The sequence below is a fragment of the Antrostomus carolinensis genome, unplaced genomic scaffold (genome assembly GCF_000700745.2).
Source record: "Antrostomus carolinensis isolate BGI_N321 unplaced genomic scaffold, ASM70074v2 scaffold4341, whole genome shotgun sequence".
Taxonomy (NCBI): domain Eukaryota; kingdom Metazoa; phylum Chordata; class Aves; order Caprimulgiformes; family Caprimulgidae; genus Antrostomus; species Antrostomus carolinensis.
The window spans coordinates 5,042-67,097 of record NW_010296173.1 but is presented as its reverse complement, the minus strand read 5'-3'; the positions used below and the strand labels follow the sequence as shown (position 1 = coordinate 67,097).

Sequence of the window (62,056 nt, the reverse complement as noted above, 5' to 3'; positions counted from 1 at the left end):
AATAGTAATAATAATAATAATAATAATAAATAGCTAGGCAGGTAGGTATTCGTCCACTCTTGACCTAACAAAATTGGGTTTTTGTGAGATAGTGAAGTCTCATTTTCACCAAGGGACCAAGTGAGCAGATTAAGATTAATACTTTAAATCAGTTTCTTGAAATGGAACGTTCTTATTCCATAAAACCAGCTTCAACTCCTGAAATTCAATCTGTTCTTTGCTCTGCATCTACTACCTGCTCTAACTCCTTCCCGCATAGAAAGTGGGACTCCAGTGATACTGATGGGATGCTCACAAAAAGGGATACATAGTGTCATTATGTTTGTAGACTTCTTAACAGTAGGTAAAAGCCCAGACAGCATAAAACCTCTGTATGCTGGGGTACAACACGCAGCTAAAGATTATGCCTAACTCGGAGAGTTAAGTACAGAGTGTTGGAATGTAATAAAGGGGATGTAACAACATTGATAACTTTTGTAGGCCTTTCACTATAGCTTAGGAGGTTTTGCAGCAATACAAGTTATGCTGACAAAGCAAAATTTACAAACTTCTCATCTTTTGACAGCTATGGGGAACCACACAGCTGCATGAGAGCAGCCTCATTCAGGTAACCACAGCCCGTACAAAATCAGGCTGCCCAGCAATAACAGACCAAGTCCTTCCATTCGCTGTACGTGCACTGGTGAAGTGCCGGTTATTAGGATATAAAAGCAAACTGTGACTGGATGCAGTGTTCTGCTGTCACTGTATTTGCATTTTTCCTAAACTGCCTGCAAGCTTGGAAAGCATTTTCCATAGCAGGATGGGCACACTTGTGCTTCTTTACTCCTTAAAGTTTACATATATCAAGTTTTAGGTTCTTTTCCTTCTGTTTAATTGACTGAAAATATGCTACCTACATAATGCCCATATGTCACATTTTTGCTGCATTATTTTAACTGTCGTGTCAGAGAGCTAGTACTTCATTAACTTTGTCGTCCAACAAAAACTGGGATTTGTTACCCAGTGTGCAACAAACTGGCCCACACACTGGGTCAAGATACTGATTTATTCCACAGTTGCGCAAGGCTGGGTGCTAAGGGGTTTTCCACAAAGCTCGAGCACCTGGATGAAATTGGGGTACCTAGTTACACAGTTCCAAGTGGTTATTAACGCCTGCTGTTGACGCTTGCCATATAATTATTGGTTAGTTCCGTTTTTACATTGGTTTAAAGGTACAGTACTTTTTAAATTCACTATGCATGCTCAGTGAGGGGTGGGCTTTGTGAGTAGGGGGCTTTTTCTCCTCTAGAGGTGTGGTTTTACTATGCTAATGAGGCTAGTTCATCCAAAGTTCACTTTATCAGTCTTTGCTGATGTGCTAAATACTTTTCTGAGAACTTAATTGATTAGTCAAGGATGTACAAGAGGGGTTGTTTTCAGATGCATCAGCTTCCTGCTTCCTAATTCAAGGTCTCCAGGTGGCTCCCCATATCATCGCATCCTTATCCCAAAACAAAGCCCACAAATTCTGTCACCAATTTAGGATTTAACCCATTATATAACGACTTTGCTCTAAAACAGGCCCTTTTGAATATTCTTCTTTCTCTTCTTTCCTTAAACCTTCATGATTCCCAGCTCATGCCTAAGGATCACCTGCCCACAGGGTGGGTAAAATGTGAAAATTTGGCCTCAAAAGTACATGTCACCTTAAATGAATTCATAAGCTGCTAGTGACAAAAACATGATGAAAGTAGAAACTGGCAAAAGGTATCTGTCTTCAACATTTATCTGAAATTCTGTTGCTGAGCAAATTTTCTTCTCAGCCAGTATACTTAATTTTAAAATGCTATTTCTTTTCATTAACTGACAAGCAACATGAAAACAGCAAGGTATCTCACTAGGTACTTGGGACTCTGTTTAACCTACTATTCCAATTATATTTTGTGTCATTTTGCTTTCCAAGGAAAAAGATATTTTCCTGTTTACTTTCGGGTTTAAAAACAAAAGCCAGAGAACCTAGAAATGCCAATGAGATAGATTTGGTGGTGTGTAGGGGGGAACCACAACCTTAATTTCTGAGACAATTTCCAATTATGCTGTGAGATAGGCCTTATTTTACCAATGGAAGATTCTTCATGGCAAACAAGTGGCATTTAATCCCATCCCTTTCTGCTGGGATTCTGCTTAGAGGTGGAGCAGCTAGGGAAGCAGGCAGAGCTTTCCTCCACTTGCCCATTCTCCTCCTGTGCCCAACACCACACAGAAGGGCTATAATTAACTGCTTTCTATGCTTCTTCCCTTAGAGATAGCATTAAATCCCAGCTTTGCAAGCAGGCCTCTGGAAGAGCAGGCTGTGCAAGACTGTTGAGAGCCATCAGTGCAGGAGCTGAGCCAAGGCTTCCTCCACTCCTTGCCTGCAGATCCTAATTCCTACCACACAAATAAGAATAAAAACATGGTATTAACCATGTCAGGCCAACACCCACTGGACTGCCATCAGTGCAGACCACTGAGCATCAGCCACAGATATTTATAGAAAGAGCACAGGGAATAGAGGATCATCTGGTACATTCTCACCATCTCCAGAAATCAGCAATTTCCAGACTCATTGTCACCAGTAGAGCTATGCTTCAAGAACAGTTCTAATCACTTTCAAAACTATGTTTATTTTTGGCCTCAGCAAAATTTCCACAATTTACTCAAGCACTTTATGAAAAGGCATCCTATTTTGGTGTTTTTAACCCTTCCACTTGCAATCTACAAAAGAAGGAAAGGAAAAATGAGGGGATTTCTACAGAAGCAACATAAAGGCAAGCCACAATCTTTTTCCTAGATGTACTCATACTTCTAGATGCCTATAAAAGCAGGTCCTGACCAAAAGGGCAAGAGGCAACATACAGTGGGAGAAAACAGCCAATACTTTAAATGATTTATGATCTGCAATTCTCAAAGCTGCTTTAAAGTCACCTGCTTGCAGTGCCTGGTATCCTCTGTGTTGAACTAAGAAAATACAGTCAACTGCACTACAAGAAAAGAAAAATACCTTTCGTTTCTTGAAGGCTCCTTTGGCACCAGGCATGGCTTCACAAACACGACTGATTGCTTCCCTGAAGAGACAGAAAAAAGCTTTATGGCAAATGAATGTGTGCCATAAAGCACACATTCATTATACTTGAAATGTACTGGGAGAGAACAGCTTCAGACCATATTTCTGTTCACAAGTGAGTTTAGTTAGCAGGTCAGTTAGCTCTCTTCTCAAGGCTAAAACAGGTGCCATTCAAATTTAGATTACTTCAGTGTGAAGCAGAAGTCAATGTTAGCGTAAGGAAGGGTATCTTGAGAACTACAAAGGATAAAAATGTTTTCTTTCACTTTTAAAAAGACCTTTTCTCACCATAAATTAGAATATTCATCTTAATACCTTCTTCCAGGTCTCATTTTTGTACCTTATTAAGCCATGAGGAATCTGATCACATGTCTTTAATCAACATTGCTTTACAACTTTTTTTAAACCTTTCTTGTAAAGGGGTAGTAACTATCATTTTTCTCACTACTATACTATACACTTTTCCAGTCAGAGCAAAACCACCTGGCTTTAGATAATATCAGAAATCTAAAATATTCCTGGTAATATGCATGTTGTATACAATGCAAAAAATTGTAATTTATATTTGCTCAATACAATCTGAAGAATTTATTTTTGGCCCTATTTTTATATTGTAAGCAAAATTAACGCCATTAACATTTTGCTTCAGTTTTCTAATATTGCTTAATTCTTCCCATCACATTCAGGTTGAATGAAAGAAATGCATGTTGACAATGAATTTGAATTCATAGTTTCTCATGGGAGAGTAACTGTATACTACAAAAACTCTTGAAATCATACTGTTACAAACAAATCTTATAGATCCTTTCAGTATTTAACAACTTATTATCTGAGCAGTCAGTCTGGTGAGTATTTAAAATTTTCTCCCATGCATGCAGAGATCTTCCTGTGACCATTAGCTACAAAGCTGTAATAGACCTGTCCTGTTGATACTGTAAACCAGAATGTTGCACAGGAACAAGTAAAGATAACTCCAAACCTTGTTTGACTGTTTTAAATATGAATTGAGACTAACAGCACATTATATTTAGACCTAAAAAAAAAATGCAAATAACACATATTTTATGCAAAAAAACACCCCCAAAACCAACAGAATGGGAGACTTTACCACAAGCTAAAGAAGAGTCAAAATAATCAAAACCTTGAAACATCACCTTGATAAAAACATGAATTGTTTTAATTTTATGCCATGTGCAGGATGGTATTTCAACTACACATTAGGTGAATGCACAGGATCAACAAGTGAGTCAGGAAGGAAATGTCATATACATATCAGCATTTGATATATAATAGCTCAGCAAATGTCACGGATTTATCCAGTTGCAATCAGTAATCACTATATAGTTATGAAATGGCTGCTTTTACCTAGGGCCCAATCCAAAGTTCAAATCACCTGAAAGAATCACATGAATTAATCATTTTTGGGGGTGGGTGGTTGTGGGGGTGGAACAGGCCTTGCAGCAGGTTTAAAGTCCTGTCATGCTGAAGAAGAGTGAGATTTATAGAGAGAGATAGTTGGAAAAGCTTTCAGGCACACAATCCTTTCTTCTAGAACTTGTTTGTTCCACAGCTTGTCCTTTTCTTTTTTTTTTCTCCTCAACTACATCTGCTTATCTAATAAAATTGCCTCTCACTACAAACCCCCGCCTTGCATATGCCCGTAGGCCATCACAGCTACAAGAGCACTCCATTTCAGAGTTCAGGGCTTGTATTTAGTTCCTGCATTTAACACAATGCCTCTTTAACTCCAAACAACGTTTTACTTGAAGTAGCTACTAACTTTTCTTACAGACAAAGTAAAAATCAGTTGGTTTAAAAGAGGAGGCCTGGTGAATCTTAGCAATACAGCACAGCAAGCATCACACACAGTGACCATCATGATATTGAGACATAGGTTCCTCCTGAAAATGTAAGCAGGAAAAAGAAATATTCTTCTCCATCAAAAATGCTTTTCTTTGACTCAGGGAAAGCAAACAGACATTGAGTTACACAGAGCCATCCCTTCAGCCTTGCTACTGAGCTAAAATTTGTGGTTTTCCATCTCTTTCTTGCACTGAACCAAGTCCTTTGGAGGCAGCGGGGTGGGAAGTCCAGGCCTGTGGCAGTCCCCAGCCCACTGCTGCCTTACAGACCCACGCCTCTTGCTTCACTAGGGTTGTCTGAGCTTCCTGGGCATTTTGGCTGCAGGCTGCTGACACAGAGGTGTCACCAGCATTTCATCCTCTTTGTCTCCTCCAGTGGTCCAATTCGTACATTGAGATCCCTCATAGTTTTGCCTCTCACAAAAAGGATTTCAGAGATGTGAACTGTGCTTGAGGGATAAATTTGTCCGTAACTTCCTTTCTCTTCCTATTTGTCTCCACCATCTTCTTTCTCTAGCAGCAACATGGAGCACATAGGAAGAAAAGGGAATTTTCAGGCCACCACACCTGACAGATAACATTTACAGACTTGTTGTTTTTCTGGTGCAGGGCTGGGATTTGTAGTGGTTTTGCTACTACCTCTTCTGCCTGCCAGCTCCTGATAATCAGACATAAAATGTGTTACTCAATAGACCTATCTGACTCAAGGACCTTGTTGATCAAAACTGCCACTTGAGTGTAGGAGTGGAAATGCACCAGCTGAAAAGGCTGAAGCCCAGGTCTGAGGGTTGGCAAGGCAGCCTCTGTTACTGTTTGTACGCCATGCCTCGGCAGGGCGGGGAGAGCACAAAGCCACTGAAAAGCTGAGATATACATCCACTCACCCAGTAACAAAGCACTATAAATTTTCCAACTACCTGTCTTCGTTTTAGTGAAATATCTCGTTTAACCAAACTCAGTGTTTCCAGTGTCTACAGGAAGACTGGAAGTGGGGGGAAGGACCTGAGAAAGGTGACAGCTTGTTGAGTTGCACAGCAGATGAGGCAGGACATCTGAACTTGGATTTGACAATTCTTTTAACTTTGGTGTTTGAAACTCTGTGAATACTAAAGGTACTCAAGGCGCTGCAGGGTTTAATTTAACAATGCTTTTGGTGAAAATGCTGGGAACTTCAGAAAAGATATTCATTAAGCAGTTCTGCCTAGGCAAGGCCGGAGCAGCCTAGCAGCAACTCTTTGTGCACCTGCAACAAAAGGCACAGTACTTTTCCCACCTGTGAGTTAAGGAGTCTTAAAGAAGTATCTGATGAGAACAAGAAGAAAAAGGACAGCTGAATATCTGCCACCACACCGATATGCCCTTTTTCCAGGGGAATGTTCCAGGATGTTTCTGTTTAGAATATTCTAGATCTTTTTGGGGGTGGCGGGTGTCTTGACACATATAGCCTGGTGATGTGGAAAAGACAGGCTGCAGACTTCATTGCCAGGCAGCATAGGGCAGATTACGTCTGCCTTTTTTTCAGCAAATAAAATTTGCAAATTCCTCTGCAGCATGGACACCTGAGCCACACATTGAGCCCAGAAATAGATATTGCTACTAGGCTAAGAGTGCCATTACTGGACTTGTGCATGCAAATACTTGTCTAAGGAAAGCAAAAGCAGAAGTTCTGGGCATATCTGCGTGGCTGAACTGTTGCCAAGAGTTTGGAAAAGTTGGACGTGACTACATTTGCTTCCTTTCCAATAAGAAAGTTATTTGACATAGACACACATTACACCTTTCTAAGCCACATGCTGTTTCATTAGCTAGGCTCAGATAAATACCAGTGTAGAGTTATCTTGATCTCTTGTAAAATTAGCTACTGTGCTGTCTGCAGTAGCGACCACATGCTGAGTTCCAAATCTGTCCAAGAGTATTTTCTGCTTTGCAGATGGTCATACTGTGGAGTCATTTTCTTGGCACAAAACATGTTGTGTATTTTGAATATAATTTCAGCATGCAAATGTATCCAGTGAAAAATTACCAATATGCATTTTCTGACGCTGACCTATTCTGCTTTAAAGTGACTTGACATCTCTCTGAGACAGAAAAAAAGACATTTTACATTGCCATTTTGTTCCATTAAAAAGGCTAATGCCCTGATATTTTTCATAGTTTTAGTCATATTTTACTCTGACTGTTATATAAAGTAGCCCACTCAGGAAGCTCAAATCTGTTCCTCTATGAAACACCACCAAATGAAAATACCCTCCCTTCTTGTGGTTTCAAAGATTTTTTTGTCTGTGATGCTGGGGTTTTTTTGTTGCTGTTTTTAATCAATACGATTTAATTGATTAAAAACCAGAATTCTAGAACTCATATTTCAGGGAAATGACAGGCACATACAAATTGCACACATTTTCTCAACATATTCGAAGAAAGTATAGCCCTCTCAAATACTGAGATGAGAAACTGTGACTAGTTTTAAGTCTGAAATGTTTTGTATGACAAGACTTAAAATCTACCAATATTCTCTTGTTAATATCTCGTAGTATCCTATAGTTCCCAAGTTTATCCTTGCCACCTCCGTAGTGTAGGGCTTCATGGGTTAAAAAAACAGACATCAAAAGATAGACTTTTTAAATGAAAGTGTGACATGTCTAGAAGAATTGTACAGAAGGCTCCCAGTTTTTTTTGTAACAGTATTCTATTCCTGCCAATTCTTTTTAATAATTTATAAATCATTACCAAGTGTTGTACCAGTATTTGCCAAGGAGAAACAAAGTCTATACTAAATATAAAAATAATTTGCTTCTGAAAAATAAAAAAACAGAGACCAAAAGTACATTTTTAGAAATCCATTTAATAATTGAAATATTATTTGTTCATTAGCAAAACAGGCAAAATGAGTGTGTGCTGTCTGAAGCAGCACGAGGGACATTCACAAGTTTTGAAGACTAAACCAATATATTACTGTTTATGGAACTTTAAACGCTAACTGGCAAATTGACCATGTCTGGAAGGTGTAAGGATGGAGAAGTAGCTAAGGAAAACAGAACAGAGAGTATGGATAGGAAGGAGAGGCTAAACTGTGTGGTCTGGATGTGCCTACTGCCACAAATGCAGAGTACTGTGCAGGGAGTACCCCTGCAGGCAAGCCTCCCCAGAAAGTGTCACAGAGACCAAGCGATGCCATTTGTCACACTGGCCTGACCGGAGTGAAGCCTGTCCTGACTGCGTTAAGTGACAGTGAAAGTCTGGAAGAAAAGGTTTGTGGAATAAGGCAACATCGCCAGATGTGGTATGCAAGCTGTTGTCACTTGTAGAGCAAGGAGACGAGGACTCCTCCTTTTCTTCCCCTCAGCTCCTCACTTTGTTTCTTGAAACGGAGTTTTTTCACATGTAGAAAATCTACAAGCAGAAAATGAAAGGAAGCTGGCCAACTTCATTTTTGGTTTATTGAATAAATTTTATACAGTAAAAGGGTTGTCTTTGGCAACTGTTAAGACATAAAGTATCACATTAGGTATGTAGTATGCAGCCTATCCAATGGTTGTGTATTTTTATGCTCCTGCATCTTCAGTGAGAGACTGAAAGCAATCTGCTAGCAGAGGTCAATGCACTTCAGAGGACTCTTTTGCTTTTCCTGCCAAAGAAACTTTTTATCCATTGGTATGTTCAATGACAGCTCTGTTCTCAGTATTTATAGATGATCTAACTTTAAGGAATATTTGAGGCAATTTCAGTATAATCTGTACCTTCTTTTATAACATGCAAGTAAGTTTCAGAAATACTGTTTCATTCATCAGTAACAGAGAAGTCAACTTGATCTTGATGACTTCTTCTAATACAGTAGTTGTGAACAATGATCTTATTTTTAGCAGTGTGGGGTTAAACTATTTATCCAGTAGCACAGCTTATTTAGATATATCTCTTCACTCTGGATGCACCCACAGTTAGATTTGTGCTTAGCAAAACTGGAGCAAACATACCAATTTTTTCTTTACAGCTGTGGCAAATGTATGCCACCAACAGGCGATGCCAAAGAGGCATACAGCTGGTCCACTGCTGAGAACACAATCATATATATCTGCAATGAACCATTATTTAGAATCTGCAGTTAACCATTATTTAGCCTCTGACAATCTTGGTCCAAAATCTGGGGTACCTTTCAAACAGGAAACCTCTTAAAATATTGGTTGCAGCTTTTATGAACATGAAGTGAGGGTATACAAAACCTTGGTGTTGAATACACACTACAAAAGCCTTCCTTCCGCACAACCCTCCATATGCCAAGAACAAGGTCAATGACACCAGAAAAATAAAGAAAAATGTACATGGAGGTTTAGATCTCTTAGGTCTCTTCAACTTCTTTTGTGACCTTCAGGCTTTTTTACACTCAGCCTGGTCTCTAGCTCTTTACCCTAGCAGTGGTCAGGGAGATGGAGAGAGAGAAATTAAAACTGTCTTCTATTTCTAAATCAGGGTCATAGTAACCTCCAAAGTCAGTCCAGTTTCAGGTCATTAACTATAGCATCTTCTCTCTCAAAGAGTAGCCTATAGGAGGTATTTCAAAGGAAGGCATAGGAAACCTTACAGAAGTAAAATGAAAAAAATTTAGTCTAACGAATATTTATCTATAACCTCTAATTGGCTTCATGTCCAAAGCAGGACTTTGGAGATAGGTATCTTACAAAACCTCTTTTTTATTAGAGGATTAAAGTTCTAGCACTTCCCTTTTCAATAACACTAAAAGATATGCAACATTTTATAAATACACAAGCTGTATTTGCCAAAAACAACCATCCAGTGGTGATGACCTGCCTGGTGTGACTGGACATGTCGTATGAAAGACACGCAAATTCTTTATGCCTCCATTTCTCTGTATAATCAAGCTGCTAGGTGCTATTAGCAGAAGAACTTGAGAGTGTCACTGTTTCTAAGGTGCTAGGCAGTTGTTAACTTTGCCTTGCAATATGCGTTTAAAACATGTTAAGAACACTCTGCCTCAGTCCTTCTGCTTCTGCAGAACCATGTGGAGTCACCAATTTTTGAAAACCTAGGGTACAGCTATACCCATAACTGCTTTCCTGCTTTCAACTCTCCACCTTACCCATCCCCTCAGAGGCTCTTTACTTTCTCACAAAGACAGGTGGAATGGGGGACCTCAATTAATTACTCTCACTCAGGGTTTATATTACCATGTGTTAGTCAAATTAATCCAAATAATAGAGGAGAATTAATCCAACTAAAAATAACATTTTCCCCACTAATACTACATTGAAAATGAAAGATTTCAATGTTAAGCATACAAACCCCTATTTATTTTAACCTACGTCTGTGCTAATGACAGCTGAACTAGCAAATGCAAATTATTCTCTGACAGTACCAGGCACTATAGCTGTCATTGCCCCGCTTAGAGGTGTGCTGTATGAATTATAAGGATGTCCCCATCCACTTTTGAGAATCCTGCTTCCTGGTGAGCTGAGCAGCTGTCAGCACCCCATGCTTCCTAAACCTTTGGCCCAGAAGTAACTGCACAAAGAAGAAGGATTCTCCTTCATATCCCTTGCTGCATACAGCTGTGTATCCAGTTAGCAGTGCCGGTATGTGTGTTCTGCCATCCACTAAGCACCAAACCCAAAGTGCTACCCCACACCCAGAGTCCACGTAGCAGAAAGCAGGGGTGAACCATACTCACCTTCCAAGCAAGAGAGCATGTTAAGGAGGAGACTGAATACAGAATTCACTGCAGATCACACGTTACCTATCTGCCTCCAAAAATCACAGGGGAAACATTCTTACTTTTCAAAGTCTTCCATCCTTTTTTCAGTGATGCTTGCTGACAGTCAATTTCTGCAAAGAATAGAGATATGGTTGAAAGAAACACTACATCAACTGAACTTCATTCATATTGTTTAGCACTGGACTCAAACCAAGCTCTAAAATCTGGATTTCCATCACCTCCCCTCCAGAAGCTTGGTATACTGTTGGTTTTCAAAATTAATAACGTTCAAGCTCCAAATCTGGAGAGGAATCTCTTCCAAATTGTTCAGTCTAACAGCGTTCATGGAAAGGATTAGGATCAGAGTTTGGATTTGGGTCCATTGCTGATACGAAGTATTTCAGTCTTCTGATGTACTTGCTATTAACACAGCATGCAATATAATGTTTAACTCAGCATGGGGAGGTATGACTTTCTGAAGCTGCATGCAGTAAACTCATTGCATTTGTTTAAATACCAATGAACATGCAGCCTTGTAGTCCAGACACTGCTGTATGACAAACAGTGCATGCAATTATTATTCTAATTCAAACCAGTGCATAACTACAGTCATGCATACAACACAATAGTGAAGACACATTACACTATAACAGATTTAACAATAAGCATACAAACATATTATACGAACTGCAAACATTGCACGTGCTGCAAAAGAATTTTACCTGATTTTTAATTTTTTTTTAATAAACAGCCTGAGGGCACAAAGGGCCTGGCCACACAAGCTTAAGAGTGGCCTCTTTCTGTGACGATGATGGTAGGTTTCAGATGAACTTAGGACCACTTGCTACCTGCGCGCCTGCTAGTCCTCCTGTTCCTCCACTATGTTGAAAATGAAATGCTTCTGTTCATCTTGCTGCCCAAGAAAGTCATCTTGACTACACATGTGTTATAAGAATTATCACTGGATATTTAATGATGCAACATGTGGATTCAGCTGGGTTTTATTTATTGCTATGCATAACTGCTGACCCTTGGCTTGCACATCCATTTATTTGCTCAAATATTCACATGACATTACATTCATTACAGAAAATAATAAAATACAACTGATTAATACTACTCTGGTTCTCCTGTTTCTCCTGTAGTGAAAGAATCTTGAGACTTCAAATGTGTAACAATAAAGCACAAAATCTGTTATAATTCGTACATAGCTGTTCATTTTTCCTCAAGTCAGATCCAAAATTAGGACAACAATACCTTTTGTCAGGCACCACCAAGGTTGTTAAGATCCAGTGAAAAGTATGACAAGTGAAAGTGCTTGCTCACTGCTTTCACACAAAGATAAATATATTGCTGCAAGTTTTAACATTAAAATTTACAAAAAGTGAAAAAGCACACCAAAAAAAAGTTACAGGCCAGGTACAACAGCATTAGATGGCACAGGCTGATTTTTCACATGACTCTGATAAGGAAGCAAAGACCACTGACCGAACTGTTTACACTGGGGCTTCAATCCAGTTCCTGGAGTTGAAGTCACAGTTCTTCATTTGTCAGACTGGTCCAAGCATATGTATTGATGTCAATGCTTTCCTAATGTATTAATTGTAACAGCTGTGATTTTCAAAGCTATTCAAAATATCTGGTCAACCTTTTTGCATTAACTTCTTATGTAAAATGAGTGCCTATCATGACTTCCATGACTGAGCCACAGAAGTCTTTTTCTTTTAGGAGTTGGTGCTGCTCATCTTACTTTGGGTTTTTTTCCTTCTAAAAGCTAGCAGAGAGATAAAGTGACACATGCAATAACTGGAAGACAGAAAAAAAGCAAATGTAGGACTCCTAATGGCTGACTTCCCTATGTTTGAGCTCTGCAACATGGAGGAAAAGCAAAGGTAAGACAGCAGGCAGAGACAGGGATGCGATGCAGCGCACTAGAAAGAGAGTAAGTGCTTTGTATGCGTCAAGCATGTGTGCTTATTAGGAAGAGATGCATCCAGACTTCCACACTAAATCGGGTAACTTGGCTCATTCATCTTTTCTAACTGCTTTTTAATTGTACTTAGTAAAACTGCGTAATACCAGAAGTGATACTGGCCCAAGACAGATCACTTTCTTTTATGACTAGTTTTGCAAAGTCTTGGAAAAAATAACATATTAAACAGGTGTGATGCATGCAGTAGGATCAGTTTATAAAGTCATGAGTCAGAAAGCGATCAGAGTTTCCTTGACATCTGTTTCTCCAGTTACAGGAAACAGCACAGAGAGGTTTACATAGCCACATACACAGAGGAGCTTTTACTGCAGCTATGGATCTAGGTTCCTCAGCTGGAGCAGTCACAGCTAGCATTACTAGATATGCAGACCCAAGCCTCAGTCACACTCCTTCATGTGCTGGCAGGTTATAAGTTTCCACAGTTTTCTTACTGGTGGTAGGCTGCAGAGAAATCAGCAATGGACACACCTAAATTTAAATGTATGACACAGTAGACATAAATGTAACTTTCAGGTGCTTTTATTTTATTTTTAATCAAAGGACTGCACAGACCATTTTGTGCCAGGTGTCTTCTTAAGAGGGAATTGGTCCCTGTAATATCAGAACATCAGCCTTATTAATACAGTACACAGCTTGAGGCCTATGTTATGTTTCTTAATGCACATGAGCAAGTTAATTAGCAAATGTGAATTTTAATAATTCCTTAATAATATTTTCTTAATAAAGAATAGGCTTGTACGTGAAATGCCGCATGGCACAGACTGCTTCCTTTGGGTACTTAAGACATGGCATGGGAATTTGTAGGGCCAGATGAATCAATTAAATGCAGATTAAGATGCTAGATCCTGATTCAAAAGTCACCAAAAAACTTGTATTTTCAAAGATGTTTTAGATCAGAAACTGTATTATTAGAATGATGAGTCTTCATTGTTATATGATAAACAGAAAATTGCAAATGCAAAATAACAGCAAAACAGGAAGACATGGCTTCCTGCTTGAAAAAATATCCTGTGCTCTGGATGGGGTCAGAAGTAGATGAGCCAAGAAAATGCCCACTGTGTAGTCAAATATGCTATAACCTCAATAGAAAAAAATATAATTCCAAGTCTGTTTCACCATAAAAGCCAAGGATCATTTTTGTATTAAAAGAACTATAAGACAAAGATACTTTTTTTGTGCAGACAATATTGCTTTAGATCAGCAAATATGCTTAAGTATTAATTGCAGAGTTGTGCCTTTAAGCTAGATAATAAGAAAAGTGCCAACACTATTCCAGAGAAGACATATAGTGAAAGAGACTGTGTAGAAAAATAAAGGCAAATTCAGTTCACCTTCAGGTGTAGAACACAAAAACAGTAACTATCACAGCTGTTTCATAAGCCAGTATCATTTAACTTCCACACGGTAAACACAAATGTGTCACCTACATTGGAACTACAAGTCTGCTTAGACATTAAATAATTTTAAAAGGTCACTGCTACAAATACCACAGAAATGTACATGGTGAGTTTAAAAGAAGTAAGTAGTAAAATGCTCAAATGCCTCCATAGTCTACATTGCCTGAAAACCAGAATTCTGTCATTTACCTGTCCTTGTGCTTTTATGTCCCTCATCAATGAAGTATCTTGATGAATTAATGATTAACATCCTGTGAGGGCTTACAGGTTTATCCCAGCCGAACCCAGGACATGGGGCCCAATTCAAAGCTGGTGTACACTAGTGTAACTCAACGACAATGCATATAGACCGTACAATCAGCATCCAAGCCTAAAAATAAGTAATTTTTCTCATTTAATAAAAGAAATACTTAGCTGTCTATGGTATGACAAATGGTTTATGACAGACTATCAGCAAGTGTAAGATGCCTCAAAGAAGTGAAATTCAAGCACTGTATCCAGTCATATCACTTTATATGTGTTCCTTTGGAAAAAGATTGCGTCATTATTTTGATGCCAGAACTTGAAAACATGGTTTCCAGTTGCTAGAAGACGTCAGTGCTACAGTCATCTGAAATCAATGAGCTCAGCTTTTCAAGTGAAAATGCCTGCAAAACACTATTTCCTATAGTTCTCAGAAAACAGTCTCCTAGAAAGAAAATTACGCATGGACACTTCTTAAGACAGTGCTGTACTTATGTTCCACTCTTACAAAAATACTGTGACAGGTTTAAAAGAATTGTAGTAAGAACCTAACACAAGCTTTCAGTTTCTTACATACAGTCTGGAAAAGACAACATTCTTTCATTTGTCTCTGGTATCATTGTGGTAACATATTTTCATTTATATCCTTTGTACAGCCAGTTTGTAGTCTGACATCTTTTCATAAGAAATAGCTATAAAAACCTATAAATATGAGGCCCCAAACCAGCTCCCTAGACTAATTTTGACAAATGCAGTGTAGATTTTAAGCATATTCTAATTCTCACTAGCTTAAATGTCACAAAGTTGGTACTCAGACAAGTGCCTTATTTGGCATAACAAACAGGCAAAAATTCTCTAAAGCAGTTCCTGTCACATCGAAAGACCAAGAAGAAAATACGCCTTAAGCCCTGTTGGAGCTGTATTAATACTAAGTGAGAAATTTACCTGTAAAAGCAAAATTTAAAAGTGGACTTACAGTATCAAAAAATTATTTACTATATGTTTTGCCATCTTCCTAGCCTTTCCACTTTGGGGACATAATTCACAAGCTGCTTTAAAGAACATACTTGTACAAAGTCTTACCTTGCGATTTGTGTTCTAGTACTGAAGTCAAGAGATCTCATTGAGCGTAAGACTTCTATACATCCCAAGTACTGTAAGGAAAAAGGAACAGTTGGAAAATGTATTTTAATTATTCTTGAGTTCTGGGAGAAAATGCAGGTAATCATTAAAAGGCATTGTACAATTCTTAATTTTACATTTTTTTTATCCTATGTCAGGTAGGTTTTTATGATTGTGTTCTGGTATGTCGCAGATTTGTACCATAAACATTTTATTTCATTTAAGTCTCAAGTTTGGCTCAACATATGTTTTTATATTTAATCTAATCACTGTAATAAACCTAGTTCATGATGTGTTGATGTGCTTTTTAATTTTCCTCTATCTTAATTGTTCCAGTTTAGATATAAAGCTAATCAAAGGAAAAAATAATATTAATGAAAAAGGAAGTGTGGTGAAGCAAATTCATCTAGCACTTGTAAGTAGGAAAATCTTATTTAAGAGGGAGAGAACTAAGCCTCTTGATCAGAGATAGATGGGGTTTGATATTTTCATTAGTTACACTAGTATAAAGATATAGGAAAATGTTAAAAAAATATACTAATAACCCATGCTGGAAGATGGCTTCAACAGGGTCATTCAAGAGAGGAATGACATGAAGGTTAGCTAATATTAGGAAAAGACCAGACTTACTGACCCAGATTTCTGCCCTGCATTTCTATGAAAAAGAGGCAGTACCATTAGAAAATATGTTAAAATGCAACAGTATCTATCACAGGAGTGAAAAAATCAGGTGAATCTTCTAGACTTGCTTCCAAAAGTTGGCATGATCTGCATGTGCTAAAGCCTACATGCAGCTACATCTCTTGTCAGATATTTGGATAGTGGCTTTGTACAAACAAACTAATGACTGACATATGCCATGGCAGTCAGTATCTTTGCATGTAGGTTAAGTATTCAACCACACACCTGACTTTGGAAAGTCAGGGGAAACAAGGATGAGTCTTTACATAATGAGCCTGATAATGCTATTCTAGTATTGTGTTTTTATATCAGCTTTTATATCAGTTTTATATCAGGTTTTATATCTATTTGCAGTATAATGCAATCTATTTGAGTATGAAACTGGTGCAGAAAATCAAATGAGGCCACCATTTTGTGTCTGCTTGGGAATTCTATTTATACAGGAAAAATGATCTTTTAATTAGAAAATTACTACATCTGTAACTATACTATATAGAATTTCACCTTTTTTTATATATATAGAAACTTGTATGTCACAAACTGTTGACAAGCCAAGAGAGTATCTACTTTGTTTTCATGTCCATTATTATTTAATTTATTGCCATCAAATGTTACAAAGTCTTTACAATACTGAATAAAATAAACTAGAATATCAAGTGACTCCTATTCATTAAGTTGATCAAACTTGGATTATAATAGTCCACATAAGAATTGTTTCAAGATCCATTTTCTAGAATTTTTTAGAAATCTCCTGCAATCTTTCTTATGTTTTTTGAAAAGCTTGTAAAATCCTCATGGAAAATGTCTTGTCTATAGAGATGTCAGCAAGTGGAGTTTTGAGGGTAAGGGTCATACTCTCAAACTGTTTAGATTATCATCACTCCTCCATCAGTACAAAATTAGGTAACCCTTGTATCTTATTACAAGTAGATTCCTTTTTTACCTATACCTCTGAGTACTTAAAGCACCCAGAATAACATTTTCATGCTCTCATGCAGGAATTTAAACCATTAACTCTATTTTTAAGTATCTCAGAGAGTAACTTGATTTGCTTGGAGATGAAGTTTGTTAAACTTATCAGTTGAGATAATCAGCTGAAGTCAGTTAACTTATGCCAATATACAGCAATGAAAGATGTTTTCCTGTAGCCTTTTTGTGTCATTTTGTTTTAGTTCTAGGATGCTTTTATAGATAATTTTTCCCAAATATTTATTTCATATAAGATACTTTTATAATTAAATATGCTGTAAATGGTACATCTCTTCAAAGGTTTCCCTTTTACTTTTTGTTACTGAAATACTTGGTTTTCATTATTTCATCAACCTGTTCATTTAGACCACTCAATACTAAAACACTCTTGGATTGCAGCTGTTCCTTCACTTATCTGTATTTTCCACAAGTCTTTTAAAGCAAAGTAATTGTACAAGTTTGAGAACCAGTTCAAACACTTTAGAAGCAAACTCTGGAAGGTAGTTTGACAAGTACATGCAGGCGTGCAAATAAATATACAAACACATGTACACACATGTCACTATCAAAATAAACACACGAATAATTAGACAAATATCCATAAACATACTTAGAAGGCGTGCATTTAGACTCCTTTGAGTCATACTACCTGATCTGCATTAACAAAAGTAGAGACAAAACCAGACTGAAGGAAGGTCAGATGGAAAAATTGCCCTGTGCTTGTTTTATGTATAGCATGGAGACAGCTGAACACAACATAGTAAGACTTGCAGTATTCCTGACTGATCAAGGCAAAGATGGCAACTGATTTTCTGGGCTAAAAGATGTGAACACTTAATCACCACAGCATGTTTTCAAGTAACAAAATTACTATAAAAACTGACATTCAAAAGGTCCAAAGGCCAACTACAGGGACATATAACTCACCTACTGCTATGCTTCAATTATTCCCCAAGACCAACATTGCTCTCTAAAAATATCCATTTGAAGTACATCCTGACAAGGATCCACAGAAAGGAGACATACAACCAAGATAGCAAGTAAATATATTATTCATTTATTTAAACAAATAAATATCCTGATTAAAAATAAATGCTATCTTTTGCTTTAGGCATTCCATGAAACATTTAAAATATAGTTATAATACAATCTACTTCTAAAAAAGCTCCTCTTTACTCGGCACTTAATATATATTCTAACCAATCAGCTACTGTGCATAGTGATATTTATGAGCTCCCACGAGCATCCTCCCTCTCATTGCTCAGGAAACAAATATGCAGCCCACCTTGAAGCAAGAAGATTTGGGACTACCAGTTCCAAGCGCTCTCAGATAACATTCTGCCTCCTGCCTCCTGCCTAGTCCCTGGTATCTGAATGAATTTCCAGCTTGTATACCTTCCTCTAATGGTACTATGCCCCAAAGAAAAAGTCTTTCATATGAATGAATACCTTCCCATTCAGAGGCTTTAGATTCACAACTAGTACTTTGCATACTAAACAGCACCTTGCAGGAAGCTGGTGTAAATTTAAAAGCAGAGTGCCACATACTCCTGGGACCATACCTCTCTCATTGCATGCGATGTCTGAAACCTAGTATAAGTCACCCTGTAATAAGCTGGTCAGTTCACTTCAAGTTTCTTCTATTGCAACATGCATTTATTTATGCATGAAAATGACAGTTCCTTCTAATTTCAAATATCATCATTAAGAGCCAAAGGGGCTTGTGAAATGAACACTGAGAGTTCCACAATACTTGCATCTTTCAGGTTTGCCATGTACCCTAAATCATATTACGATTTAAGCCCAGATAAGCCCAGATGGTTTGTCCACATGTAACTGTGGACTCAGTCAGGACTTTTAATATCCATACTGATGCACGAGAAGGAGAAGAAAAAAACACAAAAGCAACCCAAGTCATAGTCATAGCCAGAGACTGCAGGACTGATAATTGCAAGTATCTTACAAAATGAATTTTTCTCCACAGCAAATTAATATGAAACAGTAAACCTGAATCCTTTTGCTATCATATTAGATTAATTTCCCAGGTTAACTGAAGTTACAATACCCAATCTCTAAACCACTGAAGTGAAAAAAACAAAACAAAACCAAACCAAAAAAACAGCAAAAACAACCAAACAAGGAATTGTAATCAAGTGTTCCTTTTAATAAAAGAAAAATAAGTGCCACAGTATTTCCTAATATTTAAAATTGTGATTTAACTGAACATTTTTTGCCTTGAATATCTTACTAATTTGAGTGAGACACGCACCACAAATTACTTAACTCAGCTAATCATCAGTGAAAGATCACAAAAAGAGAAGGTAGCTTATCACAATATCCATTTGCTTCTTTACTTCATAAGGAGATCATAGTGTAGTTATATGTATTTGATTAAACTACATAGCAGTAAATTTATTAATTTTGTTAAGACAGTGGAATCTTAGCAGCATTATAAATTCATGAAAACACTCAACTTTTATATTGAGAGAAAAAGTGATAAAAATACATTTTTCTGAAATACTTCAGGCACATCTGGCGATACAAAATCCTTTCCAATCCATAAAGTAACCCTCTGATTGGCAGTTGCCAGTTTGCTGGGTACTTCATGGTATCCATCCACTAACAGAGGCAGTAAGAAGTCATTGACAAAAAGCTGTCTGAAGAAATACAGTAACAATACAGTCCTTGCTATTTCTTAAGATAAACTGGGTACAGAATTTGAAATACATAATTAACCTTTCAGTCACCCATAGCAAAATGCTTTACCCTGTGGTAAAACACTTCCACAGAAGGCTGTAAAGATACCAGTACAGCAGAGGAGGATCTTTTCTTACACATCTTCAGGAGGAAAGGTAACTGCTTGGCATTTTTGCAGACAAATTTCTACCTTTACTCACACAGCCTATACAAGGAGGACAAAGAGAATCCACACCAACAGTTTTATGCCCTTTGAATTTGACATAGTGTGGACACTCCCGTACCAGGCTAGCTCATCGGATTTGTGTGGGAGGCAGAGAAGGTCTGGAGGCATGGCTCTGAATCCAGGTAGCTGTGGGAATCTTTTAATATGAAAGAGTAGCTCCTCATCCTGATCAAAACAAATGGCTCAGACACAGAAAACTTACTTTCTTAAGTTCTTCATCTAGATTCTCCCATTAGCAAAACAAAATGGAAAGGAAAGAAGGAGGGAGAGAGTGCTAAATTAATCGTGGGGATGGATGCATTGTATGTTACCCACAAACCCAGCAAGCTTCTTTAGGGGCTATCCTCTTAAGCACAGTTATCCTTAACTGCAATCATTCACTAATAATGCTTAGACTTTAACAATGGCTAATACTGATGTATATTTACAGCACTCACATAAGTTTGTATAAGGTTGTGTTTCCAGCAGTAATAATATAAAATATGATGTTCTTATACAGCAGCTTGAAAAGCATAATTCCTCTCACCAGTTGGTGAAAGACTTTCAAACCTTTTCAAAACAGGTAAGTGGTTCATTTAGTCAGGCAAAATATGGAGGAAGCCTATGTTTTTCATTCAGATTGAATAAAAATATTGTTTTAGAAGGAGGGGTACTCTGCTACATAGCAAGAACTGAAGCTGTAGTGTATGTTCCATCAATACAACAGGCAAGAGGTATGATATGAGCTGATGTCACAAGCAGTTATGAGGACTGAAGACTGTGGGAAGCTCCTAGGGCTGAATTTACTCTTGAAATCTTTTAAATATAGAGGTACTTTTCCATACTGAAAAAGAGTATCCATAAAGAGACTGTATACATATGGTGCTAGTCATCACCCTAAGGATGTGGCTGGAGAGGAGCACTGTAGAGAAAGACCTGGGTGTGCTGGTAGGCAGCAGGCTGGCCATGAGCCAGCAGTGTGTCCTTGTGGCCAAGAAGGCCAGCAGTATCCTGGGGTGCATTAAAAAGAGCATGGCCAGCAGGTCAAGGGAGGTTCTCCTGCCCCTCTACTCTGACCTCGTGAGGCCACATCTGGAATAGTGTCTCCAGTTCTGGGCTCCTCAGTTCAAGAGGGACAGGGATCTTCTGGAGAGAGTCCAGTGGAGGGCCACAGAGATGATCACAGGCCTGGAGCATCTCCCGTATGAGGAAAGGCTGAGAGAGCTGGGACTCTTCAGCCTGGAGAAGACTGAGAGGGGATCTTATCAATGTCTATAAATATCTGAAATGTGGGAGCCGGGCCCTTTTCCGTGGTGCCCTGTGACAGGACAAGGGACAATGGGCAAAAACTGGAATACCAAAAGTTCCAGACAAACTTAAGGAAAAACTTATTTACCATGAGGGTGATGGAGCACTGGAGCAGGCTGCCCAGAGAGGTTGTGGAGTCTCCATCTCTGGAGATACTAAAACCCCACCTGGATGCAGTCCTGTGCAACCTGGTGTAAGGAACCTGCTTTGGCAGGGGGGTTGGACTAGGTGATCTCCTGAGGTCCCTTCCAACCCCTACGATTCTGTGATCTTGTGATTAGAAAAAGCTGTGGGCAGAGGCAAGTCTGGATATTCAGAGAGAAGTAAATTTGTATGAGCAGTAGTCACAGAGCTTTAACTCCGCTGCTAGAGGTTTCGGTTTCTTTGGTAGTCTGGGATATAAATATTTGCCTTTAAATGTTCTGCTTAGCTATCAAGTAACTCGATGTTGCGATCTTACCTAACATGAGTGTTATTCTCTCAACCATGCCATAGTCTCCTGCCCTTCCCTCTCCTTGGGGCAAGACACATCCTCAGGAGCACTTGCAGATGCAGATCTTCGAGGGTACCCAATGACTGTGCTCCACCAGCATATGCTGAGGGATCTGCTCTGCACCTCCGCCCGGTGCTTCCTTGGTACCTGCACAACAGTGCATCTGCTCAGGGGAGCAGCAATCTTGCATGAAAGAAACACTGGCAGCCTTGTTCTGAATGAGGAAAAGGCCCTATATTTAGACATTATCAGAATCTAACACCAAAAATGCATCATAAACATATGCTGCTGTGAAAAACAGATCGGCACTCTTCTCTGCTTTCATACTTCTGCAGTTGTTAATTTTTATATCAGTAAGTAATCATGTATAGAGCTTTACAGTGAATCAGTATTTCCCCCAAAGGGTTTTTTTTCTCATTAAAGAATGCATGTTCTAATCCAGACAGAAAACTCTAAGTAAGGATTGATTGAATGGAAATGGAACAGAAAATCCAAAAACAAGCTGTCTTCAGGGTTCTACTACAAACAAGCCTTGACCCTTCGGCTGTAAATTTATCATCACAAATTGCTCCATGAGACAAGAAAACCAACAGAGCTTCTGAACTAGTACAAACAATGACGGATATGACTGTCGATTGCATTTCTCTTTGAAACAGGTGCTTTGCTTCCTCAATAATGGGTGGGAGGAGAACACAGTTCTCCCAAGAATACCTCCATCTTTGGCCAACACCTAGATCTTTCCTATTTTCTCTTGTACAATAACAACTGGCTTATGTAGTATTACAATATTTTAAATGTCCTTATATATGTAGACTTTAACAATTCTTAACTGGTGAATGTTACCCTACTCTTTTAATGAACTGCCTTATTCTATTTTAACACAAGGTTCAGGTGTGCACAAGTGTAATGATAAAGGGATTTAGGAGGCAAACACATGTATTTTGTGCATGATTTTGTGCATGTTCTATGATTTATATACTTTGATCCATTAATTAACACATTATTTTTAGTATAATTCAATGCTATTTTGGCAACTTATTATGTTTACAATGTATTCCTTCTCTACTTTATTCTTTGAACTGAATGCTTGGATTTTCACTAACAGAACTGCTGCTAAAAATACGTTATTAAACTATTTTGGTAAAAGAAGTAACCTTCATAAGCTCTTCATGTAATTGCCATAGTAGAGTTATAAAACATTTTGATAACAGATTGCAGGGAAATAAGACTTTCTCTGTATATCTGTGCCTTGATCTATTTTGATTCACTGCACCAAACAGAAAGTGTTTGTTTAGGATCCAGACTACAAAATAATAAAAAGGTCACATTTTAAAGTTTTCACTGCATGACTGTGAGTCACTGCATATTTGTTAGACGTCTAGCTTTAGCCATGGAAATCCTTTTACAGTGAATTTCCTGATGATGTCCATAAAGGCTTTCAGTCATAACTGAAGTGAGACTGACTTCCAGAGGGATTCTGGGATCAACTATAACACAAAGTGCCTAGCATCACCTAATTAATACTGAAGGGCTGTGAAACTTCTTAATCTAAATAAATTAATCTGAAGTCTAACCCATTTCTACTGATTGCCAGTAGAAAAATCAGTTTCTAAACAAAGGAAGGCAACAATATTGTTCTATTTCACCAGCCTTTCTTGCATTGAGTTGCTTAAATGATGAAAAAAGAAGCAATCTGCCTTAACATGACATAAAGTAATTTTTATTAATGTATATTTACTTTCATTTTATATATATTATGTATATGCATGTATGTATTTTATATATATATATATATACACATAGATCTTGAAATCCTATATATTGACTTCAAGTATGCACAAATACATAGTGACACTTATTAAGAGTGCTTATCCAGGATTCTTAAGTCTAAAAAAAATGGTAATGTTTTATTATTTCTGAAATGCAGTACATAAATATTTATAACTATTTTAAAGTTTCAGCAGGCAGCTGTATATGCATCTATTAATAAACTGACAAATATCATTATATATAAAAATACATCAAGATTTGCCAACACTCTGAAAAAGTTGGAAATTGGTTATTCCTTTTTCTCCCACAGAGATCAGAAAACTTGTAAAGTCCTTCTTCAGTAGCTAGGGACTCATACAAACAAAGAGGCCTTGGAGAAGATATGAACACCTACTGAATGCCTCCAAATCTTGTTGACAATGAGGCACAGAGAGAGCACAGCATTTGCAAAAGAAAATACACTTATGTGCCACCAATACCAGAACAGAAGGACAGAAAATAGAACAATATTAAGCAATACTTTCCACTTCTGTTAACACATCTCTGAAGCATGATGAAGATTTTACATGACTAAATATTATCAGTTGCTGAGGAAAGGAGATATCTGACGAAAAGCTGTGCAACAACATGCAATATTTTCACCATATTTCAGAGTATAGTTTCCCTTCGTTGATAGAATGTATTTTTACTTGATTTTCTAGAATAAACTAGATTTGTTCTACTTTTCCTGTATCAGAGTTGCAGACAGGAGTAGCTGTAAAAATCTCCACATAACATGAGAATACAGGGCATCTTACCAGTGAGAAACCAATTTAAGTCTATCCCATAAACCTCCATAAGAAATAAAGAATCCATTCTATTTGGGATATGTCTACAATTCTCACTAGATACTAATAGTGGTTTTACATTTGTCCCTTGTGAAAGCATTCTGGCAGCATCTCACAATCAAATCATATAGAAAGGATTCAGAACTCCTTAGAAAAAAAGGCAAAGAATTCGGCTAGGACAAGGAGAATATATTTTATCTTATCTTGAAAATCAATTTCTTAAGTCAACTCTAACGTCCCATTTCTTACTAGTAAGGGGAAAGATACCACTGGGAAGTAAATTTTGCTTCTGACAATTTCCCAATCTCCATCTCGAATGAGGTTGAAAACAACACATCTTCAAAGAAAATACCTTTTTCATATTTCCTAGCTGTATGTGGATGAAATAAGACTGCCAACATCACGCTTAAAAATATTCACGCTGTACAGATGCTAAATGGACTGAGCTTTCATAAGATTCCACAAAAAACCCTTATTGGTAGTTTTACATGTACAGTATTTCTTACTTTCTTATTTTACAGATACATGTATTTGCATGCAAGAACTCAGAAATGCTAGAATCAGAAGTGCATACACTGGACAATGATTTATTCTATTTAAAATGTAAACAGAGTCTGCATTATGCCTTAATTTTTTGTATGTGCCAAAAGTTTTACTTAAAAAAGGCTATATTTGGAAAAAACTTTGGTTCTATATTTTTCAGATTTAATTTTAAGAATATATAATACTGAGTGAATGCAATTATTGCAGTGTGATATTAATCAGCATGAACTACTTAGACTATGCACTGCAGTATTACAGATGAATTGTTTCATTTTCACAGTTGCATACTTTAATCTAGTGAACACTTTCCAGATTGTTTTGCTTGCTAAATTGAATATCCACTAAGATATATTTCCCTTTAAAGCACCATGCAGATTAGTTCTAGCAGCTTATGTTCTGTATCAGAACTCCTTTAACACAAACATGCAAAAGCTTCTGCAGCCAAAATATTATGCTTCAATAGCTGAAAATCATAATTAGACATATGAAACTGTAAATATGGACACTGTAAATGTATCTAGTTATTAAAAGACTTATACTACCTCAATCATTAAGTAGAACTGCTTGATGAGGAATATTATTAAAGTACAGACCCAGAAGATGAAAAATCTGACAGGTGCTTTTCCAGTATGTCGAATATAAATCTATGCAAAGTATCTGAAAAGCTATACAGCTATGCCTTTGAAATTGTACATTTGGAGGTGTGATTTAGTAAGGACTTGTCACTGTTAAAAATGAAAATCCAAAACATAACCAGGGGGTAGAGCTAGCCCTTTTTTATATGAATGCTACATGTACCTCTGGTCTTCATCACAAGAGTCCAGCATTTAAGGCACACATTTTACTGAATCTTTATCAATATTTAACTTTCTTATCCTTAAGCTATAGTTACTTGTGTTCACTGTAAGAGTGCCCAGAAGATGACTTCTAATGTGCAGAACAGAGGAACAAGGTGAGAGACATCCCAGGCTGGATTTAAAGCATGAAAAAATCTCTGAAAGGTCTTCTTGCAGAATAAAGGTCACAAAGAATCCCAGCAGAGCAGCTCTGGGGAGCTTGAGGTACTATCAGGCCCTAATGGTCCCAACCAGCCTCTCTTGGGACCACTTCCCACCTGCCCCAAAGCCCAGAGGTCAGTGTCAGCTCAGGATGGGCACCCGCAGCTCCCACTTTGTACCACTGCACCGAGCAGCCCTGCTCTTCCAGCTCCTGGGCAGAAATAAATACACTGCAACAGAGGATTCATATAATGTTTCTATTTACTTAGTGCTCTCCACTTATTTTATGACTATAGAATTAATTTACAAAAGGTTAAAAATGTCAGAAAGATACATCTTCAACAACCAGTATTTTAAGTCTTCTCTTGCAGAGTGGGCCTGCTTCATGTGCAGGCTATTTATCCAATGTAAGTACTGCTGTATCAAATGAATGGTTACAGAACAGTCTCAAATTCAGTGGTAATCTACACTACATAAATAACAGTATTTTAAGTAGTCTCAATCTTGTTTCAGCTTGAAAAGTCTGCTGCACCCAACTCTACAGGCTGTGCATTGATTCTACTTCTTCAGACATCTCTCACGTAACTTTCTCCCCTTTCTGCTTATCATTGATCAACTTGAATTGCAATTCATAATGCTGATCTAAAAAACATGTTCGTAAATATCGCTCACTTCAAGCTCACAACATATACCAAATAAGTCTCTAACATGAAAAAAAATCTGTCTTGTAACTCACTATATCCAGGGTATTCTCCACAACTCTGATCCTGCAAACATCCATGCATCATATGAACTTCAAACTTATAAACAATTTTTTTGAGTTTTACAAAACTTTTTGTCCTAGTTTTGTTAGGATAGAGTTAATTTTCTTCTCAGTAGCTAGAATAGCTGTGTTTTGGTTTCAGTATGGGATTTGCTATGAGAAGAATGTTAATAACATACTAATGTTTTTAGTTATTACTGGAAGATAAAGGACTTTTCCAACCTCCCTCTATTCTGCTAGTCTAGCAAAATGCAGAATTGGCATTTGGATATGCCAGTGAGATATTCCATATCATATGAAGTCATGTTCAGTATATTAATGAGGGTTGACCAGAAAGCTGGGGATTCTCTCAGGGATTGCTTGGGCTCAGTCTTCCAGGACTGTGGTTGCAGGACTGTCTCGGCTCCAGGACCGCTGGCTGGGGACAGGCTGGGCATCAGTCAGTGAGTGGTGAGCAATTGCACTGTGCATCACTTATTTGCATATTCTGTTATTACTGTTATTATCATTATTATTTTATTTCAATTAGTAAATTGTTCTTATCTCAACCTAGGAGTTTCCTTACCCTCACCACTCCAGTTCTCTCCCCTGTTCCCTGGGGGGTGGCAGAGTGAGTGGGCGGCTGTGTTGGCTGCTACCCAAGTGAAACCATCACACATGTTTAGGTATGCATTTCATATTGAATCTTCTATTCTCCCTGTCTGCTGTGGCATGCACTCTGTGCTGGGTGACCTTCTTTGACAACTATTACAAGTGCATCACAGAAGACCATGATGCAAAGGCAGCATCTGCTGGACTGGGCAAAGCTGTCTTTCCACCCCTCCAAAAGTCCTACTATAATTTCTGTCATAAATATGCTCAGTCTGCAAACTGAAAAGATATTTTCCGATTTGCCAGTTCTGCCTACCCAGCTAGAGACCTTTTACAGCAGCAGACCTTCACCCTAGCAATTTTACAGAGCAGTTGGGTGTTGTGAAAGCCTTACCTCAGTCAGTAATTTCCTGGACACCTCAAGCAAATTATGTAAATCCTTTACATCTTTATTTACTCTTCAGTAAAATCAAAAGATTGATACTTAGCATTAAATAGTACTTTGTATTAAAGCTTGTAAACAAACATCACTTTGTAGTGTATGAGGATCTATTAACAACGAGTGTTCCATAGGAATTAGGTATTATTATTATTATTATTATTATTATATTCCTACAGTAGAGTGAACTAGACTTCAGTGTCTTCTTAACGCTGCTGAAGTGCTGTAAGAGAAACAGGCTCAATGCATCTGCCAGTGAAGCTTTATTTCATACCAGGCCCTTGTAAAGCTCATTAATTCTGAAGGTTTTTCTCCTGACTAAGTGTTGTTAAGGAAAACAGTCACCTAGGAACAGGACCATACTGGGGACTGCCTTTATAGTTTGTCTCTGACCCAAGAAAAGGCTTTGGGCACGTTCAAAATGTTTGGCTGGTATGTTTTTAACAGTTTATTGTGGTGCTTGCAGTGCAGCTTTGTATTCAATTATTTCCTTTCAGAAAGAGACCCTGCACAGTTTATCCACCTGGCCTTTTCTCTTCACTCCTGCACAGACTTTAAAAAAAATAAGTAAAAATATATGACACTGTAGCATCTGCACTCAACATGTGGAGACAAAATATGGCCCCTAAATTTGGCGGCAAAGGAAGTGTTTCTGAAATGTTATAATTTCTTGGCAAGTTAAGAGTACTGTGGTTAATTAAAGCAGCTTGTCTATAAGAAAAGAGACAACTTGTCTATAAGAAAAGAGACAATTCTATTTCTGATAATTACTTCATTAGAGGTAAACAGTGTCAAATGCCAGTCAGGATGCTGGTGTCCAATGAGACATGCACTCCCTTGTATAATTCCTATGCTAATAAGAGTAAAAAATGGGAATAAAGGCATGTTAGTACAACATATCCAGAAGGATGAAAAGGGTGCTGAGCAAGTTAAGACAATATCTTGAGACAAAGTATCTCTTTTTCAGTCTTGTCCTTATTATTTAAGGTATTTGCTCAAATTACATATATAATTTCAGGATTTGTTTTGAGATAACAAAAAAAGACAAAAATCCCTGTATCAGCAAATATGTGATAGTGCTGTGGAAAAAAAGGCTTAGACAGCTTTTTCTGTTTACCTTACATTATTTTTTATGTATCTCCCTATATGCTGTTTATTTTTACCTTTTAAGTTTTTGCTAGTCTAATTTCAAAACAGCTTTGTTTAGTCTTTAAACTTTTAGCTGTGACTTGAATTGTCTGAGTCAACCTTCTGAGACTGAAATCTTTCCCTGCCACATGACAACTTACCTTAAAAATCTAGGGGAATATCTGTCACTAGATTATCCTTACTGAATTGTGCCCAATCCCCCTCTGAAAACAAGTGATGACTGGAAATGTGGTTGCACCGAGTCCCATCATTACCCCATCACAACTCAAAATGGGCACGCTGTGCCTCAGATCTGCCTGCAGCAGCCAAAGGTAGAGCTTCATTGCATTTTATCATAGATATATAGAATCAAATGAAATACAAATATTGCATGACTATGTAGAACTAAGAAGCAACACTGAACCCTTCTTCCTCTATGACTACAGAATTTGTTTAATTGCTTAGGGGAGTAAATCACCCTGAAAGAGTGTCAGTAGCTGGGAAGGCTGGTTGTCCTGGGCACCATCCCAGGGCAGATCTGCATTTTTTTCCCATTGCAAACAACAAGAAAATTTAATATTCAAACTCTGTGCATTCACTTCAAGTTTCTACTATGAAATGAAGCCAGGCTGTAGCGAAGTATAGCTAGTGTGTTAGTGGACACAAGGTGCCTCCATGGGTTGTGTGGCTATGGGACAAAGGAGTGCCCTGTCACTGGGACAAGGGAGCTCCTTGTCTTCAGCAGCAAAGGCAGGCATGGTTTTTCCCTGAAGATCTTGGTTCAGCTGTGCATTTTCTTTATGTTTGTAGTGGCAGATATTTACATTGGGCACATAGTTTTCTTACTTTAACCGTTAAAGGAACAAACAATCCAAATTCCAAGGAAAAACAGAGAAGGAATTCTGGCTGAATGCAGTTTTACCTCCTAAACCAACCAGCTAAATTCATCTGTGGATTTTAAATCTGTGAATAACTAACAGGACTGTACAATTTTTCCTTTAAACAAATACAGTTCTGACTTCAACTATTCATGTCAGCATTAACAATACCTAAATTGTGTCACTCACAAAATAACCCTAGATGTGGAAATTATGCCAGAGCTTCCAAAGCACTTTGCAAAAACTCCAAATGTACTGCAGAACAGACATTCATGTTGAGTTGACTCCTTCAGCACTAAAATCATTACGTGTTTTACTTTCTATAAAAGGTGTGCAAATGTACAGTAATAGTACTTGATTCAGGTAATTAGAATAATATTAGAATTAAAGACTCTACTGTATGATTTCTGCTTGTAGGATCAGATTTAATTTCTGAGAGAAACGCTCTTTTCATATCAGTGGGCTGTATAACAGACCCACAGTGTTTCAGATCCATGGAGCTCAAAAAATAGGCTTTCAACAGAGCAACAGGCATCAACATCGTTCTTTCATAGACCAAATAACAGTGAAAGAAAATGCATAGGATACTAACTGATTGCAAAGGAATATGGCATAGTAGGAGGGATTAATTGCTAAAACAAATGCTGTCTTTGTCACTTACTTCACTTTCCTAACCTGCATGCATGCAGCTTTAAAACCTACGAAGATAAGTGAGTTTCATAAGCCTTTGAGCTCTGGCTAACACTGTTTGGGTAACTGGGCTGAGGATAGCAGACTCTGAACGAAAGGATCAGTATTCAGTCCCAGTATCATCATATGGCTGAAACACACAACCCACTTCTTAAACATGCAAACTTCATTACAAACAGGATGCTTTGGGTCTGTGTTCCTTATTATTAGAACCACATGCATGAAATCCTACTGAGTATGTTTTCTCTCGGGGTGTGTCAAACTATCAGTGATTAACCATTAACACTACTGCAACTGGACTGAATAGAAGCAGGAATTTGAAACTGATTAAAAGAAAAAAAAAGAAATCAAAACCAACACAAAACAAACAAAAAAGCCTTGCACATTTTTTTTTCTGTAATGAAGGAAGACAAAGCTAACATCAACCAAAAAGTGAAACTAAAACGTCTTGCTGTAATCTTAATATTCTTCTTTTTAAAGAAGTAGATTGTACAGTTGACCTTATGTCTATTTAGAGGAGTAAAAACGAAGCAATAAACCCTCTTTTTCTTACAGACTACACTGCATGCCTTACAAACAGCTGGGCAGAGTACCACCACGAAGCACTGATATCTTGCTCCTACTTTAAACCAGGAGCAAATCAATTCTGGTTAGAACAGAAAGAAAGAGAAACATTCCTCCAGAGAGCCCTAAAGTCTTCTAGGGGAAGTCTGCATATGTTGCAGTTTCCACAATGTTACTTCCATTTAAGGCTGTGCCTCACAGTCTGGGTTAGCTACTAAAGAGAAAATTAATTTTGCAAATTCTGTGCCTACTTGCAGAGATCTGCTAAAATCACAGCTGCCTTGCATATACGCTGATGGGAATGCTATAGTACAGAATAAAAGGATGCACTAAGAGCACACAACACAGCCATTCAGTTCATCCTTAAGCACATACTTCGTAGCCTCACTTATTTCAGTTAGAATGTTCCCCAAAACAGTGTCATGCAGAAATGTTTGAAGAACCGAAGCCTTTACTTGGTGATATGTTTGAACAGCTTTACAAAAAATGTCTATTTGTGTCATCAGATGTATATCACTCTTATCCCCTCCCAAGACACGGAAGTGTTAAAATGTCAAAGAAATAAGTGTAGATAGGATTATACTATTTAGATACTTTGCTATAACATTAATAATTTAATATATTTTTAACTGAAATGTTATTTGCCTGGCTTGCAGTTCTTCCTTTAGGTGAAGTTCTTTTTCCTTCCTATCTCTCAGATACTATCTTTATAACTATTTCTTAACACTAGATTTACCCGGGTCTGTTCTATACCACTGGTCCAGGTTTTATGCCTTGTTAGGTCTTTTGGATATGCTGTATATAGGGATATAAAATTATGCTATAATATTTCAATTTATTTAGTTTTGAACTGCTGAGAAACAGCATTTTAAGCTCAAAAGCACTTGTTACAAACCCAGCCATGAGTTACCTAAAGACAGACATACATTTGCCTCTTGACTTTTGACTGTGCTCTTAATTAAATGTAACAAAACCCAAAACGTCTATGCCATTACCCAATTAAACTCATCAGTAGACATTTATCATTGGAAACAAACAGATTTCACTGAAACACTTAACTACTGTTACATTATGCAGTTTTACACTTTTTTATTGTATGTATTTGTTTTTCTGACAACATGAACATTTATAATCACTCCCTATAGTAATCAGTCCCTCTACGGGGAAAACACTGAGCTCTTCAATGACTTCCATCACAGCAAACTATTTCATTTTTTTTAATTAATCCATAATTTGTTAAACTGTTCACCAGTACTGTTAAGCAAAATATCAGTATCTTGCCACTTTATGTCCTCTAATATGGCTCTGATGATTGTCTAATTTGCTACAAGTATTTTTTTGGTTGCTTTTGTGAAAATTTTCCCATAAAATAATATATAAAAACAGGAAAAAAACAGGAAAAAAACAGGAAAAAAAAAAAGACAAACATGCCAGTATTTTTATAGCTGAAAATAATTCCATTGCAGCAGACTATGAAGATCAGAGCACAGTTCCTGTTTACCATAATCCTACAGCCATATTTAAGCATTAGAGTTACACTGCCCATTTTAAAAATAGGCAATATGTGGAAAAGTGGGGACACAGGTTTGTCATACATTACACATAGGAACTTTGTGTCTCTTACTTCAGAAGATTCCAATATGAGTTACCAAACTGCCCAGTAGTTACAATTTACCCTGTCCCATAGATAATTTTCAAGTTTTGAATGTGGATTAGTGAGAAAATAGTAACCCAGCGCACATTTGCACAAAAAATGATAAAAGCTTTGCTGGTTAACAACAAATCTAACTTTTGTCTTATTTAACCAATGGCATATGGAATTTTCTGCAAGGCATATGATGCTAATTAACATGGTACAAGTCACCCAGATAGTCAGTATAGCCATGAGGTATCCAAGGAATGTTTTCCTTCAGTGTACATTATCTATGTACGGATTTGATGGTCTGAATGTATAAAAGCCCTGGGAACTAGCAATGTTTAATGATGTGGGAACTGCATTTTATTCTTATCTATATGAATGCTGCAGTTGCTGGGAAAATTATGAGATACTTAATGAACACACAAATTATGAACTAACCAGGACCAGTTTATTTTCATTCATTCATTAAGCACTGATTTTGATATTTATTTTTAACTTTTGTTTTTACATTTAGAGCACTGTTCTGTGACTCTATGCCAGAACACATGAAGTTGAAGATATCACCCTATTTTTTAATAGAAAAAATAATCTAGATTCCATACATTTTAATGACATTAACAAACATCTAAAATGTAAATTGTATGGTTCTAATGATTTATTTTGAAAATTCTAATATACATAATATGTATAAATACATGTTAATGTATTTGACACCAGCTGCGTTGATTAAAATATTTGTTCTAATATCAGTGTTAGATATGGGTTAATTATTAACTTTAAATATAAGCCCACTTGTATATAATTTTACTTCTCTTTTCAATTCAAGGATGTCAGCTTCTTCTACCATACCAAAGGTAAACCACTGAAAAAATTAAGAAAATGAATACTGTATTTGTTCTGCCTCACAATGATCACTTCAGGTAAAACAAACAGCAGCAGTGAATTCTCACAGTCATTATCTGCCTACTTACAATATCCTAAGCAAAATAAAAAATAAAATGGTTGAGTTCCCTGAGCTAATGGGAAAATGGTAAGTAAGTGACCTTTCATTAACCACAATATTTCTGTGCAAAAGAACAATGGGGTCTCAACATCATTATGTCTAGCATCAGTTGTTTATTTTTATCAAGACACTTCGTGAACAGTAACAGAGCAGCAATTTGTGTTCTGAAAGGTAGCACTGACTCTTTTGTAGTTCCAGAAAATTTCAGCTTCGTAAAAAAGACAGTACGATTTCAATAGTGCTCTCAATTGGCCAACTTAATCAACCATCACTTGCAAAATCTACCAGCACCACTAACAGAAAGAAACAAAGACTGCTTCCTAGTGCTCCAACTGTTAAATATGCACTCTGCTTTTGATAATGAGACTTGAGAAAAACTGGTGAGAGTTAAGCAACAAGGCTGTCACTCAGTTTTAAAACATCCTGATATAAAGTCACACTGTGACTTTTATACTCAAAATAAGATGAGATTATAAATGGAACTGTAATCTTATTAATAGTCTGCTACAAAACAGTTTAACAGTTAAGATACAAAAGCCACTTGGCAAATAAAACATGGTGACTGAAGAACAATTCCGGACAATAATGTTATTTTCACACTTTCTGCACACTGTGCTGCAAGGTGTAACAAGAATCTTACCTGACTACAAAAACATTGCACATACCCTTCTCTCAAAGGCTCTAATTTAACAGGTCATTTCAAAATACTTTCACAGTATATGGAAATATTACCCTGTAAGTTTAGGATTCTTTGCTCTTGATATGCTGTATCAGTGAACGGAAAACAGCAATAACATTTAAGGTGGCTGAATTCTCATTATGTAAAACAAGCTGCATTTTCCTGCTCTACCCACAACAGTACTTCTATTTGTGGAACATTTGCGCTCTGTGCCTTACTGCTCTAGTATTTCAAATATAATTTCACTTTAAAAACCACACGTCCTTAGAGGTATTTTCAAACTGAAATATCATGCAAGATTAACAGTTCTTCACACATCAAGGAGTCTTTCTTTCCTCCTGTATATTGCACCAGACATATTGAAAGCCTATGTCTCCAAGATATACATATACAGTATGCTAGATAAAACAGAAAACCTAAATTCAGAAGAAGGAAAAAAACTCCAAAACAAAAAGTAAGAAAAACAGCTTTTAGCTTAGGAAAAGTATTTTTACATAGTTGTAGAACATTTTCTGAAAAAGAACCTATTTGCAGGTTTGCTCTAATATAACAAATTAACACAGCTTCCCAACCCTGCCTTCCTGTATTTACATACCATGCATTATGCACAAAAAAGGAATACACAAACAGAGGTCCTTTCAGCCTGTCTAGCCTGCCATTGAAACCAGCAGAGAATTTTTCATTGACAAAAACAGAGAATGAAAGAAATCAGACCAACCTTCACAATGTACGTCACACCAGGTCCCAGGATCTTCTCACTCGAGTGCAGCCATCCTCGAGAGGGTTTATTGACAAAGCTGCTACTTTGATTGCAGTCTTCACCTCCCAGGTGCATTTCCTCTGACCGTGTTTTTTTCCCCATACTCATCTTGCTCACGTCCTGCTGAGAAGACGAAGCAGCAGAGACAAGGAGGTTACATGTGTTGTCTGAAGCCCCTGCTGCTGAACTAGAAGCACTCGAGCTTCCCTGCAACTTGGAGACAGCAAGCTCCTTTACTGCAGAGGAGAGGTTCTTGATACCCAAAAGGCTGCCTGTGTTAGAGAGTTTCAAGTGGGACACTTTATGGATGAGGGTACACAGGGTGGTGGGTCCATCTTCTTGGTCCTTGCGGAGAACCTCTGGAGATACCAGGTATGAAGGTGCTGTTGAAGCCGTAGCAACTGCTGAGACCTTGCTGTTCATGGACAAATTGTGCATAAGATCATCAACTGATGTCACCGAATCATTCCTGAAGCGGTTATACTTGGTACGTTGAAGCATGCCCTTCTATCTGGTTTCCTGCATATGTTCTGGCAAATCTGATGCCAACACAGGAGATGCCTGTGCTAACATAGCAGGCGATTCATAACAACACGGATGGATAACAAGATTTGGGGGTAAAAAATAAAAGAGTATAAGGAAGAACAAAAAAATAAGTATCTTAAGAAATTTCTTATGGTTCCCCGTTAAGGTTGGGTGAAGTAACAGTTTTCTGTGACAGAGATCCCAGTCCTGCTTAGTGCTGCCAACTCGCTCACAGCAAAAGCATGACTCACACAAATGAGAAGGACCCTTTTCAACAAAAGGCTCAGTGAACACTGCAAATCACTTCCTGTAGAAAAAAAAAAAAAGAAAAAAGAAAAAAAAAGCTATCCACCCACTTACAGCATGCTAGCACCAATCAATTCTCAAATTTCCTTTTCCTATCTTCTTAAATAGATAATTCCTTTCAACCTGTAATTCTCTCCCCTCCCCGCACCCTTCCCCCCACCCCCCCACCTTTTGGTACCAAAGGCAGTTACCTTTAAAACTGAATTAACAGCCTTTATGAAACACCACACTTTATTCTTCTGTTTAAATGTTCTTCCACCTCACATATTTGTGAATCTATAAAGAAGTCACAATTAGATAGCAAATATCTGGATAATATTTTAAACATACATACCCCTCCTTCCCCCTCCCCAGCAAAACACAGACACCTGAAAGGTTTTCAGAACAGACAACAGAAATAAATAATATACATATTTTCATGCACAAAAGCAGCCTAGAAGACTTTACAAGTGCCTTTGTGTCAATGCTGTCTCCCATAGACACTGTTACATCCAATTTTTGTAAAGAAAGAAATCCTTCTCCCCTGTTACTCCACAACAACCTTCTATTTCAATGCAGGAATTACATAAGTACCTATGTGTGAAGGGAAGTATTTTTCTGATGTCCGACAACAGGCTTAACAGATGTTTTTTCTTTCATCACTGATACTCACTCTGAAGAAAAACATGAAGAGGATCTTCAATTCACTGGAATGTTTGGTTTAATTCTGAAAAACTGAAAAAACCCTAAAAGAATATGCAAAAGTCCAGGCAGCAGCAAACTGACGTCCTGCAGTGAAAAATAAAAAAATGCACCAGGTCTTACAAAGCATAGATGTCAGCCACAAACACTTGATCTGAGAAGCAGCAAAACATGCAGCAAACAGATATCTCATTTCTCCTACATTGTTTTGAAAAATACAAAATGTATACAGCATTGTGATACACAATGCCCATCACAAGCCATATGGCTCTTTTCTATAAATTCATCTTCTTTGCAAAACATCTTTTGGATGTAGGACAATACATTACATTATAAACAAATTCAGACCAGAGAAGTTGCATAGTGCAAAGTTTTTTTTAAACAAATTACTAGCTGCAGCACAATTTAAAGGAAAAATCCCATACAATTCTTTCCTTCTCCCATGACTAAAGGCTGCAGTACACAACGTGCAAATAACAGTGAAACAGTCAGCTCAAATACAGGTATTTAATTAGTATATTCATGACACATTAAACCAAGTCAGCACCTCTTATCCCAGCAGTGATGAGTAATGGCAATGTCCTAGTCAGTGTAAAAGCAGGTTTCTAGTGATCTGCAGAATAGCCTTTCCTCACCACACTGCAAACCTGCTACAGCATCCACACAGCATTCATTCCTCTCTTCATCTTCCTAGCATAGCAACAGCAAATATACACACCATAGCTTATTTTTACATGTCTCTACTGCCCAGAAAACCCTACGGCTCCCAAATGTCTCTCTTCATTAGAAGTGGCTAGCGAAACTGCAAAATGTGAATGAGATTCTGTGCGTGTGAATGAAAGGGCTGGCTAGCATCCCCACATTTCTGTGAATGAAGTGAGGCCTCGCAGCCTCTGCCAGGCAATCCCTTGGGTGCTCACCAGCCCAGCCAATACCAGCCGGCTTTGATGACTCATTCAGCAAAGCCTTGCTAAATAGTGGAAGATCCCATTTCCAGCACAGGCGGCACCTTTTTTGCAGCAACATCAGAAAATGAAGCCGGTGTCGGAGCAGAGGAGGGTGGGTCGCAGAGCCGCTGTGGAAGACAGAGGGCTGCCAGAGAAACACGTGGGGTGTCCACAGCTGTAGCAGGTGAGGAAAACCAGGGACTCGGGTCTGGGTTTCTCCCCAGCACTTTCATTCAGACGCTCCATTTACATCCAGGATGGGAACATGAATGTGCACATTTCATTTGATGTTCGATTGCTCTCTATGTGCAGCAGCAGATTCACAGATTTTACAGGTTTGCCTTCAGAGACCACTTAAAAACAAAACAAAACAAAAACTCACCAAACACAATCCTGCTTGAAAAAAATGCATATACTTATGTACCCTGATAGCAGTGTAGATATTTAAAAACAGTATGATCACCAGTCCACTGAAAGAGAGGCCGAGGGAAAACTAGAGGATAAAAGCTTCCCAGAGCACCCAGCAAAAGGACCAATTTCTGATACAGCTTCACTGTAGACAGAAATGCCACCAAGACATCCGATGGATGTTGACGTCTCCTGGAAATCGGACATTAGACGTTGCAGAGGAGTAGCAGCCACTGAATTACCCAGTACCTGAAATCTAGCGCTTATTTCAGTGTCTGGGAACTGGCCTGCTTTACAAATCTGGCCCTAAATTGGGAGAACAGAACATTTTTAAACCCTGCCTTTTATAATTTTGGGGACTAGAAAAGGTAGATAGTTCTGTCCTACAGGCAGCAGGTTCAAATCCAACTCCAGGAAATAATGGAATAAATTAGGAGACCTTGTAATAGACATAAACTGCAATTAAAAATAGGATCTAGTTAATTCTAGCTATTCCCAGAGCATTCAATAGCTTTGGCATTTCCATCGACACACCTGTAGCTTGCACAGTGACTATACCATGCTAACCTTAAACAAGGTTGTTGCTACTATTATCATAGCACTACTGGCAGCAAGATATTCAAACTCCATGTCTCTCTAATCTCTCTATCCACACCTATGCTAGGTCAGCTACTAAAGTGGATCCAAGTTGAAAATGAGCCTTTTTCTTTTATTTTTGTGGGGATATGAAACAGACACTGCCATCATGAGTAACAACTGGTTGTGGAATGATGAGTTCATTGTTGACTCAGTAACAAAATGGCAGGTGGAAATTCAGTGTTGCTAAATGCAAAATAACACCTAATCCTAGCAATAAATACACAGTGAGGGGGCGTATGCTGACAAAGTACAGCATTTCTTATGAACTACTGGTAATTTTGGCATCTCTGACCATCCCCTCTTTTTTGGATTTTTCTCTCCACTGTTTTTTCAGTTCTGTTTTCTCATGGATCCTCCTCTTATCCTGATGCAGTCTGCATCTCATGTAACTGTTCCTCCTTTTCTTCCTCCAAGTGGTTCTCTGGGGCTCATTCTTAGCTGCCACGTTTTTTCCTTCTGTATCTTAACCACCTCTGAAGCCCACATTTCAGAAGCAAGTAAGTATTATTAACAGCAAAAGGTAGGGGTAAAAAAAGACATGAGGGGACAAGGTTAGAGGCAGGAAAGGGGAGAAACTACATTTTGGTTTTCATTGTTAGGACGAAGTTTCAAAGGATTTAAATCGATTCAGGTGCAAAGGTAGAAGACTTGTCAATACACAAGCTAAACCATGTAAGACAGTCTGATCACCATGAAGAGGAAACATGGGCAATACAACTGCTATGTTCCACGACTTGTAGTAAGAAACTCTCCCAAATACAAAAAAAAAAAAAGGTGATTTTCAGGATCCACGTTTAGAGAAATATTAATAATATAATCAGAATCAGCAAAAATATCTAGTTCCAGTAACACACTGTGGTTAAATATGTACTCTATGCAAATAAGTGCTAGAAACAGTTAAAATTCTGCTGAAAGACTATTTGCATTTCAGCAGCTCCTGCCCAGCGGCAGTAAAATTGCTTGTGGACTAAACTGAATTTAAAAAAAAAAATAAGCATGAGAAAGACAATGACTTTGTAAAAAAAAATCCAAACTGAATTTGGGTTAGCTAAGTTACAAGAAACAGTGAGTATGTCAGACAAACTGAAATACAGACGTTGCCATGAGTTTACTTACAGGACACATAAAGTAGCCATAGGGCCATTGTAGTTGACAGCCCTCTTTACAACTAGCTCTAAACAATTAATGTTACTATGATGCAGCATTAAGCCCTCAGTAAATAGGATGCTGTTCCTCACATTGTAATATGATGGACGCAAGTGTTAATGCTGTGTTTTAGTAAATTGTCTTGTAGAATCTTTAATATCACAAATGGTTGATTCCTCACATAAAAAAGATAGTGTTTCAATAGTAGAAAGGTTTCTAATATACTATAGGCACATTTCGTCCCTTGATTAGTTAAATAAGAAAGGAAAATACCAGCTTTCTTTGCATGAGCTAGGTATATACCAGAAATCTCTTATCCATGTATTAACCAGCCTAATCCAGCTTTATTTATGCGAGACAACCTCTGATGTTGTAGTTACAGATAAGCAAGATAACATTAAGGCAAGCTAGAAAACATTATGATCTGAACTTCTTAAGAAAGTATGCAGCCATTTTAATTTAAAATATTTCTAATTAATTTTTATTTATCATTCTGCTTGTACATACTTAATCCATCATATTCTGCCTTCTTCCATGTGTCTGATGTACCTGCACACAGAGGTCAGTTCCACGCTCCTGTGATTTCACGGGAGACTCATCACATAGCTGACAGAAATATTGAAAGGTACTGAAGTTTCCATCAGTGTCATTAAAAAGAGCCATGACTATATACCTCTACTTTAAGACATTTTGCAGGAAAAAAACATAGACTGGGTTCACATAACTTAGATTCTTTTCCATACTTGGTGTTTGAATCAGACCTCAGCTTACTGTCCTATTAAAAACAAACAAACAACAAAAACCCCCTCAAAACCCCCAAAACCCCTAGAGCCTGTAGGCAAAGGGCTATGGTCCTCCCCTAGCTAAAAAACCCAAAACCTACTTTAACAAATTCTAGTTTATTTATTTCAACAACAACAACAAAAAATGCTGTAAACTGCCCCCATCTCCCTTTCATTCTCACCCCTTCTCTCTCACCCGGATCAGAGTTTTGCTGTTTCCGTGGCAACCTTATTGCTAAGGGTGGGCTGTGCCAGTAAATGGGAGCATTATCTGTAGCTTTGCAAGTTATTTCTCCGGAAAACCACATTGTTGGAAGTATTACTGTTCAAAATCAGTCATCATTGATCATTAATGATCAACTTCCGCCTTAATGTACATCAGTGGAATTAAGTAAAATTAAGGTCTGAAATACGCCTACAAAATTCTGTGTGGATGCTTAGGTTTTGAGCCAGAAGCTGACTCTAAACAAGGAAGATGTTTTTTCTGTTAGTTGAAAATACTGAAACAATTTTGTCTTAAGACACTTTTGCCCTGTGAAATCGAACATGAAATATTTGGAAGAAAACAAAACTTTTAACTCCTTCTGCTCCACCAGTGGTTCCTGGGGGCCTATTTTTAAAAGTTAGCATACTGTAAAAGTTCAGAGTAAAGATGGATCTGAGCTAATACCCAAATTCAAACATGGCACTAAGCTTTTGCAAGGCAGGATCAGACAGAGGAGTGCATCAAAATCTGCAAACCAACACTAAATCAACTCTGTAACGTTGGACCTGCTCTTCCGAAAACCCAAATTTTTACAGTAAATTCTGCCTTTCTCTAAGCCAGCCCCTGAGGTGGGAAAGAGAAGTAGCAGCAGTGTAACAGGGCTGTATTTTCCAAGTACAGTCTAAAGCTCAGCCATGTCTGTGTGGCTGCCTGCACCTGCCACAGCCCTTTGTAGGTGCTCCTCCTCTTCCTCCCTGTCCCAAGCCACCAGCCAGCCCTCTGCGCCAGGGGCCAAGCTCCGGCTGGAGCATCACCCTAGAGAAGGACTCTGCTTCCCAAGGAAATACCTTCCAGTCATGTTTCCTTCTGTGTCCACAAACTATCACACGGTCCCATAACCTTCCCTATGGTCCTATAGTGCACTGACACTGATGGAAATTACAATTTTCTGGGCATATATGCATTAAAGTCCAAGTGTCACCTACTGCTTTTATGTTAAACAATCAGACAAAATTGAGATTTTGAGGAAAAAGTAATTAGCAACCTAAATCACTGACAAATTATGCAAGAACTCATTTTTTGCCGTCTTCCTTTGATGAGGAGCCAGTAATTTACTTATTTGTGAACTCAGCATCTTTTTGGTTCTCATTCATGAGATACATTTAATAATTCAGTTGTTCTCTTTTCTACTTTGTAATAACGTGTCTATTTTTGTTCTGGTAGTTTTTTGGTGTACTTCCTTTTTATTCTGTTTATCTCTTATTTTACTAGGAATGGTTTGCAAAGCTGCTTTTAAAAAACTGTATATGAAGTTCTGACTTCATGATTTTCCTACTGATTTCAATAAGAGTAGAATTTTATTGCAAGTTTCCCAATTCAAATGCAAATCTGGGAATTTTAATTGTTTCTGAATTTTTGTACAAGATTTCTTAGGCAAACTGATGAAAAGGTAGAAAAATACCAATGAGGTATAGGCTATTAAAAGAAATGATTATTTCATTGGTTGGCACTCAAACAGTATGTTTATTTTTTATAAAAATGCAAACCGTTTTATTGATATTTTCCTTTTTAAATACATGAAAAAATAATTTAGTACACAAACAGTATACATACAAATATGTGTTTTACCACCACCAGAAGATTTATAATCCAGTACCTACTCTTTCTTAGGACAGCTAAATACTGGCAAGAATTGCAGCAATGGAAAGGATGATATGAAGAAATGGACAATGCTCTTTTTTTTTGTAGCTTTTGGCACCAGGCAGGGCTAATTGTACCTCGTCTGAGCAGACATCAGTCATTAAAAATATCAGATATTCCCAAATCCATATATCCCCCCCGGCCCGTAATTAGAATTGTATAACTGAACTTAGAAGAACTGAAAAATAACAGAGAGTATAAATGGCTATCTTTGTCTTACGTTGCACATCAGACCAGAATTCCAGCAGTCTGTGTAGAGATTTGGTGGCAGTAGCAGAGTTGTTCAGCCTGCTTTCACCCTCCTGTCACTGACTGCATCACCTTTGCTGTGTTGCCACAAAATGCATGCTGTGGCATCCGGCTGAAGAATAACACAGCAAAAATGGTTGGGTTTTTCAACCATATCAGTTCTGGACTCCTCTAGACTCTGATTCACTAAGCAAATTGAACTGAAGGCAGAGCAAGGGTAGGAATAAGCGGTCATGGACTGTGAAGAGGGCAAACAAAGAGTTACACCCTGTGCTATATTTATAGCAAAGCCACTACCGACCAGCGCTTGTACTGAAAGAATTCTGGCAATTCTGCAGCAGTGGATAACAGCACCGATGGAGGGCTATTTGCAGCAGCACTCATCCCGGTGAATTCAGAATGTGGGGTACTTCTACATTATTTGTACCAATTGCTGGTGTGAGTCACTGTACCTGTTTATGCTAATGCTGCTTGTAATCTGACCTGAAGTGATGGTGAACTTCTTCCTGGGTACAGTCACACGGAAGAGGCATCCGCAGACACGTGTCATATGTGCACGTGTGCAGGCAGGCACACGTGCATGCAGGTGTTGAGGATGTGCTATTTTCTCAGCTAAGCTGCTTGCCTTTCTTACCTTTAGGGTTGGACTACCTAGATACGACAGTATGGCAAACAGGGTGGCCAACCTGCAAAAGACCCAGTAATGAAGCAGGAGTGGGTGGCAGGATTTAAATAGCTGTTTAAATGATCACTTAGCTGGACTGAAGTTTACAAATTCCATCTCTAGTAATGTGACAAAATGCAAGAAGTAAGGCAACTGCACATGAGAATACTGAGAAACTCTGTCTTAAGCTACATGTTCTGAAGCAGATCAGAAGGGAGGTAAGCATCCTTCACTCCAAAAGGGACTCCAAGATTAAAAAATGTTTAGAGTGGCAGAGGAATGGAGACAAAGATGTGTGTTCTGCTCTACTGTCATTCACGGCAACTTGTGTATTTCTTTGCTATCACAAAAAATATACAGTGACTTTCTCTAAGTACCCTCAAAAAATCTGTTTTGTTTGCTCAAGCAGTACAAGCCCCCCCCGAGAAGCTTCAGTACAATTAAGGTTAAGAAAGAATGGAAGTTACTGGTATACTGAGGGTCAGCAGTTCTCCAAAGGACTTTGGGCACATGAGCTAGGACCAGATTTTGGTAACAACAAAGACATGCAGCAAGGATGTACAGCAGAGAGGTTGAAGCCAAAAACTTGGCCAGAGCCTGAACAGACAAGCAGAAACTGAAACCCATTGGCCAAGCACAGATATTTGGGTATCAGCATCAGAGGAGCTATGCCAGAATGGGAGATAATGGTCAGCTGTGAGGGTCCTGTTGAGAAACACATGCATCAGTAGCCCAACTCCAGACTTACATGGTGCTCACTGGGAACTGGGCTCCAACAAAGCACTGGTGCCAGGACAAAGTGATGGGGAAGAAATGCCACTGGCAGAGACACTGACCCCAGCTCCAGAAGGCAGAAAGGGAAAAGGGACATTAAAGCCACCATGTGGCCTGAGAAGGCCTATTAAAGTAAAGCAGAAGGAAAAATCCTACTAAGTGTCACTGAAAACAATCAGCCTTACTACCTGCTGGGAATAGTAGTGCTGTTATCTCCAGGTGTTCAACAAGTTTAAGCGACAGCACATCTGTGAGACTAACTGAACACTACAATTACAGTCAACACGTTAGCATTGTATAAATGTTGATTGTCTGCTGTTATTATTCACTTTGACTGGGATAGGAAAGAGTAAGGATCTATACTGTTACGAAATTATTATGTGCTGCTGAAGCAACCTGTCAAGCTTCTTCCCTAACAGTTATTACTGACCACCGTGAACCTCAGTTACCCTTAAACTAATATTTTAATATGACTAGCAGCACTTTATCTCTCTAGGACTACCAAAACAGTGCCACAGCAGCACTTTGTCCCACTAAAGCCACCAGTCTACTCAACTGCAGGAAACTAGACTAATAAAAACATGATTTTGCACATAACGTTGTGTAAATACTAGCAGCCTGCTTTTGCACAGCACCTGACCAACATATGCCTGACCAGCATTATCTAAACTGGCAGAAATCTGTTGTTTAGATACAAGCATTGGGATTGCCATGTGGCTACAAAATCCTTAAGCACAATCAAACTAAAAACTGAACAGTTAATGCCAAAATAAGTCTACCGAACAAAATTTTGTATCAGAATAAATATATGGCGCAGGGACTCAAGTATCAACATGAGTGTTCACAGATCACCATGATGACAGTCAAATGGGAAAAAAGGAAGACATCAGAAGGTTTCAATATAGTGACTTGTGGGTAGATGGTAATGTTCCTGGACTGATACTCTTTCTTACCTTGCCAATACCATTTTAATTTTGTTTTAACATTTTTGGCCAACACAGAAGTTTTTCAAGATAAAGCAAAGAATATTCTGCAAGAAAAAAATTCCCATATGCACAAAAAAGCATAAATTATATTTAACTGCTGTACACTAGATCTTTATATCTCTTTCTAGCACACACTTTCATCATGTGTACACACACAGCCATTCCACACAACAAACTTTCAGTCACACAAAACTAACACCTGCCCTCTGCTGTCCAAGATGCAAAAGAAGCTGGAAGGAGCTTTTCCTTTCTACAGAGCGACGTTAACTCTCTTTAGAGCATTACCATCTATGGGCACTTAAATCACCAGCCTGCAAATCACACCTAAAAGAGGGAACAAGGAGAACGAAAAACTTGTACCTAAGTCTCTGCAAGGCCATGTTACAGCAACAAGAAGTGAGTGTGGGCCATCAAAAGTAAGACCACAGTTTAATCCTGTATAAGAGGCAGCAGTGTCCTGCCTGCCTCTCTCCTCTGTTGAGAAGCATACTGCACCAACCAGCAAACTCATTTCAGTTGCTGCTCCATCTTTTCATGCTTTGGAAAGAAAGCAGTCTATAAAATATCACCAATAGATAAACCATCTTTCTCAGCCCTGAGGGGGTCCTTTGCAGCAGAAATGATGTTTCCATCACTTAAGGTAAAGGATGGATACGTACTGCCAGGAGAGGTCATGCACAGTGAAACAGAAGCATGACACAAGCAGTGTAGGGACGATCATGTGGTTCATCTTTAAATATCTTTTATTATGTCCACAAAATTATCTTGCAGCTATGAACCAGTAAAATAGATCAAAAGGATGACTAAAAAAAAAAAAGGTAAATTCTTCATAACATAGATAAGAAGTTTCCCACAACAAATTTTTTTCCTTTTATCAATTAATTTTTGCTTCAAGATAATAACATTTGAAACTTCTCTGTACAGCAGATGCACAGAATCTTATTGATAAATAAACATCAGGTTGAACCAGCAGAATATTCATTTGGCATCACCAGAGATTTTACTGAACTTTACCAATATGAAAATATTCTTTAAGGGCTGATAAGTGCCTTTTTGAGAAAGCTATTTATTTTCTAATCATCATTAATTTATTTGTTTTGAATAGAACTTTGGCCAAAGTTAATTAAAATTAGTTGCTAGGAAACTACCATAAAAGTGTTGTTCACCCATACACAGCGACTATGAAATTCACCGCCCTTTTGGCCTGCTTCCCATTCCTTCCTTACCTGTGTAACTGCTCAGTAACTCCATAACTCGACCCATGTATCGTTGGTCAGTCAACAGTTAATGAAACCACTGACCAAAAACTACAAACAAAGGGAGGTTCCAAAGATGTCACATAACAACACTTTGTGTTATGCCACAGAGCGGAGTAAGAATTATTTTCTAATGGAATTTTGGAGCTTCAGACCACATTCTCCTTTCTCCGAAATCCTGAGACTGTTCATATGCCCTTAATCCATCTCAAAAAGTACACCAGCCTACCTTTCACCCATATCTTTGCTCAGACTGGGATAAACCTGACATAAATGCTTAAAAGGATCACCTGACAGTACCTCAGCATATCATTGTACTTTGGTACGCTTATCTCAGTTCATATCTCTCATGCTAACGCACAAAAAATTAAAATCTGAGTTTGACACGTTCCATATACTAAAGCAATTAGAACCAGATTAGTTCATTCATCAAAGATCCATCTCACCATGATCATGATTACTATCACAAATTAGAATACAAAACTCAGGATTCCTCAGTACTTTGGCAAATCTCAAACACTGGTCCAGGTGTTAAGTTGCACATTCATTTCAATAGCACTAAATGTGACACTATGCAATTTGCCATTTACCAAGAGGCTTGAAATAAGCTTAACCCTAATATTTACAGTTAATAATTCCTAGAACAAAAGGTAAAAAGGAGCTGTTGTTCACATGTACTCTTATCTTTCACATAACACGGGGAACATTCATTCTCTATGAATTAATTCTTCACTGGACCACTGTGTTACTTTCAGGGAAAATTCGGAGAGGCTGTCACTCTGGGTGACATTGCTACTAACTAACTCTGGGTACATTACTACTGTAATCAGTCACCCAATTGTTTGTAAGCAAAAGCACAAAACAAAACCACCTCACATACTTTCCAGTCTGTTCTTAGCATAGGGAGATAAATAAAGTCTGTATCAGGTGTAGATTTTCTAGGTAATTCTTAAGGCTTAAATCAATCCATTAGCAGCTGCCAGTGCTGGACACAGTCCTACATTATGCAGCCTAATGATATAGACAGACGTGACCCTGCCTGCTGTGATGCACGCAGTTCAGTCAGACAAAACATGATTCAGTAGAGCAAGTGTACAATCTGCAGGTAAAAACAAACACAAATTCCTCCGTGCTATTCTGGATCCTGATAATGGGCACCAGGAGTAATGAAATTCTGCTGTTACTTCTAATTTTGATATAAAACTGTGGAATCCCTCCCTAAAAGAAGAAGAGAAAAACACTTGAGAGTGGAGGGCAGGGGAGACAACATACTTCACAAAAACAAGCCGTGGCAATGTAGTCTAATATTGCTCTTTGTAGCATTGGCTTCTAAAATGTAGCTACATAACAAATATTTTTAGTAGACAAAATGTTCACATGGAAAATAATTTTTCTGTTTCTTTTATGATATTCTTGCACTCAGCTCAAGTAAACAAAATGTATATATATTTATGTACGTACACACACACATGCTCTCCCTCCCCTTCTCTCTATATAACCAATATGAAGAAGTTTATTTCTAAGGCTTTTTCTCTTAATGTATATTGATATACTGACTCCCATTATATGTACAGATTTGCTATAATCTGAACACATTTTATAAAGTCCAAGTAGCAAAATCAGCAGACATCTTATGTAATTCAATTTTTTCTCATCATGATGCAATATTGTATGATGGGCAACTATGCACATATTTTGTCTTGTTAACGAATGCTGCTTTCCCCATTACTCGACCATTCTCTCCTGAAAATGCATTTTCATTGCAGAATGCCAGTGTCAATATTTAGAGTGCATCACACTCTTCAGTCTTTAAAGACTGCCTCTTGAAATTAGCAAGAACATTAGACCAATTTCAGTTTTATTAAAGACAGTGTTAGATTTAAAAATAAATAGTATTTAGGGATGCCAATTTTTATTCTGCTAATTGGGAGTCATATAACTTCAAAATCAACATTTGATTCCAAGAGACATCTGAGTACACTTGATATGGAGATCAGTTCTGGTGTTTGTAGGGTTAACCTGCTGAGTCGTGACTACTTGTAACTGTCAACTTCTCTCCAAGGATAAATAATTAAAGCTTCAGGAAGAATAAGCACACAGGAAGTGGTGGAGATTGGATGTATGTAGGTGTTGAGGGCATTCATTTTTATCCAATCGCTGAATAAAAAGCACATTATTCATGCAATCTTGTTCATTCACTGCTACGTGACCTGCACCACAATAGAAGACTGCAGCATCCATTGCTGAATTGAACTGCATTCAAGGCAACCAGGAGAGGACTCTAACAGTACCAGCACACAAGAGCAAAGTGCTACGCTGTAGGTGTATACGTAGCCTTTGGTTAATGCTATAGTTGTTATGACTAACGCTGGAACAACACAAAAACACTGGTTTTCCTATAATTTTTTACTTTGGGTGCAATAAAAATTGCAAATATTAGCCTTAAAGTGAAATTACTTTTTCACTTTCTCTTCAGCTGAGATCTCCCACATGTGTTGTTAATGATTGTTTCCAGATAAAAAACCGCAATCTATAAGAAACAAAACCCAAAGTATTCATTAATTGGCAAAGCAAAAAAAATGCATTGTAGTATCTGTGGTACAAAACTTTTGAAACAGAATATTTCAATAAAGTGAACACTGGAAGATGTAAAATGTACAGCAAAGTAATCTTAGCTGTGAAGCTCAGAAAAACCTGTTGTGTGTTCCTGAGGGTTTTTAAAGCACAAGAACAACTCCTTGCTCCAAAATAGATTCCTTCGCCTTCACATTCCTATTTGTGTTCCATGTTTACTCACTGCAAATTCTGTCTTTGGCTTGATACCTCATACAACTGTTAAGTACTCTGTTAAGTGTAATTGTTTACTTGCTTTAATATTTGTATACCACATACAAAAGCTGAAACTCAAAGAAGACTCTAGCGAAAAAAATCAACCAATAAACACTAAACATTCAGGTATCTAAAATACTGTGTCAGGGTCTGTGGTTACTGGAAAGCAAGGCACCTGCTAAAAGTGTTCATATCATTTCCCACAACTACCTACTCACTCTGGCATTTTTAAATACCAGATCAGTTACATCATTCTTAGTAGCAGATGTTACAGCTTCATATCTTATATCCAAGCACAGGCACAAGTGATGAAGATTTTAACTCTGATTTACCATGAAAAATAATGAACCTGTAGAAAGACTTGAAAGCTGAAGAATTGCCTAATGACAAATCTGGGTGTTTGAAATGTTATCAGGATGAAAACTCATTTTATTTTGACATGAAAGACAGAAGTCATTCAAAACCACTGTCCACAGATTTTAAGCATAGAGGAATGAGGGAAATTAACTACTTTCTTACCACAAATCAAAAAAGAAACTGAAAAAGAAGCAAAGGAGATTTAAAAACTACAAACCTTGTTATTTAAATATCCTTCCTTGGAAGGGTAGTGAAATGATGTGTGTGCAGAAACAAAAAATGGACACATGTGAGAAAAAGAATGGAGCTCCTCACTTACAGATTAAGAGTAGGAAAAGAGAAAAATCATATACAGGCAGTCAAGAAGAAGAAGATGAAAGCGAAAGGAAGAAGAGAAAAAAAAAAATCAGACCAGAAATATATCTGAAGAATAATTTAGCAAGGGACTCCAAAGAAATTTGGAAATACATTAGTTAGGTTTTTCTCAGCTTAAAAATATTCTTGAAGACTGTTCGGAAAAAAAAAAAAAAAAAAAAAAAAAAAAAAGCGCAGTATAGTCCTTGTTTTCCTCATTAATATTTGTTGCTTAAAAACTAATAGTTCCCTGCTTGCAAACTGCAACAAAGTATTAAACAATTTATTGGAAAAAATCATAAAACACAACAAAGTAAATATCCTACTGTTTCAGAGTGTGAAAAACCTCTCCTAGATGAGAACTGTCTTTTCAAAATCACTGCTGTCAGATACAGAATTAGCAATCAGCATGAAAGTTTGGATAACAGGTTATTCCTCCTTCGCCTGCATTAAAGCTAAGGAGAACGCTGCAGAAAATTTGAAAATGCAAACTGAAAATGTCAAAGTTTGTCCTTTGTGATCTTCATCGGTCACCTTCACTGAATGCCTACTACAAAAACATATTGCTGTAATAGGACAACATGAAATACAATTAATCAAAAGAACAAAATTGTCCTGTGTCCCAGTTATGTAGTACTAATGGTTACCAGTGTTCTAAAACATTTGCCTTACATTTTGAAGGAAATTAATCAACATAGTGATAAATCATATTATATAATTAAACATTACTAATGTTGGGATACAAGATTACTGAGCTCCTAGGTAAGGTCACATTTGTGTGATGTTAACAACTGTGTGACACTATTCAAGAGAAAATAGCTTTCCTAATGTTAATAAAGAATATAATATTAACCTTCCCTACTATTTCTAAATTACAAAATGATTAACTGGAACGGAAGAGTAACACAAAGCTAATTCTTCATTTACCATGGCCAGGTCATTAAATGCTAGTCATACTCATGACAGGTTCATTCCAGGGCTCAGCCCAAAAGAGGTTACTCACTTGGGAAATGGGCACTGCTGACACTGCTGGAAGCCTGATTTTTAACCACATATTTTATGGAAAAGAGGATATTCTCTCAATGTTAGTGGCATAGACAAAAAAACCCGTAAGATACAGATTTTCAGTTTAAAAAAGCTGTCTAAGATCAGGTAACTTTTATAATTCATGAGTGCCATTTGTGGTATTTGTGAAAAATTAATTTATAGATAGTAAGAGGTTGACCAACACAACCAAGTCTTTTCAGAGCAACACATAAAGATGACGAATGAGATCTATGAATGTTTGCTTGGAAAGTTCACGTATGTCAATGAGAATTCAATGTGTTTAAAATAGCCACAGAAAGCCATCTCAAGTATAATTATTGCATCTCAGCATAAATGCAATGCGACCATAAACAGCACAACTTTTTTTATCCCAACCATATATAGCTCATGTTTCTGACAAGTTAATATACAGATTGTAGGTGGGAGTTTCCTGGTTTAAAGCCAGCTTTGTCCTTGAGTGGCATGTCCCTTAAGTCCATTTTGAACACGCCTAATTTTAGGCACTTAGTGGAGCGGCTTAAGTTAGAAACCTCATCATCCTAAACTCTTTCTACAGGCTATGGAAAGAGATAGTCAGCAGCAGAGGGCTGATTAGATTTTACTGCAGCTGAATTACATTTAGTGAATGCCTGCTCAGTAATTCAGACTGAAGCTATCTGCATATTAGCAGTTCAAATGTTTGAATAGCATTCGAAACAAACAAATTCCATCTAATCATTGAATGAGCTGTATACTTCTCTCTCCTAATTCAATCTTCTCATTAGCTGTTTCTGTCAAAAGCAACTCGGTGGCCTTTAAATCATCATTCCTTCTGTATTTAGTATCTTTTTAAAGAGATAATTCTTCCTCCTCCCCCCTCCTGTTTCCTCAGGTGGCAAATACATAACAATATATTCGCTAGGAGATTATCACAATAGAGTTGGGGGGGGGATTTGATAACTAAAAGCCAGTGAATAGCTTGTCCACCCAATGCCTTAGCACATCTAAAAATACCCATAACTCCCAAATATTCTAAATGGTGTTCGAGGATTTTCAATTCTCACAGTCAAATTTCATTTTTTTGAAATTTCAAATTTCAATTCTCACACCTCTGCTCCGTCCCGCATGCTATTTAGTAAGCAGGAGGCTGGGAAGGTATCGTGTCATTTTTAGTCAAAAAAGCAAAGTCTTTGACAAAGAACTTGTTGACAGTTACAGTTAAACAATTTTACAGGATGATACAGCAAGTCTTGAAAAATGGTAACAGGAAAATAAGGGCATTTATAGTCTTTTCCCTTTCAACTATCTACAATTTAAAAATATGAATACAGGAAGCTATCTAGTCAGTCTATATAATGTAGTGATACATTTTCTGAGACAGATATAGTTGACTAAATAAAGACAAAAACATGGAGTGCAACTGCAAGAATAGAACCAAGCAAATGTAAAAACAAAACAAAACAAAACAACCCCAAGCCTAGCTGAATTTTAAACATCTTTAGATACAATTATCTTCTGATTGCTAAGTTACAATACAGACTTATTTAAAAGTCTATTTCTGGAAAACAAAAAACCAACCCAAAACAAACAAACAAACAAACAAAAGTTTATCTCCTGGAACAAAAACCATATTCCTACAGCTTCAGGTCTACGTGTCATCTCAGAAAATCTGCCTACAGAGCCTTCCTCATTACCAGTTTCTGCATTCTAGGAACATTATACAGAAGAGACACCAGGTATTTACTTTGTATATTAAATAATTGGTCATGCATGCTATATACTAGCTTTTATTTGGAAAAAAAAAAAAAAAAAGTCATGCAACTTCTCCTTCTATGAGAATCTGAGGCAACTCCACAATAAGTCTTGCAGGAGACCTCTTTGCCTGAGCAGGGCCCCACAACATTTATTGTAATTTATTGCAGATGTATACAGATGCTACATTTTAAACATTTCAGAAGATATCCTGTATTTTCTTACTTGCCTTGTGAGAAGGTAACAAACTCTTTGGAGGTGAAGTAATACATAAATGAATAAATTAATGAATAAAAGTACATTTAATTCAAGTATAAAATGGAATGACATTTCATTTCTCACATTAAATCTTTTACTGCTCACTATTCACTAGGATAGGATTTTCTTAGTAGAATATCTAAGACCAAGATCAGAAGCAAGCAAATACACACTTCTGTCATTTATATTATATTTGAGGAGCCAGTTAAGTCCAGTGAAGCCCCTTAACTAACAATGATGTGCAAACAGTGCAAGATTACAGGAATTTTTCTTGTTTGCTTCAGAAGGCTTGTTTTAAACTCAGCAAATCAGAATCCTGAGATTCATTTAACAACAAACTGGGACCCTGCTATCTTTATCTTCCTTCTAATTATCATCATCTTCACTGTTTATATTTCAAAGACATATGTCATGGATGATAACAACTTTATAGAAGACACTGCATGATAACAGAAAAAACCCCCAACACCAAACAAAAAACCCCACAAAAAAACAACCAACCAACCAACCAAACATAAAAACAAAACCCCGCAAACCAAAATAGAAATTTTGCAGTCCAAGAAAATTCCATAGAGCAGAGGGCTTCACATAGAACCATATAACCATCCTGAATGGTTACCTGTGACGTATGGAAAGTAATGAGTGACAAAATACACATTTTGGTTTACAGACTGAGAATGCAAAATCCTTATGATGCATACATAGTCTTTAGTGCACCACTGATAGAAATTCACGGAGAACTAGAGCATGTAAGGAATTTATGGATATAACCCACATCTATGCTGCCTCAAATAATGAATCTTCTTTCAACACTAGGGAACACATGCTAATACGTCATGCATACAGTAAAGCCAGTAGCTAAGTACAGGGTATAGCAGGAGCAAGAGGGTGACCAGAGTATCCACAGGAACAGAACTAAAGTGGCATTTTTCTTAATCTTAAATGAAGGAGAAAAATTTAATTCAATGAAGCTATTCTGTCCCTGTCAATTATTTGCACTGGGACTAGACAGTTGCTTTCCCAAACAATTGGTCTTGAGCATGTGGTTGCATGTATGATTGCACTGAAGAACCAACTCCTGGCTGATTTACTAAAGGGAACTTGACCTCCTCCACTCTCGTATTTCGGAGTTGCAGAAAGAGGCATCCTCCATAATGCCCAATTATAAATGGGGCAGACTGAGATGCAATAACTGAACAGTAAGGCACAAATAGTCACAGCTATGGATCTCACTCGGAAAGCCATAAATATGACATTCAACCATCTTAAAAAAACTGTGATCATACTTACCAGATGCTAACAACATCCATTTAATTTAGTTTTGCTGTCAGCACAGTGAAAAATATTGTAATTTTGTAGGAATTACTGTCAAACTTACGGCTTTAATTACATTCTGCCATTTTAAAATGCCTGTATATGCATTTAATGCTTCCAAAGATGTCACCCTGAATACTGAAATTCTCTGTTCACTCACAGAAGAGATACAGTACTAAGAGCCAATGCAACAGCACCTTTAGGTAAGACAAATCACCAAGGAAAGTGAGGTTCAAGTTATCATTTTTCCAAACTAAAATCTGAGGTACATTATGCAGTTACTTTTGTAATGTGGCAAAATACCCAGCTTCTTCCTTCTAATCTGCTTCATGCAGCAGGAAGAATTCTGATGGAGTCAAAATACATGTTGGGAAGAACTGATGATTTTAGACTGAGCTTCAGACTCTTCCCTCAGGTGTTTATTCTGGTCTCCATGGAAGAGAAGCACAAAAAAGGACAAAAATAATTTGACCCTCTTACTGTCTAACTTTTCCTCTTGTTCTTTGAAGTGCCAGAGTAGAGTAAGTTCACTTGGTTATTGGATTGTACAATCCATATTGCAATTTATATACTCTCATCTAAAAAAATTTTCATCTTGAAAAACAGATGGAGCAAAGCACACCTTACCCTCTGACAAGTAGAAACTGGAGCACACAAAGCATTCCATACTGATAAAGCAGTATGTCTTCAACAAGCATGTTGTAGTTATAAAAGCTCAATCATATGATTGACTATATTAAAAAAAGCAACATATTTAAACATATTTAAAGCCTCACTACCTAACTCATCTCCTGGAAACATCACAAAACTCACACTTGGTAAGGCGCTCTGAAACAGGGCCAAGTGATGTCAGGAGGAACATGTGCTTTGGAAAATTTGGGTAAACTACGCATTTGTTTAAGCATTTCTATCAGTCTTCAATGGATTAGTGAGGAGCCTTGCTACCACTTAATATCCTTCAGGAAGATCTTTTCCCTGTTGCACTCCACCTCACCTCCAGAAAGGAGCTGACTGCATTAAGAAACCAACTCTATGAAAATCTTAAATCACCACATTCCCAATTCCCACATTCATTCAGATGGCTCTATTCTAATTTTACCTTTCAATAAAGTACAATATTAAATAGCCTGAAGGTTAATTTTTAACACTCTTTCAAATATTAGGGTGAGAACTTAAGGGGATACAGCTTCAATTTAGGTAAAGGCTGTCATTAGTTGTTACTAATTTACAGTAATTTACTTTGGTTATGTACAGATCAGGCAAATGAGATATATTACAGGACTGTGTGCTTTAATTTATCATCAGTTATATGGAGCATTTTTATAACAAGTTTATTTTAGCATTACTCAATTCCAGAATTTTTCACTCGAATCTTTTTTCCCCTTGTGGCTCCATCTGCTGACTGGAAAAATGTTACAAGGTACCATGGTAACACTTGCTATGCTGTAACACATATTGAAGACAGTTTTCAGACTCCTCAGGCATAACTAACACATATAAAAATGCACAATAATATCACAGAAACACTCCAGAGATACTATTTTAGGATATTTCATAGGTTTGTTATTTATATATACATTACATTAAAAATTATAATACACGGACAGGGGAAAAAGTGTCTCTCCTTAATGAAAGCAATTTGGTATTTCACAGATTCAACACATTTTGCTGTTTAAAATACACTTCAAGTGCTCTCAAAGTGTGAACTGGCAATTTTGAAGTCTAAATCTCACTGCTCAGCATCCAACTACTGATGTCAATGATCAATGTCATTAAAAGACAAGTAATACACATAAGGATTAACTTTGAGGGACAAGGGGTTAATCTGCCTAGGCTCCCTCTCCAGTTAGTAAAATATTTTTTACAGGAAAACTCAGAGTATATACTAATTACGTCTTTACAAATGCCCATCTCTGTCGCCAAAGAGAGCTACATGACCAGCTATGCTAAGTTTAGACTGCCCTCGTACCCTTAAAAATCAAACCAGCCCTATCTTCACTGAGGGCTCCCCTTGCAGCAGCGCAGATTAGTAGCTGATATCAAGCAGGAGAAAACAGAGCATGATCAAGCCAACACATTCAGCCCATACACAGCCTTTCATCTCAGAAGAAAAACCACACATCTAGATCCACACTGTGCTTGCATATTTCTGCCAAGCGGAGCTCACAGAGAAAGAACTCCATCTCCTGCTTCCCGGCTGGATAGCGAGTCTGAGTTTACCCTGTACTATTTAATCTTCCTTCTGTTGCAAACCCACACCACCTATGATAATAATATATAACAGTAATAACAAACCAGAGTCATCTGAATTTTCACAAAGGATGGGGACTAATTTCTATTTGTTTTGCCATTATGAATAGGTACAAAATGGTAGATCTGACAACACAAGGTCTTTGAAATCCACTGCTTCTGACATGAAATTGTTTTCTGTCAAGACCCAAACTCCAAGTATAACACCATCTACCCAAAGCATAATTTTTGAAAGTAGTTTTTGTAATATGGAACCAAAATAACTGTGACTCAATCTCAAGCAACAATTTGTTTATCTAGTAACCTGAAACACACCCTCCTTACTACCAGTTCTGCTTCTGGTACATTCTCAAAACAGATTTGTAAGTCTAAACCCCAAGTGTATTATCGAAGTTTTATGCATTTTATGGCTTTTTTAAACACTACTGATCCAGATATATATCCTTACCATACTGCAGTTCCAAACCAAGAGCAGTGACAATATTTATCCCACTTCTTTCTAAAGACAGCTGTAAGATTTGATACTATGGTTACACTCTATTGGAAATCTACATTTAACAAGGACCTAGCAATGTTCTTAACATACAAATTTGTAAGGCAAGTTATCTAAGCTGAGGAGGCTGAAAGGCAAAGCTCTGACCAGGTTTGGAGGAGTATGGCAACTGTACAGATATGGCTGCAAGCCACTTCCATCACCCATCATAGTTTTCAGAGGAAATAAAGTTGTGGTACATTTTGGCCAGTCCTTGGTCTGTGCAGTACAGCGACAGAGAGCCAGAATGCATTCTGGCAAGCAGAATGTACCGTAGGCATAGGTGTACATACAGTGCAGACTGGGTTAAAAATGTGAATCAAGCTTACACATCCCCATTCCTCCCCCTACCAAACACTTGCACTGGAGGGGTTACGTTATCAAATACCCCATTCCAGAACATACATAAAGAGGCGAATTAACAGTATTTTTCTGTCTTCACAAAGAATCAAGATAGTGTTTTCCACAGCCTTTACTATTTCATCTGAGATTAAAATCAACATGGCCAGCAGTAAGTTTCGGGAATTTCACCAAAAAAAAAAAAAAAAAAAAAAAGGGGAGACAATTCATAAAAGTCTCAGCTACCAGCAGTATTTTGAGGCTGAGGATGGGGAGAGGGACACAGACTCTAGCTCTGTGCTGTACAGCAGGTAGGATGAGCACAATCAGTGACTCAGGAGAGGCAGTGCTCTGCTGTGAAGGCAGGCAATTCCAGCACCGCAGAAGAAAGGCTGAGCTAGAAAAGGGTTTGTGGGAGAGGGGAAATGGAAATCCCACTAGCTCCCTCTATAAGCTGGCACATAGTATTGGTGGAGTTTGAATTTACAGTAAAAGACAAAAAAGGAGGTATTAGAATTTTAAGATACAGCTGAGAAATTGCAGTGTGGAGGAAAAGCAAGGACCAACAGCTCCCCAAGGGAAGAGGGGGCTGGGAGCCCAGTGTGACAGCACAGTCAGCAGGTCCAGGGTGCCAGGCTGGGCACAGACATGCCTGTGACACAGCAGGGAAAGTAGCACCCTGCCACAGCCTCCCTGTAGCACTGCCTGGGAGCCTCTTCCCACCACTGTCACCAGTGGGAAGGGGCCACCCTCGGCTGCACGGGCTCAGTGCTGGCCCCGGATCCTGCAGCCAACTCCACCTGGATGACAGGTTAACATGGGAGGAATAGCAAGATGCAGGAGCTTCACTACCAGACTAAACCAGAAGAAGCTTGAACTTTGGTGTGTTCCAGCATGAGAAAAAGCTTGTAACACATACCTAATTTTCAACAGTGGAATAAGATGTAAAAAATACCTGACAACTACTAGGAAACAAAACATTTGCTGGCATTCTACTGTTCACTTACATCCTAGTCCAAAATCTGCTGAGATTACCAAAGATTTTTCACTGATTTGAGTGGACCTTCAATGAAGTCCATAAGAATGGTTAACAGGTGGGAAGAGAAAAACCCATTTTTAGCACATCTGCAAGCTGGCAAAACAGAACCTGGCTCAGTATCCATGACAACACTGGTGATGTTCTGATAAAAACAAGAAGAGGCATTAAGTTTTAATACCTGCAAAGCCAGCTGAATCAGTTTCTCTTCTGTGTTTCTCTTCTATGAATTTGCTCAACTTTTAATATTTTTGAAAGGTAAATCTGCATATATGTGCATGTAATGATGTAAGATTCAAGTATGGCCAAGCAAGACTTCAGCCAAGGATATCCTTAAGATAACTGAAAAAAAGGCATTTTCTCCTATGCTCTTCTAGCTGGCATAGTTTAGGGCAGAGGCAATCCCTTTCATTAGATAAAGGGATACAGCTCAAAAAAAGGACAAGGTTTAAAACTGAGCATATTTCCAACATACACTAGTTTTAGTAGTGAAGCCATCTGAAGAAGTTATTTGTTGTATCAGATTTGGACCATGGACCAATGGACAGAAAGAGTGGGTCAATCCAATGCAGAGGTGAGTCTGACGAATGTTCCTAGTCTGAGTGGTAGGAAGAATGGACTTTGACAAAATTTATTTCCAGGTAGAATTTTCTTCCCATCTATGTTAAATCCTAAATAGACACTGCATGACATGGTAATGTATAATGGGAGAGTTTAAATGGTGGATATTTTTCTTCAGATGAATGACTAAAAATTCAGTGCAAGAGAAATATATGGAAATAAGCAGAACTGAAAATGACCACTGGAGAACAACAAATAGGATAAGTTCCCATTAAGTAAGGCAACAGATAGTGAAGTTCTTGGATAATACATTCTGATAGGAACAGAAAGAATGATATAAACGCATATATGACTGGCAAAATCACTCCAGGAACCTTTTATTTTGTTCAGCACATGTTTATCCCTCAGAAAAGTAGTAAATAGTGCTATGAACTCAAGCAAGGTGGCAATACTGAATATAAACTGTGTAGCTGCATTTACTGTCTCAGGGACGGGACGATAATCTACATACCCAAGAAATATTATTTAAAAAAACAAGGACAAAGGAAAAATTCAGGATAAGGAAAATACAAAAAGATTACAACAGACAAGCAGAACTAACTGTTTCTGAAGTTTTTGAAAACTAAGTTCTATTTAACCACAATGAAAGAAATACTTGATTCAAAATGCCAGGTGAAACTGACACCAATTAGATGTGTTGTATATGATTCCAGCTCTACCAAGTAGCCCCAAAAGGTCACAGCCCTAGTCCTGACTCATCACCGAGGCTTTGGTGTCACCCACAGAACAGAGCACGGAAAGGAAAATCTGTCAGATGTGTGGGTCGTTCCTCAGAATGGGGAAACCCTGCCGCCTGGCAGGACGACTTTTCAGATTTTTATGGTAAGGGGGCAAGAACTTTGGTCCTTTATGTTTATTCTATGACATTTAGATCCTCCTACCTACCAAACTTTTGTAAATGTTCCCAAATCATGACACAGGTATTAATCACAAGAGTGTTATTGTTTGAGACTAAAATATAAGTGCTCTCTGTCCATTATCTGCAAAAATTCTGTTATCAACCAGTCTTCTTGAAATGGCTACCAACTGATACCGCCTTAGCCAAAACGTGCAAGTACTGGCTTTAAAAGACCAGCTTGTCACCTAACATTAAATCAGTGAGCCCTCCAGTGGCTATTTTAAACCTCACATTGTTACAATAACAGTAAGAAACTATTTGTACATATGTAGTTTATTCAGATTCCATTCAATTTCATTTGAATTCAGTCATCTTCTACTACTTTAACTAAACAACACTTTGTAGCAACCTATTGAAAGTCTTTATAATACTTGCAAACAGACATATTTCAGCTCACATACATTTGCTTTCCCACCTGTGCATGCACAAAATTTACAAGTGATTCATTTTAAACATTTGAGTAACTTCACAAAAATCAATGAGGAATATTTACCAAAGGGGAGAAAATAAAAGAAAGCGTATGCTTTGGGCTCAAATTCAAAATCCTAGCCATAATCCTGTATTATATAAATCCTGCCACTCAAATCTACAAATATCTGGGACAGTGAATAAATCATTCATAGGCTTTTCCAATACAAAACTCAGGATGTGGCAGATCTGACTTAAGCAAAAGATGCTTGGTCTCATAAAGGAACTTGGTTCAGCCATGGAACTCCTCGCAACAAGATTCCACGGAGACAGGATGTTTGTCCCAGAGATGACTGGGAAATTCATGAAACAAAAATCCACCTGGACCTGCTGTTTTGCAAACAGCAAAGATATGCCTCATCAGTATCACTACATACTACTCGGACTCTTACATTCTTCCATTATGGAAGGCATCCATTATAGAAGGCTGCAGGGATATGTTTGGCCAATAGGAGCTTTTTCTCAGGTCTAGCACTGACATTTTTAAGTTTAAATAAAACATTTATTCACACACTTAACTACTGTGTCAAAAATACCCAGTAACTGAATTGCTCTGAGAATATACTGCAGATTTTTTTGCCATTGCTCCACTTGGAGATACTGCCATGATGCACAGCCTACAGGAAAAATCTGAGCAGGGTTTTGCCTCATTTGACAGCACCTTCTTGTGCTTGATTCTCCAGTCATTATACAGTATGATCCAGAATTTGTTATACGAGCATTGGTTGCTATGGAAATCATCATTTGCTAAATTCAGCATTATTGATTTTGTTTAACATGGGAATACTTCGCTGTGGCCCCTTTTCAGATCTGAGCTGTTTTAGACAAGGTTCTGATCACCCAGGAAAATCTGTAGGCAGACAGAGGGAACTAAATCTCAATGAAGTGACACAGATCAATGCTGGCCTCCAAGCTCGGCAAGGATGTGAATGGATCGCAGACATTCTGTATCTCTAACCCCACCCAGCAAGCCAGGCTTTTCTGTGACTTGGGAGTAATTTATTCAAGAATGCCTTCGAAATGCAGTTCCTGAACTTGTGCAGGTACTGGAAGAAGCATGCATCATAGCTGATCTATTTCTTGAGTCAGTTTATCCCCTCTCAGATTGAAATCTTCAGTAATTCAGTTAGAAATCTATTTTCAACACTTACACTAGCTTAGAGACAGCTAAACCATCAAAACATAACATCTTTGTTTAGTCTCTCCAAGACCTAGTTCAAATTTTTGGGTAAACTGAAAACTAAAACAAAAAGAATCCATTTGCTTCACTAACTGAGGGGAGGTTAATTAGCACACAAACTACTCCATACTTATGAAACTGTTTTTCAATTTGAGTAAGGCAATAAATCCAAATTTAAGTATCTGAATTCAGGTAAACTAATTTTGAAGATGAAGTCTGCAAAGACAAATATTGTTAACATTACACATAAAAGTAGTATGATTATGTGTGTAGGATCAGTGCTTTAACGATTACTGGGGTTGTGAAATACTAGGCAAACACCGTATAAAGCCAGAAAATAAAATCACAGTTAAATACAAGTTAGTTTACTGAATATCAGAACTAAGTAAGAGTGATTTTCTACTGACTCATGGTTTGTGAATTACTGGCCTTACTGTCTCAGAAAGCATGTGCGTCAAAGGCTGAAGGATATTTACCACTGAGACATTTATAGGTTTTTTTTTTCCCATGTAGATTCTTTGGTGTCCAGTAAGGTACAA

The 62,056-nt window shown here is 37.8% G+C and overlaps 1 protein-coding gene across 1 annotated transcript; it reads right to left on the bottom strand.

Moving 5' to 3' along the window:
• Positions 1–3,025: 3,025 nt before the first annotated feature.
• On the bottom strand, positions 3,026–35,826 carry LOC104532871 (SHC-transforming protein 3-like; the record flags this gene model as incomplete). Its single annotated transcript, XM_010178186.2, has 3 exons — positions 34,993–35,826; positions 15,371–15,441; positions 3,026–3,089 (listed from the first exon to the last, which is right to left on the bottom strand). Coding segments are annotated over exons 1-3 (678 nt in total), but the record flags the coding sequence as incomplete, so codon positions are not given.
• Between the last annotated feature and the right edge of the window lie 26,230 nt (positions 35,827–62,056).